The sequence below is a fragment of the Glycine max genome, chromosome 1 (assembly GCF_000004515.6).
Source record: "Glycine max cultivar Williams 82 chromosome 1, Glycine_max_v4.0, whole genome shotgun sequence".
NCBI classification, from domain to species: Eukaryota; Viridiplantae; Streptophyta; class Magnoliopsida; order Fabales; family Fabaceae; genus Glycine; species Glycine max.
The window spans coordinates 35,736,425-35,808,513 of NC_016088.4; the positions used below are offsets into that span (position 1 = coordinate 35,736,425).

General features: G+C 33.0%; 1 protein-coding gene and 1 pseudogene across 2 annotated transcripts; one reads left to right on the top strand and one right to left on the bottom strand.

Moving 5' to 3' along the window:
• The first annotated feature begins 18,271 nt into the window (after positions 1 to 18,271).
• Positions 18,272 to 35,742, top strand: LOC100814767 (uncharacterized; annotated as a pseudogene).
• Positions 35,743 to 48,962: 13,220 nt separating this feature from the next.
• On the bottom strand, positions 48,963 to 53,607 carry LOC100815294 (uncharacterized). 2 transcript variants are annotated; one of them, XM_006573256.4, is made up of 6 exons: positions 53,454 to 53,607; positions 50,764 to 52,753; positions 50,611 to 50,686; positions 49,722 to 50,098; positions 49,411 to 49,509; positions 48,963 to 49,311 (listed from the first exon to the last, which is right to left on the bottom strand). In XM_006573256.4, the coding sequence occupies exons 2-6, from the start codon at positions 52,663 to 52,665 to the stop codon at positions 49,156 to 49,158; spliced, it is 2,610 nt and encodes an 869-aa protein (XP_006573319.1). In that variant the 5' UTR covers positions 52,666 to 52,753; positions 53,454 to 53,607; the 3' UTR covers positions 48,963 to 49,155. The 2 variants fall into 2 exon arrangements, with proteins under 2 accessions (XP_006573319.1, XP_040864320.1); XM_041008386.1 differs by lacking the exon at positions 53,454 to 53,607 and having other exon boundaries at positions 50,764 to 52,498; positions 52,617 to 52,747.
• Positions 53,608 to 72,089: the final 18,482 nt, after the last annotated feature.

Sequence of the window (72,089 nt, forward strand, 5' to 3'; positions counted from 1 at the left end):
TGGGAGACTACCTTGGAACACATAAAATTGGAATTGTTGAGGTTTACCTTTAAACCTGAAATTTCACAAAAATTATCAAGAGTATATGCCACCACTATAGCTTGATCAGGGGAAGCTCTACAAAACAACAAGGCATCATTTGCAAAAAGGAGGTGGGACAAAGGGAGGCCACCCCTTGATAGATGAATGGGTTCCCACTCTCCTTTGGACAAAAGGTCCTAAATACTCATAGTCAATCTTTCCATACACAACATAAAAAGGTAAGGTGAAAGGGGGTCACCTTGTCTTAGTCCTTTATCCGGAGTAAAACTTTCTAGTTTAGCACCATTCCAAAGGACGAACAGAGAAGATTCCTAAACTCCCACATAATTAGATTATCTATATGGAGAGGGAAACCAAAGTCAATGAGCGTTGTCCTCAAAAAACTCCACTTAACCCTATCATAGGCCTTTTCCAAATCCACTTTAAGAGCAACAAAACCTTTTTTAGCCTTGGACATGGAGATAGAGTATAGGGCTTCCTATGCTAGAATAACATTCTATGTTGTGCCTTCCCGGGATGAAACTTCCCTGGAAAGGACCAATCAGATCATTCAAGAAAGGGCAAAGCCGAGAGACTAAAACCTATGTGATAACCTTGTAAGCCACATTACAAAGACTAATGGGTTGAAACTCCTTAAGATGAACCAAATGATCAACTTTGGGAATCAAAACTAAGAGTGTATGAAGAAGATTAGCATCATAGAGTCAACTTATAAAGCCTATCTCACCATCCCTAGAGATCCTCCCCAACTATTGGCAAAAAGTGCTTAAAGAAAAAAGGTTGAAAACCATCCGAGCCAGGACCTTGAAAGATTTCACACTCATCACAACATGATGCACTTCCTTTTTAGGGTTGGCTTAACAAGAGATTCCCTAGCCTCATCAGATAACTAGGAGGATCCAAGTCCTAGGAAAAAGAAAAAAGACTTATATCATCGTTAGAAAATAAATTTCGAGAATACCTATTAACTTCTTGCCTGAGAACCTTTGGCTTAGTGTTCTAGGTGCCATCATCAAGAAATAAGCCATGAATTTTGTTTCTTTTTTTGCGGACAATGGTTTGAAAATGAAAGAAAGTTGAATACCTATCCCCAAACTTCACCCACTTCTCCCAGGATTTTTGGAACCAAAAAAGTTCTTTCTAAAGGAGAATATCATTCAAGTCTTGGTGAAGCTCCTCTTCATGACGCAAGAGACTTTCAATTTCCCCCCTCTTTAACAAAACTTGCACCCCTTTCTGTTTGGCCTAAACGTGCCTCTTCCTATGGAAAAAATTCACAAAGATTTTATGATTAAAAACTAGGGAACTATCTTGGATTTCCTTAAGCCCTCTAAGAATCCTTGGTGAACCTTCTGCCTAGGTAGTATGAGCAACACTATCATATTGATTATATGTGACCCATGTAGCTTGAACGTGGAAACAATGTTCTCCATGAGACTTACTCATACACCTGAGAAGCATTAGACAATGATATGAATAGACTTGACATAAGTTCTCTAAAAAAGCCTCAAGGAAGACAATATGTCAAGGCTAATTAACAAGAACTTCCCTAATTATTTAATACGGCAACACCCTTTAGAGTTATATGCACCCTAGATATTCCAGGATACGATATTAATGTCATGAAAAACTTCCATTAAAAACCTTATGTAAGGGAGAGTCACCTCAAGAACTCATAGCCATGTCCTAAGAGGGAGAAATAAATTGAGTCTTGGGAGACTTCATCATCTGAGTAGCGAGATCACTTTGACTATCACCTGGATCAACATGCACGGAAGACTCCAGAAACATATGTTGGGGCTCCATCAAGACTAATCCCATAGAGGAGCTTGGTAAAATTTGACACGTATCCAAATTTTGGCCTTTATTGGACGTTGGAGCATTTTGCTCAGGGATAATCTTTACTACCTATTACCACGTAACCTTGGAGGAACTTTGTGGTCTTGGTTATTCCTAATAATGAAAGCATTGGTATTTCAGCCATTAGTAACAACCTTTCCACAAGCAGGTGGGTCTAGACGCATTTGTTTCTTCTCGTTCTTCTTAAATACACAAGGTTGACTTGTTAGAAATAATGACGCATGAAACCACAAACCAAGAGGGGGTGAATTGGCATTAAAATAATTTTAGACTCAAATCAAAGTTTTTTGCAAAACATTTTCCTTTAATCCAATTAATCCAAGATAGTAAGATATGTTGTAAACACCCTTATGTTTTCTTTAACACAGATTACGGTTTAAACAAAGATACCAAGCAAATATCAAAAATCAAGTATTAAGAACCTTAACCAATCTGAAATAAAGAGTTGAAGGGATAAAGAAACAAAATACTCACATAATTTATGTTGGTTCAATTTCTAACAAATATACATCCTGTTGATCCATAGTAACCCACTAGGTTATATCTACTATAATTTTTGAGTTACAACCAAACTCACAATTAAATGCATACCAAAAATGCCTAAACTCTTGAAAATCTATCAAAAACTAAACCTACATATAGAAAACCCACTACATGCACACCATTGAGATAGCTACTCAATGAAACAAAAATCAGAAACGCAAATTAAGGAAAAATTTCACCTGATATATGGAAAATGTGAAAGTTTGAAAACATTTCCTTTGTAGTATCAACTTTCCTTCATGATCCTTTGCAAAGATCCATTGCACCCAATGTAAAATGATGTTTCCAAATACGAATCAAAGTGGTAATAACACTCAGAGGTTATAAAGCTCAATGAAAATCACAGTGTAAAAATGAGAGAAAAAAATGTCACACATGAGTTATTTGAAAAACTCATTTTTATAGGCTCATAACAAATATAGTCGATTGTCCCTTAGAGTTAGTCATTTAAATTGTTCTTTGCATCACCTGGGTTTCCTGATAAACAAATAGTCGATTATATTACCATATAATTGACTGTTTGCAAAAGTAGAAAACTTATGAATCTCTATATAGTCTATTGGATACTAAAGATAGTCGACTAAATATGAATCAATCCTAATTCTAAAAGAACAGAGAATTGTTCTAGTCTACTATGTCAACATATAGTTGATTATATTGATGCAGAGTTGAAACTTAGTGATTTTAAAAATTAGGTTATGAGAGTTTCAACTCTTCAAGGCTAACAACCATGAATCAATGCCATGTCAATCATTTAGAACATGCTAAATAACATTTCCTTGCATGTATGCAGGATATCAACATTAAAATAATAACAATCATCCTAATCAACTAGTGTTCATAAATCTTACAACTCATCATCAACAAAAACTTGGAGTTACAAAATCTTCATAAACTCTTCATGTTTACATGACTTGCTACTGAAACATTAGAGTTGGTGTCGTTACCAATCCCGGATTGGGTTTGCTGATTTTGAGGAGATAATATTCCCTTTGAAAATAACGAGTATTCTCAGTTAATGATTGAAATCTTTTCAGCCTCATTTCCTTTATGATTCTGATTGGCAGAATCTTCTATAACAACCTTAAAATTGGCTCCTTTTTTTTTCTAGGTTTTCATTTTACCACCATCCACTCCCCATGTGCCATGACATCACTAGGTCCCTCAGAAGATGCTGATGTGTTATCGTTGGTATGGTTTGGCACTTCTATAGGTGGTTCGTTGTTGCCTTTGAAGCAATCTTGTTGCAATTCCTTGCTACGTGCCCATAGCAACCACGTTTTGCACACAAAATATGGAGACCCTTGTATTCCACATTGTACCAACTGTCATTCAAGTTAAACTTCCCACTACACAAATGTTCAAGTCAATTTGAATACACACTCTCACAAACCTACCACAATGGATGTTTAAGTTATTCTTATCCACTTTGATAGGCTTTTCAATGGCTAAAGAAATCGTAAGTAGAACATTTTCATCATAGTAGACCATTCCAAGACTTGAGAAATGAACCTAAACCAAAGTTTAATCCATTATTGCTTTTGAGGCTACGAACTCCGGTGTCCATGGGTATACAGTTAGTTAATGATCAAAGATCATCCAATGCCCCCCACTCATAACTTTCTCTCTATCCACATTGAGATCAAAATTAATCATGAAAAACCCATGTGAGACATCAATTAGGTCAAATCTGTTGGTAAATATTTGTTTTGTAATTTAAAATTTATAAAATATATTACTTATATTAATTTTGTAAAATATTTTTTTATTCTCTTTTGATTTTTAATGTAACAAGATTTTTTTTGTTAAGCTTAGTGGTTAATTCGAACAATATTTGATTTGTTGAGATTCTTTTTCTGCATGTTCAACTTGCACTTGGGAGTATCTTTGTTTGTTATCATTGAAGGTGTTGTAGTTTTTTTTTCTTAATGTTACGTAACAAGATTGTTGGGTTGTGTTGGGTTGTGTCTATATATACATATATATATATATATATATATATATATATATATATATATATATACTCCTTTAGCCAAGAGCACACAAGCAAAAAAAGAATTTTCCTTTTTCTCTAAGTTTCTTCTCTTCGTTTTCTTATGAAAAAAAAATATGTTTGAGAGAAAGAGCATTGGTGTTCAGAATGTTTGGGGATCCTTTCGCTGAACACGATCGGAACCAACGGGTTGTCGTATCATGGGAGAGGAGCGCGATCAAAATTTCCTACCAGTGCAGTGAGGTGTTTTCTCTCTAAGGATAGCGCTTGTGCGCTTCAACCCAGGCTATTTGAAATTTCTCTCTTAAAATTATTTTCCTTTGTGCTTATTGTATGTTATATTGCATTAGTAATCCATGTTTTGTTATATTCTAAAGTTACTTTGCTAATGTTGTTTTTGTTATTTAGTTTAAGGCTTTGCATTTTCTTCTCATTTATTTTATTTTATTTTCTAACAGTCTTAGAGAGAAAAAATATCTAGTTTTTCTTGCCTAGTCTTTTCTATCGTAGCATTTTGTTTTATCAGAATGTCCATCATGGATATGATTAAGTCTCTTTCTAGTAAGCCTGAAAAATTTACAAGTGAATTTTTTTTCTGTTGGCAACAACAAATGAAATGCTGGCTTACTGAATTGGATTTATACTTTATGATTTCCAAAAAAGAAATAAAAAATTCAACTTCCTCTACTGATACAGTTCAAACTGATGCTACCAAATCTTCTACCACTAAGCATGATGATTCTGATAAAGATATTTTATGTCATGGACGCATTTTAAGTGCTTTGGCTGATAACATATATAAGATTTTTTGCCATACTTAAAATTTTATTGAGTTATGGGAAGCACTTGAATTAAAATATGGATCTGCTGAAAAAGGTTTAAGTCAATACTTTTGTGAAAAAATGATTGATGGAAAATCTATTTCAGATCAGATCCATGAATTTGAAAACATTGTTTATGACATGAAATTGAAAGGAATTGTTTTGCCTGACATTATGCTTGTGTCTTTCATCATTTCAAAATTTCCTCATTCATGGACTGATTTTGCTTGAAGCCTAAAACATAAACATGAAGGTTTCACCTTTGATGATTTTCTTGTTTGTCTCCGCATTGAGGACAAACATCGTTCATCTCAAAAATATTTGCAAAAATCTGATTCTCATTCTAAGGCCTATCTTGTTGATAGCTTTAGTAAACCTTTCTCTAAGTCCTTCAAAAAGCATGGGTTTAACAAAAATAAATTTGGTAGAAAGCCTTCTTTTTCTAAAAATAAGAACAATACTTTTAATAACAAGAATAAGCCTAAGGATAAAAATCTGGGGAATGAAATTTTTTGCTTTGTTTGTAGGTGAGTTAATCATTTGGCCAAAAATTGTTTTTAGTGCCATCGCCAACCTACGTCTTTCCCTAAACCTCAGGTTAATGTTGTTACCATCAGTGCTGGGTCTGATTCCCCATCTGACAGGTACCATGTCACTAGCCTTGAGTTAAATTGTGTTTTTAACTCAAATGATTGGTTTATATACTCTCGGGATAATGTTCATGTGTGTGCTGATAAAAAAATATTTTCTTTATATAAGGAATCAAGCACATGTACTGTGAGCATGGCGAATTGGAGTATGACACATGTGTTAAAAGAAGGTCAAGTGAAGCTAGAGCTATCTTCAGGGAATTTTCTTGTTTTAGATGGAATCTATCATATTTTTTATATTAGGAAAAATTTAATAAGTACTTCTTTGTTAGTCCAACAATGGTACATGGTTGTTTTTGAGTCTAATAGAGTTGTTATTTATAGACATGGTGTTTTTTATTGGTAAAGGCTACATTTGTGATGGTTTGTTTAAGTTAAGTCTTATGCCTCTTTCTATTAATAAAATATCTAGCATTTCTTCTTTTGTTGCAAATGTTGAATGTTCTGATATGTGGCATGCTAGGCTTGGACATGTGAATTTGAATTCTATCAAAAGAATGATGTCTCTTAATCTTATTCCTAAAGCTTCCATTGATTTAAAACAAAAATGTGAAACATGTATTTAGGCAAAGCAACCTAGAAAGGGTTTTACTACATGTATTGAAAGAGAAACTAACTTGTTTGAATTGGTTCATAGTGATGTATGTGATAGTAATGATGTGTTAACTCGTGGTGGTAAGAGATACGTTATTACTTTCATTGATGATTTCTCCAAATATTCCTATATGTATTTAGTTAATCATAAAAATGAGTTATTTGATAAGTTTAAAGTATATAAAACAGAAGTAGAAAATCAATTAGAAAGAAAAATTAAAACTCTATGTTCTGATAGAGGTGGAGAATACACATCTTTAGGAATGAGCAATTTTTGTGAAATGCATGGTATTATTCATAAAGTGACACCTCCATATGCTCCTCAATCTAATGGTATTACGGAAAGAAAGAATCGTACCTTGCTTGATATGGTGAATGCAATGCTTGTAAGTTCTAGTTTGCCAAAAGATATGTGGGGTGAAACTTTATATTCTCCATGTCATATTCTTAATGGGGTACCTTATAAATTTTTTGAAAAAAACCCTTATGAGCTATGGAGAAAAAGAGAACCAAATCTAAAATATCTTAAAGTGTGAGGATGTCTAGCAAAGGTTAACATCCTTATTAATAAGAAAAGGAAAATTGGATCAAAAACTGTTGATTGTGTTTTTGTTAGATATTCTTTGCATAGTACTACTTATAGATTATTGGTTGTTAATTCAGAAGTATCCAAAATTTCTAATGATACTATTATGGAATCTAGAGATGTCACTTTCTTTTAAAATGTTTTTCCTTTGAAAAATAAATTGTCTAAATCTGTTTGTGATACTTCTTGTTCTAATTTATCATCTTGTAGTAATGCTAATAAGGACATTGGTTTTGAACCTAGGAGCAATAAAAGATCTAAAAAAGTTAAGGATTTTGGTTCTAAATTTTGCTCTTTTCTACTTGAAGATGATCCTAAAACTTATGGTGAGGCCATGAGGTCTATTGATGCATCTTTTTGGAAAGAAGCTATTAATGATGAAATGAGTTTTCTTAAAACTAATAAAACTTGGTTTCTTACTGATCTTCCCCTTGGTTGTAAAAGTATAGGTTGTAAATGGGTTTTTTTAAAAGAAATTAAGAATTGATGGATCTATAGAAAAATTTAATGCAAGACCTGTTGTGATTGGTTGTAAACAAATAGAAGGTGTAGATTTCTTTGATACATATTCTCCTGTTTCTAAAGTTACTACTATTAGAACAATGAGTTCTTATACTCCAACCATGTTGGAGAGACTAGAAGTGGGCTTAATTCTGACAAAAACAATGTTGTTAGTAAGGTTTGTTTAGACTTAAATGAAGAGGCACCTTGTGAGGATGAGATAGAAAAACAAATAGAGGTTCATTATATTGAAGCCCATCCATTGGAGGATCATTTCATTCATAATTCAAAAACAAACATGGTCTTCAACAAATAGATCAAACATTGAATCTTGATGGTATTCATTTTTTTCATATTCAATTGCATAATTTTTAATATAGTGAAGTGTCTATGATTTACTCTCACAATTGATAGATTTTATACAAAACTCAGAAATAGTGCACAATCTTGAAAAACCAATACATTAGCACGAACATTGATTTTGAATGGTATTTCCATTTTCCCTATTTATTTGCTTGATTTTGAATATAAATTTGTAATAATTCTCCTCTCTTGGTGATTCATCTTATACAAAACCTAGGAACATATGATGGTTTGAACAACAAAATTAGGACATGGAAGTTGATACATTAACATTAACATTGATTCCTGACAATATTTTCAATTCTTTCCTCTTTATTTGCTTAAGTTTCAATACATTGAAGTCACTATAATTTTTTTTGTCATAGAACTGCAGCTCTTCTTATTTATTGATACATGTGCAGGTGCATCCAGATACAAGAGAATAAATGGTCAACATAAGTTTTTAAGCAATGAAGACCGTATGGCCATAGCTAATTTCCTATATTAGCACAATTCTAATAGGAAATTGAAAGAAAATACCAAAGAATTAGTTGCTTCAACATATTCAGTTTCCATTAGTGTGATTGAATGCATTTGGAGGCAAAGAATCAAGATAGGTGATGTGTCTCATAGGAAAAAAAATTGTGGAGTGAAGAGTGTTCAATTAAATGATGATGAATTTTGTCAGCTTCCTTTATCACAAAGGATCACCTATCGAGATTTAGCTGCTGGTTTAAAAATAAGCACGACCTCACTAGTAAAGCTTAAGAAGAAATGGGTAACAAGAAGACACTCGAATGCAATGAAGCCTATGTTAAAGGAGGAGAAAAAAATTGCTAGACTGATGTTTTGCTTGTCAATGTTGGATAGTGATACAATCCCACATGATCCCACTTTTAGAAGTATGCATAACATCGTATGTATATGTGTATATATATATATATATGAAAAGTGGTTTAACTTGACAAAACATCTTCAAACTATTACATGCTACAGGGAGAGGTGGAGTCATTATCGGTAAAGCAATGTTCTTGACTACCCCTGCTCCTCCAAGATTTTATGTTGAAGGAGAGGAAATATTTTCTGGAAAACTTGAAGTGTTTCCATTCGTCACCAACGTGCCCGCAAAGAGGAATAGTGTAAATAAAGTTGTTGGTACCCTTGAAACAAAGCCCATACTTTCAGTGAATGAACAAGTTTTAGATCTTTCTTGATTGAAAAAGTTATTCCTCCCATAAAATAAAAATGGCCAAGACATGATATTTGCAATCCTATTCTCATCTAGAAAGACAATGCAAGATGTTACATTAATATGAATGACAATGAATTTTGTCATGTTGCCAAAAAAGGATGGGTTTGATATCCGATTAATGTGTCAACCTCCAATTCTCCTAACTAAAATATTTTAGACCTTGGTTTCTTTAATTCCATTCAAGTCTTACAATAGAAGGAAACAACTACTACAATTGATGAGCTTATTGAGGCAATGGTGAAATCCTTTGAAAGATTTTCGTCAGTTGAGTCTACTAAGATTTTCTTATCACTCCAAGCATGTATGATAGAAATCATGAAGACAAAAGGTTCAAACAATTACAAGATCCCACATATTCAAAAAGGAGTCATGCAAAGGCAAGGAACTCTACCTACTCAATTGAAATGCGAGATATCATTAGTTGAAGAAGTTATGCATCATATATGAGATGTTATAGATTGATGGTCAAATTGCAAGAGTTGTTTTTAATTGTTTTTTTTTGTCAGCATTTGAGTTGTTATGTTATGCTAGTTTTGATAGTATGCTAGATTTCAGTTTTGTTTCATTAAAAGTTGTTGTCAGTGATGGATGTTGAAATCTTTGTTCTAGTATAAAATTTGGATTTTGTTTAGAGTCAAATATTGGCTTGACTCTATTATGAAATCTGCATGAAATAAATTAAATTTATAGGAATACAATTATCCTAAAGATGGTTCATGACAAAACAAAACATCTATTTTAAAAATTTGTTGATAAAACTTGTCAAGAAGAATCCTATACATGCTCATAACCTTTGTTTTTTCTTCTTTTTCTTTGAAACTGAGGTTTTCGTAATCGTCTTTTGGAACTTGTTTAAGTTGATGGATGGAAATCCTTTTTGAACAACCACACCTTCACTAGCTTCATAATGTGAGTCGTCTTCCGAAATCTTGTTTAAGACGATGGTTGGAAACCCCCTTTAAACAACCCCACCTTCAATAACATATGATAATGTGAGTGGTCTTCTGGAATCTTGTTCAAGTTAATGGTTGGAAATCCTTTTGGAACAACCACAATTTCACTACCATGATCAATTGATTCATCAAATCTTTTAGATTTAACCTTATTTTCATCAGCGTCTTTGATGACATCAACACCTTCAAAGGAATCCTCCACTATCTCCATGGCAAGACCTTTGAATGAATTTTCTACTACTTCCACTGCAAGACTTTCAACAGAGTCCTTCACTATCTCCACCGCAAGACCTTCAAATGAATCCTCTACTACCTCAAATGCAACACTTTCAAAGGAGTCCTCGAGCATCTTCATTGAACATAATATGAAGAATCTTCCATCAAGGTTATAATATAAGCTCTTCTTCCATGGGAAAGAGAAAAGTTGTGCATGGGAAGGGGCAATGTCTCGTTCCCAAAGCCTCAGTATACAAAAGAGGAAAAATTAGAGTGATTGCTCTTTACAAAGTCTACCATTAATGTATTCCAAACAGATTTTAATTAGGGGTAATTTAGTCTAAAAAAATAATACACGAGACAATATGAAGTGGATCTTATATAAAGAAACAAACAACTTCAAAAAGTCAGATTTTATAAATAGGAATAGAGGTAGTAATAATTAAATAGATTGAAAATAAAAGGTAAAAGTATACTTTTTCTTAATTTAAAAAATAAAAAAATAATTTATGCATTAACAATATAAAAAAAAAATTGGAAAGATAGACACACACGCCTTATCACACCTATTTGTGTTAAAGTTGGTGTCCTTTTTTTAAAATTTATCTTACTATGTATTGACATGTGTATTAAGTTTAGCTTTGTAGAACACATCGTTAATAGTTTCTTGAGTTTTGAAAAATTACAAAATAAGTCACACAAAATCATATATATATATATATATATATATATATATATATATAGAGGGTGGGATTTGTAATTTAAAAGTAATTAATTAAATAACTAATTACAACTTTAAGAATCGATATATGATGTTTTGCATGAAACTCGTTACTATGAAGGTATCACTTGGTATTGTATTTTCTCCTAATAATGAGAAAACACTTAGTTGAATTTGATTGAAAATGAAATTTTTTTACAGCAACATGTGTGATATCTTAAATTAGCATCGACAAATATTTTTAAGTAGTCTAGTTATATATCTTTTGAGACAATAATTATCTTCTGTTTTTTTTTTTTTTTTTTATCATTTTTCAAAGTTGAATTCTATTCATTATTATCGTAGAATCCCACCCAAGAGAATGAATTTTTAGATTATAAACCTACATTAAAGAAAATTAAAAATTGAGTTAATCAAGTGAAAATGGCATAATATGAAGATTGTTAGTATAAAATTTAATCTACATTATTGTCAATCAGGTAGATTATACTGCATGAATACAAGTCCTTCTAAATATTTCATAGCTTTTCAAATTTACTCTCCTAAAAAGATTTAATTTTATTAAAAATTTGTAAAAAAAAAATTAAGAAATAAGTATTCACTCAAAACAATTTGTTTAATTAACAATAAGGTTAGATCAAATTAACAATCTTTTACTGTGACAACAGCTAAAACTCAACTTTGAAAAAAGATAAAAAAAGAATTATCATCTCAAAAGATAGAAATGTAATATAATGAGACTACTTAAAAATATTTATCAATGCTAATTTAATACATGCATACATGATTTAGCTGTAAAATTTTCTCATTTCAAACAAATTCTAACTTAGTTTCTCATTATTAGGAGATTTAAAAATACAATACCAAGTGATAGTTGTCATACTAATAACTTTCATGCAAAATAAAATGTTTTGATTCTTGATATTACAATTAGTTCTTTGATTAATTACTTTTAAATTACATGAAAACTTCACCTAATATATACATAACATTGTGTTACTTATTTTATAATTTTTCAAAACCCAAAAAACTATTAAGAATGTGTTTTAATTGAAAAGAATCCTCGAAAGGTAAATAATTATTTAATTTTATTATTTATTATTTCATTTGTATGTTTTCTTATAGGTTAACAAAAAAATAATAACAAAATCAACATTTATTTTCATAAATTGCAGGAAACCTAAACATCATTGTGAAATGTAATCATTATTTGGTTTGTCAATTAAAAAAGATTTATAATTATCATTTATCGTATTATACTTAAATAATATTTTTGGTTGATTTTTATGTCAGTAATATTTCTAACAAATTTTTTTGTCTTGTGTATATAATTAAAGTTCTTTATACTAGTTTTATATAATTAAATATCATGCAATGTAAAAAATAATATGTTTGTGGGATAGGTATTTCAACCGGGACGTTGCATTCTCTTGTGATAAATCGGTGTTATCTTTATAATCTACAAAGAAAGAATACAAGGCATAAGAATACCTATCCCACAAATAAGGTACAAGTATATGACTTTTTTTTTTTTTTTTTTAGTTTAAAAAGTTGTTGTTACTCAAAGGAAAAGTTTATTAATATATATTGAATTAGCCGTTTTTTGAAGGAAAAAAAAAAAAAAAACCTCCGGCTCATAGAGTAACATCAACTTTTTAAACCAAATAATTAATCTTTACACGTTCAACTTTAACAAAAAAAAAAAGACAGATATCTGTATGCTAAAAAAAACACTTTGAGGCTTGATCTCAATTCACGGATCCTTTAAACCATATATATTAATCAAGGAAAAAAAATGCACACTCCACGAAAAACGAAGAACGTGATATAAAATCTCTCATCTGGTTAATTTAACAAACCCCAAAAAAATGAAAATTAAAAACTTAAAATCCCGAAACATAAAAGAAATAAAAAATTAAAAACTCGTATAATATAACATGGAAGGCACGCACGTTCAATCAGCAGTGGAAGATACAGATATGCATCACATAAAAGAAAATGTGCATTCGGAATATTTGAGAAACAAGAAAGAAAGGAAGATAAAAAATAAAAAAAGGAAGAGTGAAACGGAACGTACCCATTGTTGCATCGTCAAACTTTTGATATCATACAATTAACAACTTTTACAGTCACAATTAGGATTAAATCCTGCTCTCATACCAATTTGATAAAATTATATAGGGAAATTCTTAATTCATAATTAATTCCTAAAACAATAATCTCTTATTGCAACATGTATAATACAAAAGGATTAAGAATTACCTGGATATGCAGAATTCATTAGATCTATTGAGTGAGGAAAAAAAACTATTCTTTTTCCATTACGCCTGATTTTCTGTGATGTCTCTCAGTAGGACAACAACACACAGACCGCACTCCATCTTTCTTCCCAACGAGTCCTTATTTGTTTTGGATTTGGAAAACTGCAGAGGAGAAAGAAATAGGGGTCTCCATGTGTTAAAAGATAATATGGGCTCACTTTGTCACTTACCCATCAGAGTAATAAGTCTAAACACACACATATACTAATCAGTGTTTTACAATATAATACCATTAAACCCAATAAATATTATATAATAAACGATCACACAATTATGTGTAACAATATGCTTTAATACTCGACATCTAATATGAGTATTAGGCAAAATAATCTATATATCTATATATCTCTGTCTATATACTATGTATATAAAAAGGAAGTTTGGAATATTTTAAACCGTTAAATCAAGATTTAAATTTCATTACAGCTCTTGATATGCTTTAATCATATTTAGCCGTTGACCGAAAGTTACTATTAACAATAACCATTGATTTAGTTTAATCATATTCAACACTAATGGAGGATTAAATTAATTACATTAATATAATTTTTAAAATAATTTTTAATATTTCACTTTAAATATTAAGGATAGAATTTTGTTTTTTTTAACAACAATTAAGGATATAAATTAAAAAAACTTGGGTCTATTTTTTTTAATTTAATTAATCAATAAATATTTCATGAATAATAATGAGTGAAATTTTGAATTTTCTAATTAAAATAATATATTTTATAATTTCAACTCATGATAAGAAAATTGACTATTGTATTAAAAAAAGATAACTATCTATCTATATAAAATATATGTAATTAAATTATATTTCAAATGATTATATAAAAATGTAATTAAATTTAAAATTATTTATAATTAAATCTACATATTTTAAAATAGAAATAAACTAACAAGTAGCAACACTTTTTTCAGATACTCTCTTTTCAACGCTTTCTTTGTAATTGGCTAATTTTTTATAATAAAAATGGTGATTTTCAACACATTTCAGCCTTTAGATTAAACTTTTAATTTGAAAAAAATCATTGATTTAAATTTATTGTCCCATATTTGAATAAAATTAATTTTAAGAATAGCTTATACTCATATATATATATATATATATAACCTATTATTTAATTTCTATCCTAAATTATTAATTTAAAATAAAATTATTAAAAGTTTAATACTCAAGACTCTTCATTATTCTCTATTCTTTATTCATCGGAAACTCCAAGTACACATTGCAACACCATGAAGAAAAAACCGCTTCAATAGTTTCTACCAATTAAATATATTTTTAAAATTATGAATATTTAATTTTTTTAGTGCACTATATCTAAATATTTTTTTCATATCAAAATCAACATTCTTTACCTGAAACATATCTTTTTACTAAAGTTTTTTTAAGAAAAAAAAATATTTATTATTTGGTTATTTGTACAATGCATACGTATATCATTTCTCAAAATATATCCATCCTTAATTTACTTTCCCAACAAAGTCGGTCAATAAACCTTCTGATTTTAAAATTCAAGTATATAATTATTTAATTAATAAATTAATTTACTATTCAAAATAGTTAAGCAACGTTTAAAGTATTTGTTAAAAATCACTTAAACCTGTAACAGTTAAGTATTAATTAATTTTTTCTTATAAAAAAGGTATTACATATATTTTAAAAGTTTTTTATACCATAGTTAAATTTGTAACATTTTTTTTTACAGAATTTAATTTTGTTACATATAAGTATTAGCATTAAAGTAATTATTATTATACAATTTTATCCAAACAACAACAACAACAACAACAATAATAATAATAATAATAATAATAATAATAATAATAATAATAATAATAATAATAATACATGTAGAGTTTAACAATGAAAAAACCTACTTATATTAAAAATGAAATTATAATTATCATTGATAAATAAATTTAAAAATTAACAAGTAATGATAATATCATTATTGTGTCAATAATAATAATAATATCATTTAGATTTATGCCCGGATGAGATTAACCAATTCAAAACTTGAACAATTTTATAAAATTGAAATTAAAATCTTCAAATTGATTAACAACATTTTAAATAATTAACATATATATATTTTTGATAAAAAAAATATTTAAAAATTAATATAAATTTTGATTTTTATGATATTAAATTTAAAATTGATTATCAAAATATTTAAATATTCCATATTAGAACCAACATTCTTTACCTAAATCTTATTTTTTATTAATTTTTTTAAAATTTAATTATATTTAATATATTATTAAATATTTTAATAATTGATAATTTTATTTATGGAAATAAATTTCAAAAAAACTAAATACAAACAAAAAATATAATTTAAACAAAGTTGCACGGATATAAAATCTAATATTGACTATGCTAGCCGATATTAACTTAATCCAACTGAATTTTTGTATGATAATTTTTCTTAAACTTTTATCATAATTATTATAAAAATTATATTAATATGATTTCTAATTAATTCACTGTATAAATTTATTTTATATTAACAATTTATAGAAATTAAACCTTAAATGTAACGGTTTAAACTATTAAATTAAACCACTTTTTTAGTGTTAGTTACTTTTGTCTTTTTAATTATACACTAATTCCCCTAGTTATCTTTGGAGACATACATGTATTTTGTATGCGAGTCTTTTGGGGTTTCATGTAATTATATATAATTTTATTTTTTTTTTATTTTCTTACACTAATCTATCTACTATATTATAAAAGAGAACCCCAGGAAAATTACTGGTGTGACCCTTCTTAGAAAATTGGCACTTGGCCCTTTTGCTGGGTTTATTGTCATTTTGATGTGTTTTTGGTTTGTCCTCAGCTTCTACACGTGGGTGGTTTACGTGTTGATTTTTTTATCTGCAAGTGGTTTACGTGTTAAGCAAGTGGTTTACGTGTTAATTGTTTTGATCAGCAAGGAATTTTTGTGCCATGTGTCTGATGGTTAAGGTAGCTTTCACTCTTTGATTGGGCACGTGATTTTGGGGTTTTGTGCAATCCCGTTGGTTGTTGTTGTGTCATTTTGGTTTGTTTCTTTTTCAAGTTTGAAAGCAAAACTAGATTTGAAGGTGTGAGGCTCAGCCTTGGTCGTTTCTTTACTAACTTTTATGTGCATGGCTGTGATTTTCGTTTTAGTTTTCCAGTTTGGTTTTGTTCTGTTGTTGGGGTTGTTCTATTTTTTTGTTGTGACATTTTCATTTGTTTCTTTTTCAAGTTTGAAAGCAAAACTGGATTTGAAGGTGTGAGGTTCTACCTTGGTCGTTTCTTTTCGAACTTTTATCTGCATGTTTGTGATTTTCGTTTTTGTTTTCCAGTTTGGTTTTGTTCTGTTGTTGGGGTTGTTCTGTTTTTTTGTTTAATGTCTTTGCGTTCGGTTTGGTTTCAGTTTGTATGAATGTTAGTCTTTTTCGCTATTTTTCTTCTTTGGCTTTGTTTACTAACTTTTATATTGTGCATGGCTGTGATTTTACAGTTTTTCTTTGGTTGACAAGTTTCTTTTGGGGTTTGCTTTTCCTCCGTTGCTAGGTTTGACTGTGAGAAGAAAAGGTAATGTTTATGTTGTGCATGTGTGTTTTAGCTTTCGTTTGGCTTTTACTGGGTTTGTTCTGATTTTGTTGTCCTTTTGTTTTCTTCTTCAGGTGCAACACGCCTGTGGTTTACGTGTTTGTTTTTTTTCCTAAAAAAGGAACTGTTGTGCCATGTGTCTGATGGATAAGCTAGCTTGCATTGTTTGATTGGACAGGTGGTTTGGGTGTTTTGTAGAATGGTGTTGGCTGTTGTGTTATTTTCGTTTGTTTCAGTTTTCAGTTTGAGAGCAAAACTGTTTGTTTGATTGGTCGTTTGTTTTCTAAATTTTATGTTGTGCATGGCTCTTATATTATAAAAGAGAAGCATAGGAAAATTACTGGTGTGACCCTTCTTAGAAAATTGGCACCTGTCCCTTTTGCTGGGTTTATTGTCATTTTGATGAGTTTTTGGTTTGTCCTGAGCTTCTACACGTGGGTGCTTTACGTGTTGATTTTTTTATCAACAAGTGGCTTACGTGTTAAGCAAGTGGTTTACGTGTTAATTTTTTTATCAACAAGGAATTTTTGTGCCATGTGTTTAATGGCTAAGCTAGCTTCCACTCTTTGATGGGGCACGTGGTTTGGGGGTTTTGTGCAATGCCGTTGGTTGTTGTTGTGTCATTTTCGTTTCTTTCCCAGTTTGGTTTAGCTCTGTTGTTCGGTTGGTTGTGAGAAGAAAAGGTAATGTTTTTTTTGTTGAATGTCTTTGTCTAATTTTTCTATTGTGCATGGCTGTGATTTTACATTTTTCCTTTGGTTGAGAAGTTTGTTTTGCAGTTTAGTTTTGCTGAGGTTGATTGGGAGAAGCTAAGGTAATGTTCATGTTGTGCATTCTTTGCTTGAGAGGTTTGTTTTACAGTTTGTTTCATTTTCAAGTTTCAAAGGAAAATTGTTTGTTTGTTTGGTCGTTTGTTTTCTAACTTTTATGTTGTGCATGGCTGTGATTTTCCTTTTTGTTTCCCAGTTTGGTTTAGCTATGGTGTTCGGTTGGTTGTGAGAACAAAAGGTAATGTTTTTTTTGTTGAATGTCTTTATCTAATTTTTCTATTGTGCAGCTGTGATTTTGCAGTTTTTTTTTTTGACAATTTTGTTTTGCAGTTTAGTTTTGCTGAGTTTGATCGGGAGAAGCTAAGGTGATATTCATGTTGTGGATTCTTTGGTTGAGTAGTTTGTTTTACAGTTTGGCTTTGTTTGGCTGTTAGTTTTGAGTGTGGCAAATGGAAATTATACTTTCATACCCAAGTTTGGGTTTGGCTGAGAGAAGTTGAGGTTTAAGTTGAGGATGGCTGTTTTTTGTATGGTTTGTTAATTTTGGTGTTAATGGATTCTTATATGTTAATTCTGTTTAGTCACATGTGCAGATGTTTTGTCCACATGTTTATTTTTACTGATTTATATGGAGTTTATTGTGGTCTTATGTGTGTTTTGTGAATTTTCTTCTTTGTTTTGTTGGTGACAGGCTGTTAGCTTTGGTTTGCAGTGGTTGAGGTGGTAGTTTAGTTTTTTGGCCGTTTGACTATATGCTTGGTTTTTAACTGATGTTCTATTTTTCTTGGAGTTATTGTTCAGGGTTTGCGATTATAAAGTTATGGCACGTGTTGCTGATAAAATAAAATTGATAGATGGACCAAGGGAAACTCTTAAGCTTTCTGTATGGATCACTGATCTTTGGTTCATTGGGATTCCCGGAAAGACTGAACAAGCCGAAATGGTGGTTGTTGATTCTGATGTATGTTTTTGGCGGTTTTTTGGAATTATAAATTATGTTATTATATTATTGGTCATTCAATGAAGTATTTATATGCTTTCTATATTGTAGGGAGACGAAATCCATGTTGTTTGCAAGCAGGATTAGCTAAAGTCTCGCAAGGCTGATTTGAAATAAAATTTGACTTATGTGATGCATAATTTTAAAGTTATCAAGAATGATGGGAAATTCAGAGTTTGTAATCATGAATATAAATTATGTTTTACTGGAGTTATCGTTCTTAGGCAATGTGATATGAAACAGTTACCTTTTAGGAAATTCAGTTTTGTTGATTTTTCCAGTGTCATTGCTAGTCATTTTAAAATTGGACTCTTGGTTGATAAGATCGTTGTTTGCAATTTGTGGATTGATTTTGATTGACTTGCTTATGGCTTTTAAAGTAAGATACGTTTACCTTGTGGTTGTTTTAGATGTTATTGGCGTGGTTGATGAAGTGGTATTCCGATATGTGTCATCCAAAAATACGAGGGTTGTTTTGAATTTAAAGGATTTGAGGTTATCTTTTACAATTTAATTTGAGTGTGTGTGATTGTTGTTTGTATCTGATGATGATTGGGTTGTTCTGTTTTTTTGTTTAATGTCTTTGCGTTCGGTTTGGTTTCAGTTTGTATGAATGTTAGTCTTTTTCGCTATTTTTCTTCTTTGGCTTTGTTTACTAACTTTTATATTGTGCATGGCTGTGATTTTACAGTTTTTCTTTGGTTGACAAGTTTCTTTTGGGGTTTGCTTTTCCTCCGTTGCTAGGTTTGACTGTGAGAAGAAAAGGTAATGTTATGTTTGTGCATGTGTGTTTTAGCTTTCGTTTGGCTTTTACTGGGTTTGTTCTGATTTGTTGTCCTTTTGTTTTCTTCTTCAGGTGCAACACGCCTGTGGTTTACGTGTTTGTTTTTTTCCTAAAAAAGGAACTGTTGTGCCATGTGTCTGATGGATAAGCTAGCTTGCATTGTTTGATTGGACAGGTGGTTTGGGTGTTTTGTAGAATGGTGTTGGCTGTTGTGTTATTTTCGTTTGTTTCAGTTTCAGTTTGAGAGCAAAATGTTTGTTTGATTGGTCGTTTGTTTTCTAAATTTTATGTTGTGCATGGCTCTTATATTATAAAAGAGAAGCATAGGAAAATTACTGGTGTGACCCTTCTTAGAAAATTGCACCTGTCCCTTTTGCTGGGTTTATTGTCATTTTGATGAGTTTTTGGTTTGTCCTGAGCTTCTACACGTGGGTGCTTTACGTGTTGATTTTTTATCAACAAGTGGCTTACGTGTTAAGCAAGTGGTTTACGTGTTAATTTTTTATCAACAAGGAATTTTTGTGCCATGTGTTTAATGGCTAAGCTAGCTTCCACTCTTTGATGGGCACGTGGTTTGGGGTTTTGTGCAATGCCGTTGGTTGTTGTTGTGTCATTTTCGTTTCTTTCCCAGTTTGGTTTAGCTCTGTTGTTCGGTTGGTTGTGAGAAGAAAAGGTAATGTTTTTTTTGTTGAATGTCTTTGTCTAATTTTTCTATTGTGCATGGCTGTGATTTTACATTTTTCCTTTGGTTGAGAAGTTTGTTTTGCAGTTTAGTTTTGCTGAGGTTGATTGGGAGAAGCTAAGGTAATGTTCATGTTGTGCATTCTTTGCTTGAGAGGTTTGTTTTACAGTTTGTTTCATTTTCAAGTTTCAAAGGAAAATTGTTTGTTTGTTTGGTCGTTTGTTTTCTAACTTTTATGTTGTGCATGGCTGTGATTTTCCTTTTTGTTTCCCAGTTTGGTTTAGCTATGGTGTTCGGTTGGTTGTGAGAACAAAAGGTAATGTTTTTTTGTTGAATGTCTTTATCTAATTTTTCTATTGTGCAGCTGTGATTTTGCAGTTTTTTTTTTTGACAATTTTGTTTTGCAGTTTAGTTTTGCTGAGTTTGATCGGGAGAAGCTAAGGTGATATTCATGTTGTGGATTCTTTGGTTGAGTAGTTTGTTTTACAGTTTGGCTTTGTTTGGCTGTTAGTTTTGAGTGTGGCAAATGAAATTATACTTTTACCCAAGTTTGGGTTTGGCTGAGAGAAGTTGAGGTTTAAGTTGAGGATGGCTGTTTTTTGTATGGTTTGTTAATTTGGTGTTAATGGATTCTTATATGTTAATTCTTTTAGTCACATGTGCAGATGTTTTGTCCACATGTTTATTTTTACTGATTTATATGGAGTTTATTGTGGTCTTATGTGTGTTTTGTGAATTTTCTTCTTTGTTTTGTTGGTGACAGGCTGTTAGCTTTGGTTTGCAGTGGTTGAGGTGGTAGTTTATTTTTTCCGTTTGACTATATGCTTGGTTTTTAACTGATGTTCTATTTTTCTTGGAGTTTTGTTCAGGGTTTGCGATTATAAAGTTATGGCACGTGTTGCTGATAAAATAAAATTGATAGATGGATCAAGGGAACTCTTAAGCTTTCTGTAGGATCACTGATCTTTGGTTCATTGGGATTCCCGAAAGACTGAACAAGCCGAAATGGTGGTTGTTGATTCTGATGTATGTTTTTGGCGTTTTTTGAATTATAAATTATGTTATTATATTATTGGTCATTCAATGAAGTATTTATATGCTTTCTATATTGTAGGGAGACGAAATCCATGTTGTTTGCAAGCAGGATAGCTAAAGTCTCGCAAGGCTGATTTGAAAGAAAATTTGACTTATGTGATGCATAATTTTAAAGTTATCAAGAATGATGGGAAATTCAGAGTTTGTGATCATGAATATAAATTATGTTTTACTGGAGTTATGTTGTTAGGCAATGTGATATGAACAGTTACCTTTTAGGAAATTCAGATTTGTTGATTTTTCCAGTGTCATTGCTGGTCATTTTAAAATTGGACTCTTGGTTGGTAAGATCGTTGTTTGCAATTTGTGGATTGATTTTGATTGACTTGCTTATGGCTTTTCAAGTAAGATACGTTTACCTTGTGGTTGTTTTAGATGTTATTGGCGTGGTTGATGAAGTGGTATTCCGATATGTGTCATCCAAAAATACGAGGGTTGTTTTGAATTTAAAGGATTTGAGGTTATCTTTTACAATTTAATTTGAGTGTGTGTGATTGTTGTTTGTATCTGATGATGATTAGTGCTGATATATTGATACATTAATTGTTGTTTCCTTCTGATAGTGGACAGGTGCTATCCTGTACACTATGGGAAAATTACTGATGGAAGCTTGCTTGTGGGGCTTCTATGGAGGCTGGATCTTTGAGCTTCAATGAGGTCCTTTAATGGTGATTTTCCACCATGGAGATGCAGCGGAAGACAAAGGAGAAGAGGTGAGAGGAGGCGCCATCCACTAGGAATAAGCCATGGAAGAAGGAGCTTCACCACCAAGATGAGCCTTGGATAAGAAGCTTGGAGAGGATGCTTCAATGGAGGAAAAGAAAGAGGGAGAGAAAGAGAGAGGGGGGAGCACGAAATTGAAGGAAGAAAAAGGGAGAGAAGTTGAACTTTGAGTTGTGTCTCACAAGACTCTCATTCATCAAAGTTACAACAAGTGTTACACATGCTTCTATTTATAGACTAGGTAGCTTCCTTGAGAAGCTTTCTTGAGAAAACTTCCTTGAGAAGCTTCTTTGAGAAAACTTCCTTGAGAAGCTAGAGCTTAGCTACACACACCCCTCTCATAACTAAGCTCACCTCCTTGAGAAGCTTCCTTAAGAAGATTCCTAAAGAAGCTAGAGCTTAGCTACACACACCTCTCTAATAGCTAAGCTCACCTCCTTGAGATGAGAAGCTAGAGCTTAGCTACACACCCCCTATAATAGCTAAGCTCACCCCATGACAAAATACATGAAAATACAAAAAAAGTCCTACTACAAAGACTACTCAAAATGCCCGAAATACAAGGCTAAAACCCTATACTACTAGAATGGCCAAAATACAAGGCCAAACGAAGGAAAAACCTATTCTAATATTTACAAAGATAAGGGGCTCATACTTAGCCCATGGGCTCGAAATCTACCCTAAGGCTCATGAGAACCCTAGGGCCTTCCCTTGGATCTCTAGCCCAATCTACTTGGAGTCTTCTATCCAATGCCCTTGCGGGGTAGGATTGCATCATTCCCTCCACCTTGGAAAGGATTTGACCTCAAATCCGAGGTTCTTCATACTCTGGGCTCCTTCCCTCAACACCTGTAAAAAGAACAAAAACATATGTATTAGTGGTGTTTGGTATGTTGAAGTAAGGTAAGGTCTGAAAACCCATTTCCTGGGCATCTTCCCATGAAGGAACATGGTTCTCACCAACTCAATGAGTGGTGCTACAAGTATAGAAAAATATGGGACAAACCTTTTGTAAAAGTTTGTTAAGTCATGGAAGCCCCAAATTTTCTTATACTTGGTGGAGTGGGCCACTCAGGAATGACCTTTATTCTCTTAGGGTTCATGGGAACCCCTTGATCACTATTTGAAAAATTAAGAAAAGTAAGCAATAAAACATACCTTTTTCTGTATTTTCATATTGATTATTCCTACCAAAAAGTATGACAAACCTAAGGTGTCCCATATGAGTACCTAAGTTTGTATTGAAACTAAAAATAAGAACAAACCTACCTAATGGGTCCCTATGTACACAACATGAAGATGTTAGGTGCAGAGTGATTTTACAAAAGAGGGTTGCACCACTCAAAACATTCATCATACCACCTATTTTAGGGACTTGGTGCCTAATAATACCTATTTTGGGCACCAACAAAGCACAAGGATTTAAGCTCTTGCGAACCAAACCCTCATCCAACAACTCTTTACTTGAGGAATAAACTCAAGCCCAAGAGGTGTGGCAATGCTAGCAAGTGTCTTTTTACAAAGAGAAATGTGGAGGTTGTCTAAGAGGGAAAGTTTCTTTAATGTTTGTCTTTATTGTAAAATGAGTTTCCTTCTTAGCTAACCTCTTGGAGGAGACACTTACCTCCTTACACTTCTCTTTAACCACTAATGGTTGTCCTTCTTCTTGGGGGTAGATTTCTTCACTAGATTCTTCCCCTTTTGCTTCTTCACTTTCACTAGAGGAAGGTGAAGTAGTAGCCTCATCTTGGCTACTATAAATGTCTTGGCCCTCATAATCATGGTTTTTTGGTGGGGCATTGAGAAGTAATGTGTCCTCTTCCAAGACATTTAAAGCACTTTATAGAGCTAGTTTCTCTTGCATACTAGCCTTAGGGGCTTGCTTTTCTATTGTCTTCCCCTTATCATCTTTGGGCTTAGAAGGTGTCACCCTAAGATGCCTTGACCTTGGTCTTTCTTTGGATAAGAGTGAGAGCCATAAGATTTTGAAGTAGACTTCTTTTAAGTTGTTGCTCTACCCTTATTTCCCAATCTAAGTTAGCCTCTACATTGTCCTTCCCATGGAAGTATGGAGGTTAATGTTAGCCTCTTGAGGCTTTCTTTCCTTTTCTCTCCTATGGGAGTGAGGTCTAAGATGTGACCTATGCCTTCCTTCATAATAGTCACGAAGTTCTTCACTTAGGCTCTTGCAAGAGTTATGACTACTATAGGAGGCATGTTTTTCTTTTCATTTCTTTCATTATTTTCTTCTTTCTTCCTCTCTTATTTTCTTCTTTCATCTTGACTTATTTCTTCCACTCTTTTTTTCCTTTTTCTTTTCTCTCTTGTTTTTCTTTCCATAACTTGAGGGAACTCAACTCATCTAAGATTCTAGATAAAGGTCCTTATGACTAGTACCCTCACCATTAACACCTAGATGAATGATGACTCATGTTGGTTCCTAAGTTGCAGTTCTTTCTTGTTGGAGGTTTGAAAACAAAAGGTAAAAGAAATTATGGTTGAAACTATCCAAAATAAACACTAAAAGAGGTGTGAAAGATAAGGTAAAAAAACTAATTGGTAAAAGGAAACCTATCTAGGCGGTTTGACAATGGATGGTAAAGGAAATAAGCTATGAAAGTAAGCAAGAAATGTAAACTAGGCGAATCCTAAGAGTGTTTGGTTGACCACATTCAAGGTTCCCAACAAAACACTCACTATCCTAGGGAAAAAATTGCCTAAAATTATTACACACAAATGGAAGTTTGGTAACCTATTGGAGGCTCCCAACACACTTCCAATGAAAGGCCTTTTTGTTACAAAACTTGAAAGCAATGAAGGTAAGTAAATTGCAAATTACAAAATTAAAAAAACGGTCCTCAATTTTGGTGGTTGTTCTCTCTTTGGTGATTCACTCAATTTGGAGTGCTTCTTAGTCCAATAGCTCTTAAGGTGGTTGGCCCCTTGCTTCTTGACTCAGATTCTTCAAGGGATGACACCAATCCTCCTTTCCAATTCCCTATATGGCAACTCACAAACAAAGAAACAAAGAGACAAGCAATAACCAAAGACCAAAAAAATGAAATGAAAGATAAACCAATGGAGTTTTTAACAAGACAATTTTTCAAGGATTAGTCAACAATTAAAGCAATGAAAAGGACATAGAAGCAAGCTAGGACTAAAAGAGAAACTTAGAATGGCTCTAGAGTAGAGTAAAAAAACCTAAAAAAAAAGACTCAACAAACCTCTGGCTTTGGCACTTGTCTTCACACTAATTTTCAATTGAAATTTCCAATTATAGAATAAATTTTGAGCCAAAACAACAAGCACACTTCCCTTTCACCTTTTTTTTTTCTGGATACTGATTTTCCTGCCAACTTGTGTGATTTTTCGTATTTTTTCCTTTTATCCAAATCACTTGTTTCTTTTTTTTTTTTTTTAACTTTTTTCCAGATGTCTAGAAAACTCAGTAAAAATTTCAGCTTAAAATTCGAAGTAACCAATTCTCAGTAATTTTTACAAGTTTGTATGTCCAAGCTGCCAGCACCAGCGATTTTTTTTTTAAGCATGGTATATTGATTGCCTTGGGCTTACTTTCAACCTTCCTATGTATGTTGAACTCACTAGTATTGTTTACCACAGTTTTAGGAGTTCAATATTCACTTAGGATCAACATTTCAGCCAGCAATTCAATCACCAAAACTCAAATTCACAATAGACACAATCATAAGGAAACCTAAAAGTTCAAGAAAAGGTTCACAATCAAAGACTCTCTAAGAATTTTGCATGAACATGTTAAGGACTAATTAACATGAAAGATTTGAATCAAATAAAATAATAGGCTAAAATAATTTCATACACTCATGAACAAATGAGTTAGACAAAGAAACAAGAAAATAAAATTCAGCACAACATAAGAAATCTTATGTGACAAGTTTCATGACTAGACATGACTTCTATGACAAAACTACAATAGGTGAACAAGTCACTCTAGATTTTTGAGGTTTTCTTCTAATTTGATAATTTTGTAAGAATTTTATGATTTAGGTTTCAGCCACAAAAAATAACAAGACAAAACTCAAAGGAATCTAAACTCAACACAATTCATGGTTCAAGAACAAGAACAAGAAATTTGAACCATAGAAAATCAAATGTAGCTTTTATAGCAAGTTTAATCGATGGAAACTCTAAAGAATCAAGTTAACAACATTTAGCACAAGACATATGAGGAGATACATGGAGAAAAAATGAAGAAACAACAATGGAAGAGAAGGTAAAGCAAAAAAAATTAATGGAGATTTAAGGAGCACCTACTTGAAGCTCTTGTGCTCTGATTACCACTTGATGGAAGCTTGCTTGTGGGGCTTCTATGGAGGCTGGATCTTTGAGCTTCAATGGGGTCCTTTAATGGTGATTTTCCACCATGGAGATGCAGTGGAAGACAAAGGAAAAGAGGTGAGAGGAGGCACCATCCATTAAGGAATAAGCCATGGAAGAAGGAGCTTCACCACCAAGATGAGCCTTGGATAAGAAGCTTGGAGAGGATGCTTCAATGGAGGAAAAGAAAGAGGGAGAGAAAGAGAGAGGGGGGAGCACGAAATTGAAGGAAGAAAAAGGGAGAGAAGTTGAACTTTGAGTTGTGTCTCACAAGACTCTCATTCATCAAAGTTACAACAAGTGTTACACATGCTTCTATTTATAGACTAGGTAGCTTCCTTGAGAAGCTTTCTTGAGAAAACTTCCTTGAGAAGCTTCTTTGAGAAAACTTCCTTGAGAAGCTAGAGCTTAGCTACACACAACCCTCTCATAACTAAGCTCACCTCCTTGAGAAACTTCCTTAAGAAGATTCCTAAAGAAGCTAGAGCTTAGCTACACACACCTCTCTAATAGCTAAGCTCACCTCCTTGAGATGAGAAGCTAGAGCTTAGCTATACACACCCTATAATAGCTAAGCTCACCCCCATGACAAAAAACATGAAAATGCAAAAAAAAAAGTCCTTACTACAAAGACTACTCAAAATGCCCAAAAATACAAGGCTAAAACCCTATACTACTAGAATGGCTAAAATACAAGGCCTAGACGAAGGAAAAACCTATTCTAATATTTACAAAGATAAGCGGGCTCATACTTAGTCCATGGGCTCGAAATCTACCCTAAGGCTCATGAGAACCCTAGGGCCTTCCCTTGGATCTCTAGCCCAATCTACTTGGAGTCTTCTACCCAATGCCCTTACGGAGTAGAATTGCATCAATTACTGCTTACAGTTTTTGTCTTATTTGAATGATATTGAAGATGAAAGGCCGATCATTATTCTCTTGACTCATGCTAGGATTAAGGAAGCACAGGGTCAGTGTAATGTTAGATTTCTCAATTTCCAAGCTTACTAGATTATATTTTTTTTGGGTCTAATCTGTAGGATCATATCCGGCATCAGTCAGTAATTCTTTCAAGGCGTCTAAACTCATGATCAATGACCTTGTGCTGGAAATTCAAGAATTTAGAGAGATATATTTTGGCAATGTGTTACTTATGTGATTGTAATTTCAAATTGTTAAATATATAAGTAATGTTTGCTGGGCTTTTGCATTTGTTGTATTGTTATAGTCTTTTAGATTTAGGGATCGAGGTTAGATCAATTTTGGCGCCTATTGGACAAGGGAGTTCACAGGTTTTAGGGTCATCTCAATTATCATCAAAAGATGCGTTTCTGTCAAAGACTAAAGTAAAAAATATCTCTCAGAATAATGTCATTTTAGAGGTGATGTTCTTATTCATTTGTATCTTTTCTTTGTAGAAAATCTAATGTCAGTTTCTTCAAATAGGAGTTTGTTTGTGTTACTGTCGCCAAGATTACAACTATAGTGATGGACAACTATTCATGGTGCTATCCGGCTTGTGGTCAATGTTATAAAAAAGCTGACATGCAAACTGTGCCGTTCACATGTCCGTGTGGCAAAGAGAATGATCAACCTGTACTGAGGTGATTGATTCACTGTTTAATTAGTATGACGTTCATCAGGTTGAGGTGATGGTTAATCACAAGGGTGAACAAACCAAATTTTTGATCTGGGATCGTGAATGTGCACAGTTAATTGGTCAGTTAGCGGATGATGTCAACAGGCTCAAAATAGAAGTATGTTATTGTATTGTCATGCAATGTTTTTTAATTTACACTGAACATTTGTTACCTTGCTATCGATTTTCATTCTTCTTTTTGTGCGTAAGGATGGGGATGTTGATTTAAATGCCTCTCCTCAAGCACTAGATAGGCTATTGGGTTGTTTCCTTGCATTCAAAGTGAAGGTGCAACCAAGGTTCAGGAATTCTGTTGTTCTTAAATATTCAGATGAATCAGACTTGATCAATGCTATGCTAGATATGATTCCCGATAGTGAGGTTGTGTTTTGTCAAATCTATTTTAGTTATTATGAGTGTATGCATATATTCCATTTGTTTTTTAATTGTCGATTCATATATCATCTAGCCATGTTGCAAGATCGAGAATTCAATACTTGAGTCGACCGATCCTACAATGCTTGAATCTGTGAGCTAACATTGTCTTTCTCTGTTTTTCTTGGTGTATGTTGCAATGATGGCAACAAAATTTAGTTGACTCATCAATCAATATTTTATGCAGCAATCTTTGTCTATTACCGCTGAACATGATCGGTCAATGCTTGGCTCAAGTGAGCCTACAAAGTTTGAATCTGTAAGTTGGGGTTGTCGTTGTGTGTTTTTGCTGGTGTATTTTTGGATGATGTCAACAAAATTTAGCTTACTGATCAATTAATATTTTATGCAGCAATCTGTGTCTGTTACTGGGGGATCATGACCCTCTTCTCAGGATTCCATTGACACCAACTAAGCGCGTATCTTCTGATGAGTTGGATAATGAGCGAAAAAGCTTTTAGATTTCACCTGTTGAAGCTTCCTCGAACAAATTAGCCAAGCATTCTCAGCCTGAATGAATTATGTTGTTGAGATGTTGCCTTGAATGTTTTTTATGATCGTATGGTCAAATTGTAATATTTACCCCATCGTAGTTTTTGTGGTTTTTAAACTCTTTGCATGGAGGACGTTGTTGGAACATTAATTTTCGTTAAATAGATTTTGTAGTTGCAAAAAAAACTAGTTTTTCCCTCTTTGATTAAATGAAACAGTAGTTTTTTGGGACTTTGCATTACTCTATTTGTTAACCCTGTGATGAAATTCCAATTTGTGCATTGTTGTTGTCAAAACCTTAATGAATGTAATCAATTCAAGTTAGCTGATGAATGTTAACGAGTCAAGATAACTGATAAAGATATATTGAATACAAGGATTATATCGATTCAATACAAGAATGTTGATAAATGTTAACAAGTCCAGATAACTCATGAATTAAGGTTTTTTTTTAGGGAATTACACATGAACTAAAATATAAGCTGACATTTACTAATTAAAAACTCAGTTTTTTTACTACTCAAATATTAATGGTAAGTCATTAGAATCAGTAAAATAGGAAATTTCTATTGCACAACTAATTTGAAAATTTAGTATAATCAGTACTAAGTAAGGACAGATTCAAGGCAAGGATTATTTCGATTCTATCAGAGATGAGAATTGCAAATATGACACATTGATCAATCAAAGAGAGATTGGACAGCGTTCGATATCAAAGTTTTCTCTACCCTGCATCTTTAGTTGTAGTTTTGTGTTGTAATTTCAATTTAATGCTAAATTTTCTTTTTTATCTTTCTCTACCCTGCATCTTTAGTTGTAGTTTTGTGTTGTAATTTCAATTTGATGCTCAATTTTTTTTATTACAATGATAACTGTCAAAATGTCAAATCACATTTAATCTAGCAAACGCAGATTTGATATTTTCCATCTCTTGCTTTATGTCAATTAAGATTTGTTTATTAAAATTTACGCATGAATCTTTAGCTGTAATTTTGGATGCCAAAATAAATCTGTTCATTAATTATGAAATCCATTATATAAAAACGTCAAATCACATTTAATCCCCCAAACTGGCATTTTATATTTGGCATCTATTGGTTGATGTCAATTAACATTTGTTTATTAATTTACAAAATATTCCATCCTTTTTTATAAATTGCGTTCTAAATTCTTGACCTCTAAAAATGCAGATCAATCACATAGTCGATTCTATATCCAGAACTTACTCCTCTATATACAGTATCTTTACAGTTGAGTCTGATCATTCCTACATGACTGATTTTCGAAACTACTTTAATTCAACTTGCATGTTTAATTTTGTTTTTATTACACAATTGAACATTTGGAATTACTTTGATGTATAATTTCGTCTCTGTGTATTTCAAATCTTTGTTGTGGTGAATTGATATACCAAACAACTTCATTGATATCAACTGCAAACATGCAAAAGAATGCACATGCAAATGCATGTACCTCAGGTAAAGCCATAATGTATAGAAAAGGTATCCTGCAAAAAAAAAAAAGGCTCAGCCTAACAGATCACATGAGGCAAGTATAATTTCCACTCTGAAAGATATACAATGTCATGGTGAGAAATTATAAATAAGATGTTTTCTTTTATAAATACATTAATCTGTTCGACTTGACTTAATTTGTCTCTATTCTTAAGTCATGACAGCTGATTCATTAGAAGATATAAATTATGAATCTCCACAAGGTATGATGATAGAAAATCCTTACTCACTTTTTTGCCCAAATTTTAATTATATCTATGATATCTAACGTAAATTGTTACGACATCTGATTCTAATTCTTTCTCTGACGATGAAAATTATGAATCCAATACTAGTGAAGCTGCAATCGATACTGAAGGTAATAATTATAGCTCTGATATAACGTTAACGATATCAACTGATATCCTTTGAATTAAATTCCACTATCTCATTAGACAATTTCAGGCTATTCTGACTTGGGTGATCAGGCCATGGAATGTAGACATTGCAATGCAAAAATGTGGTATGATGAAAGAATTTCAAAAGATAGAAATACAACAAGTCCAAAATTCACCTTATGTTGTGGAGATGGGAAAGTTGAGCTTCCATTATTACAAAGTCCACCGAAATATCTTGAACGACTTTTGTTTGATGGTAAAGCAAGTGATAGTAAAAATTATCAGTGTAACATACGGACATACAACATGATGTTTGCCTTTACGTCTGCTGGTATTAAGCTAGACAAATCAATTAATGAAAGTAGAGGACCTCCTACAATTAGAATTTAGGGTCAACCATGCCATCGAATAGGCAGCTTATTACCAATGCTTGGAAAGCAACCAAAATTTTCACAATTGTATATCTTTGATACGCAGAATGAAGTTGAAAATAGAATTAATACAATGAGGTAGTACTTCTTTTGTTTCTTTTATTATCAAATATGAAGAATTCTAATTCGGAAAGCGTGTTTTGTGACACCAATGGATGTATTTTTATATTGTTTTTTGCAGTCAACATGTTGAAATTCAACTAGAGATTGTTTCAACTTTAAGTCAAATGCTGGATGAGTACAATGTCCATGCAAAAAGTTTTAGAATGGCCAGGGACAGATTGACAGATAGTCAAGTCGATAATGTAAAATTGAGAATGATAGCTGCACGTGAGAAAGATGGTCGTACATACAATCTCCCAAATGTTTCTGAAGTTGCTGCTCTGATTGTTGGTGATTTTGATCCAGACTCAAGAAGGAATATTATTGTTGAAACTCAAAATGGAGAATTACAAAGAATCCATGAATTACACTCTAGCTATCTAGGACTCCAATACCCTTTACTCTTCCCTTATGGTGAAGATGGATATAGACCTGATATACTTCACCGTTGTACACCTAGCAGCAGAAAAAGGAAGAGAAATCGTCTAACGATGAGAGAGTGGTTTGCTTATAGACTACAGTCCAGATCAAATGAAGCACAAACTTTGTTGCATTCTAGAAAACTATTCCAACAATTCATTGTTGAAGCATACACGATGGTTGAGTCTGAAAGACTTAGCTACATTAGGAACAATAAAAAAAAACTTAGAGTTGACAAGTATTGTAGTTTACAAACATCATTGGATGCTGGAAGCAGTAAAGACTCTTCTAAAGGAAAAAGAGTGATTTTGCCGTCAACCTTTGTTGGCAGTCCACGCTATATGGACCTACTTTATTTTGATGGTATGGCAATATGCAGCCATGTGGGTTTTCCAAATCTTTTTATTACTTTAACCTGTAATCCAAATTGGCCTGAAATCCGTAGAGTACTTGCACCTTTGAATCTAAAAGCAGCAGATAGACCGGATCTTATCTCACGTGTTTTCAGATTGAAGTATGAGCAGATGCTTTTTGACTTAACAAAAAAACACCTGCTTGGAAAAGTAGTCGCATGTGAGTTTGCCATTTATATGCTTTTTAAAGTTACACATTTGTTTATTGCTTTTCATTTTTCCTTGATATAATACAACTATACAGAATTTCTATATTATTGTTCCACTATTAATACAATCAGCTAACAATTGCAGATATGCACACAATTGAATTTCAAAAAAGAGGACTTCCTCATGTGCATTTATTGCTATTCTTACATCCAGATAATAAATATCCATCTTCAGATGACATTGACCACATAATATCAGCAGAAATTCCTTCGCATGAAAATGACCCTGAACTCTATACATTAGTCCAAAATCATATGGTACATGGGCCATGTGGAATTCTCCAACCTAAGTCTCCATGTATGAAAGAAGGCAAGTGTAGCCGTTTTTACCCTAAAATGTTTCACCCTCAAATTTTTTTAGATTCAAATGGCTATCCAATCTATCCTAGAAGAAAAGATGGTCGTACCATTTCAAAGAATAGAGTTATTATTGATAATAGATATATAGTACCTTACAATGCAAAATTGCTAAGGAAATACCAAGCACATATAAATATTGAATGGTGTAATCAAAATACTTCCATTAAATATCTATTTAAATATATAAACAAAGGTTATGACAGAGTCACTGCTGTTGTTATTCATGATGCTAATGGTACACTTGAGAATGCTATCAGTCAAAATGATGAGATTAAAGAATATGTGGATTGCAGGTAATATTAATTCAACATGTATACTTAAGTTACTCATTGTTTCTTTAATTAATTCTTTTAATTATGAATTTTTTATGTCAGATATATTTCTCCATGTGAAGCTACTTGGAGAATTTTTGGTTTTCCAATACATTCTAGAAAGCCTGCTGTGGAGAGATTACATTTTCATCTGCCAGGACAACACAGTGTTCTTTAAGAAGATGATGATGATATAGATGATATCCTGTCAAAGCCAAGTATTTCAGATTCAAAATTCTTAGCTTGGATGAATAGCAACAAATGTTTTTCAGAGGGTAGAAATCTGACTTATTCATAATTTGTTTCCAAATTTGTCTACAACCAAAAGGCTAGATCATGGAACCTTAGAAAGAAAGGCAATACAATTGGCAGGCTGATATGGGTTCCACCAACGACTAGTGAATTGGTTTATCTAAGAATGATGCTTACTGCATGCAAAGGAGCTACTTCATTTGAGGATATTAGAACAGTTGAAAATATTCTATATCCTACATATAGAGAAGCATGCTTTGCAATGGGTTTTTTGCAAGATGACAGAGAATTTGTGGAAGCAATCAAAGAAGCTAAGGACTGGGGTACAACTAATTATTTGAGGAAATTATTTGTGTTAATGCTATTATCAGGTGTCATTACTAAACCTGAAGAACTTTGGAGTCAGACATGGAATTGGTTAGCTGAAGACATTGCATATCATTATAAAAAAACAACTCTGAACACAGGTTAGTTTTAATCAATTTGTAACTTTCTATATTGAATAACATCACAGATATGCATTGTTTAACTATCTCCTTTATCATTTTTTAGAATTACACATTGATGATGAGCAACTTAAAAATTTAACATTACTGGAAATTGAAAAACTTCTGCATGCAAACCAAAAATCACTCAGAGACTATCCTACAATGCCATATCCTGAGGGCGAAATCCTGCATCGTGTCTAGAGAATAGCTTGATATTTTCTGAACTTAATTACAACAATGATGAGGCTAGATCAGAATTCGAAAATCTTTTTCTATCCATGACAGGTAATCTACCAATTCATATATTATAAATTGCATTTAACAAAGTTAAATTCCATCTGTATTTTCTAATTTTCCATCCGCTAATTCTTCATTTCTATCAAATCTCAACTTATTTTTTATTCTAGACGAACAAAAACAAATTTATCACAAAATTATGGAAGCTGTCAACAAAAATGAAGGTGGCATGTTTTTCTATATGGATATGGAGGTACAGGAAAAACATACATATAGAGAACATTAGCAAGTTCACTGAGGGCAAAAAATCAAATTGTGATTATGGTTGCTTCTAGCGGCATAGCTTCTTTGTTATTGCCAGGAGGCAGGACTGCTCATTCCAAATTTAAGATACCTATGCCAATTTTTGAAGACTCAACATGCAATATACTTCAAGGAAGTCAACTAACAGAATTGTTAAATCAGACAAATCTGATAATTTGGGATGAAGCACCCATGGCACACAAATTTTTCTTTGAAGCACTTGATCAAACTTTAAGAGACATTATTAAAGAAAAAAAAATCCCAATAAAATTTTTGGAGGCAAAGTTATTGTATTTGGTGGAGATTTCCAACAAATTCTGCCAGTTATTCCAAGAGGAAGTCATTCAGACATTATAAATGCAACAATCAATTCATCATATTTGTGGCCTTCCTGTGAAGTCTTAACACTCACCAAAAACATGCGTTTACTAGGCAATGCCCAATTAATTGATGATCAAGAAACTACTAAATTTGCAAAGTGGATTCTAGATATTGGAGATGGAGTTATTGGGAATCAAAATGATGGATATGCTACCATTGAAATTCCTGAGTACCTACTGATTACGGAATATAATGACCCCATTGATGCTATAGTCAAATCAACATTTCCAGATTTATATCAACATCACAGTAATCCTGAATTCTTCAAATCTAGAGCAATATTAGCTTCCACCAATGAAATAGTTGAAGAGGTCAATGATTATATACTTTCCTTGATTCCAGGTCAGTATTTATTCTTTATTTAACTTTGCATGCTACCTCAAATAAATATAATAGGTGAACAAATGGAATACTTAAGCTCTGATTATATAGAGAAGTCAGAAACCATTGACAGTTGGCATTTCCAATCAATCACAACTGAATTTCTCAATTCACTAAACACATCTGGTCTACCAAATCATCGTATCAAGCTAAAAATTGGTAGTCCTATAATGTTGCTAAGAAACTTAGACCAAACGCAAGGACTCTGTAATGGTACTAGATTAATAGTTACTAGACTAGCCAAACATGTCATTGTAGCTGAAATCATTTCTGGCAAAAATCTTGGCGATAATGTTTACATCCCAAGAATGTCAATGTCACCTTCATAATCACCATGGCCTTTCAAGCTTTTAAGAAGACAATTTCCAATCATGCTATCATATGCAATGACGATTAACAAGTCTCAGGGCCAATCACTTTCTATGGATGGACTTTATTTGCCAAAACCAGTCTTTAGCCATGGGCAATTATGCATTGCATTATCAAGGGTCAATTCAAGGCAAGGATTAAAAGTTCTTATTCATGATAAAGACCAAAAAAAATATGACTTCTACTACTAATGTAGTCTTCAAAGAGGTTTTCAAAAATCTTACAAGGTAACTCTAAATTTTCAAACAACAAATTGTACTATCTATTGGCAACAATTTCTAACTGTTATCTTACTTATATACATTCTAACATACAGCCAAAGATGATATCATATATTACAATGTTAAATTTTACATTGTCAGGTATGTAATCTTAATCACCACATTAATATCTTCCATTTATAATTTCATTTACTTAAGGTTATATTATTTAGCAGTTTATCACAGCTTAACATTTGCTTTGACATTTACATGTACACATTTTCTTTATTTCTCTGCGAAATATACATGTACACATTTTCTTTATTTCTCTGCGAAATATAGAAATTTAAATTGCTGAAGTTCAATGATGAAATATCTAGCGTTCATATGCTACTGCTTATATGATAATTATGCTTTAAACAATATTTTTAAAAAATCGTTCATGCCAATCGTCCAAATGTAGCACATCATGTTGCATATACTGCATTCGTTCAAACAACATCATTCTTATTTTACACAAAAAAACTACATTTAAAAAATCCAGTTATCCAACATGACATAATCAGCTTTAAATAATTCCCATATATATCCTTAAAACATGATATCATGAAAAAATACCATATCATACCCCCTCTGCAATACATTAAAAATGAAAGGCTAACAAGCAATTCTAGAAGTTGGCCCAATGCTCATATCTTGGCCCGATAAATTTACACAGTTACTGCCCTACAATACCAACGGTCTTAAGCTTCTAATTCGAACAAAAACTCTCCATCTACTTCGCACCTCTTTAATTCACAATTATTGATATCACATCTATTCACAACCGTGTGGCATTGGAAAGAAGCAAATATTAAATACCACACTCTAGAAAGGCCCATCATCTACTTTCTTCTGCAAATCCTTTTTCATTTCTCTATCCAAACTCTATTTTCACGCCATGCACAAAATGAGCACCACATCTTCAACCGCATCAACTGAGGTAAGTCATTTCTACTCTTTTCTTTACGGCACCTACCTTTTTGTTGGGTTTATTGTCATTTTCATGGGTTTTTGGTTTGTGGTTTTTCTGCTATGTGTCTGATGCACGTGGTTTGGGGGTTTTGTGCAATGTCGTTGGTTTTTGTTGTGTCATTTTCCTTTCTTTCTTTTTCAAGTTTGAAAACAAAACTGGATTTGAAGGTGTCAGGCCCTCTTTGGTCGTTTCTTTTCTAACTTTTATGTGCATGGTTATCATTTTCATTTTTGTTTTCCACTTTTGTTTTGTTCTGTTCTTGCCGTTGTTCTGTTTTTTCGTTTAATGTCTTTGCCTTTGATTTGGTTTCGGTTTGTATGTGCATTAGTCCTTTCCGTTGTTTTTCTTTTTTGGTGTTTTGTTTACAAACCTTTATATTGTGCATCCCTGTGATTTTACAATTTTCCTTTGGTTGACAAGTTTCTTTTGACGTTTGCTTTTATATCCCTGTGATTGCAGATGAAAAATGGCATCATCCGACCACCATTGATCATCCAATTTATCGCTGCCTTCAACAATGACAAGGTCATCTTTTTTCCCAATTCTTCCATTACTATTATTGTTACATATACATGCATTTATATTTCCCACTTTTTTTTTCACAATACCATACAACTTCCAGCGTTCTATCATACACAATGGGCACCAAACTATACTGAGTTTGTTCATCTCAGATACAATGGAGCCATTTATGAAATACGAGTCTGACAACACAAAGACAAAGTGTATTTAGCAGATGGACTCCAAAACTTCCAGAAAGATTTGAAAATCTATGAGTCAACCAACATCAACTTTTTTGCATGTGACCATCACTCTGTTTTTGACATACATTTCATACCACCACTGGAGCGGCAAACTTGCGGCAGGTAGAGACATTCATCCAGAAAGCACATCTGGACTCTTCAACTTACTCAGGAAATGCTGGATGATCCTGAACCCCTGGTAACCTGACTTTCTTATCTTAATCTCTTTAAACACATTTTACCATTTTAACAATTTTACTTTTTCCAAATTACAGAAACTCCCACATTGTACAGAAGTTCCTCTTAAAGCTTGCGGTAACCACATGACAGTCTTAAGGCGACATGACCCCCCACTGCAATTGAAAGTTGAAACCCTAAATCCTGCTATTGGTGGAAAAGGTGTTGTCCAACCATGGTATGATTTTCTTGAAGAAATGGATTTTGATGATGGAGATGAAATCTCTATTTATTATAGGTATTATGAAAAAAATTTGGGATATCATAATTAGGAGGCAGGAGGATTGGGAAGATAGTGACAGCAACTAGGCTATTTTATCATTTTGCTGTTAATATTTTGTTGTTCCAACAAACAATGTTAATGTTTTGTTGTTAATTGTCCATGAACAAGTAGATTAATGTTTTGCTGTTAATTTTCATTTCCCTATTAATCAGCTTTATCATTTTGGTGTCCATGAACAAGTAGAAAACGCTAACGAAACAACCCGTGCATGTGCACGGGTTGCAGACTAGTTTAAGTTAGAAATATTACACTAATACTCATGCAGAAAAGACGAAAATAGTGATTAAAAAATAAGTGATATTTATGTAATTTGCTCTTGCTTTTGACACACTTGCCAACATGGTTGACATTACCTTGACCGAAGCAAAACCTTGGCGATGTAAGCTCCATTGGAGCTTGTAGGCCTAGGATCTTCTTCATCAATGGATTTCTTTGCTTCTTGGAAGATAAATGGCAGCGGAATGGAGAAGGAAGAGAGAGAGGAGACACCACTTCAAGGAGAAGATGAGTCTAGAAGAAGCTCACCACCATAGGAGGCCATGGATAAGAGCTTGGAGGAAGAAAGAGATAAATGAAGGGAGAGGGAGAGAAGAGCACAAAATTTTATGCTCTAAAAGAGCTCTGAAATCTGAAGTTAATATTCAAATGATCAAAGTTTAAAAAAATGCACACACATGACCTCTATTTATAGCCTAAGTGTCACACAAAATTGGAGGGAAATTTGAATTTCAATTCAAATTTCACTTGAATTTGAAATTGAATTTGTGGAGCCAAACTTTGGAGCCAAAATTTCACTAATTATGATTAGTGAATTTTAGTTATGGTTCAGCCCACTAATCCAAGATCAATTCCAAGATTCTCCACTAAGTGTGCTTAGGTGTCATGAGGCATGTAAAGCATGAAGGACATGCACAAAGTGTGACTATATGATGTGGCAATGAGGTGTAGTAAGCAAATGCCCCCCCCCCCCCCCCTCTAAAATTTAATTGGATTGGGCTTCTACCAATTCAATTAAATTTATTTCCAACCACACACATCAAATATTCACTTAGTGCATGTGAAATTACAAAACTACCCCTAATACAAAAAACTAGTCTAGGTGACCTAAAATACAAAGGCTGAAAAATCTTATATTTCTAGGGTACCCTACCTACATTATGGAGCCCTAAATACAAGACCCAAAATTAATGAAACCTTAATATAATATGTACAAAGATAAGTGGGCTCATACTTAACCCATGGGCCCGAAATCTACCCTAAGGCTCATGAGAACCCTAGGGCCTTCTCTTGCATCTCTAGCCCAATCTTCTTGAAGTCTTCTATCCAATGCCTTTGCGGGGTAGGATTGCATCACTTGGATTGGTTGAACTGTGAGGAAAATTTCCCAAACTGGGTTCTTTTAGAAACTTATTCCTCAAATGGGGTTGTTTCTAAACATATTCCTGAGGGGTGCTCTTTTTTCACGTAGACTCCATGCATGGCGCCACCACCATTAGCGCTTTCGTCAGGGACGTGCCACGTGGCGCTGGTGTCGCCATTCCTACCAGCGCCTTCCCTTTTGGCGACATGGCGTTGAAGACGCCAGCATCAATGGCGAGTTGTTCATGGCGCCAGTCAAACTGGCAACTTACGTGTAGGTGCAGCTTTTTAGCTATTGCAGGGAGAGCAACAGCAGTGAGTGAGAAGCGCAATTACGGTTGGCGACAATAAAGAAAACGCCCACAGCCTTAGCTTTTTAGGGTGTTTAAATACACCATCTGATCCATCATTTTTTTAGCTGTTATCCCTTGGTTTTGCTTTCGTTTTCGTGGCTTTGGAAATTTCTGTGGTATCAAATATTTTTTGTAAGTTATTTTGTTAAGTTTTGCTTTCAGCTTGGTTTTCCCTTTCAACTTGGTTTTCCCTTTCAATTTGAATGTTTTTTTTAAAAAAAATTAAATTAGTTTTTATACTTGATAGGCTTATTAGTGTGTGTTTAAATGTCAAAAATAAAAGAAAAATTATGTAACAATATTTATTTGAAGAAAATATTTTCAAATAAAATATTTTGAATATGAAATTTGTATTATTTTTTTAATTAGATTAGGTTGGTGTTGATGATTTATTAGTGTGTTAAAAATTAATGAACGTTTGAACTTTGAATAAAAAAAAATTGCAGATCATATTTATTTGAAGTAAGTATTTTGAGTACGAATTTTTCTTTAATATGAAGTTGTAGTATTATTTTAATTAGATTAGGTTGGTTTGTTGGTGTGTTAAAAATTTATAAGCGTTCAATTTGAAAGTGTTATTTGATGCTTTGTTTTTTCTCGTATCATATTTATTTTACTATATTTGTAGTAATTTTGTAATTACCTTTTTCCATTTTAAAGTTATTATTGTTAAGATTAATTATTTATACTATTAACTTCGTTCATGAATTATTTTGTCTTTAAAATTACTATGTTGAAATTGTTCATTTTTTTAAGTGTCTCCCATGAAATTTATTTGAAGTTAATTAATTTTTTTTTAAAAAAAATTGAATGTGAAGTTCCAATAAAGGGACCTTTTGTGATTACCTTTTGTTAGTTTGAATTTAAAGTTTTATAAAATCGTTTGTGTTATTTAAAATTGTTGATGTGAAATTTATTTAAAATTAATAATTTTGATTACATGTTGATTAGTTTCAAATTGCTACATTGAAATCGTTAATGTTTTTAAAGTGTGTTAATGTGAAATTGATTTGAAGTTAATTTTTTTTTAAAATAAAGTTTTATTTTGAAGTTCCAGCAATGACTTTTTGTGATACCCATTTTATAATTTATTTGATGTGTTAAAATATTGTTTTGTAGGTACACGATGAATTCGGTTATAACAGTGTTGTATTTCAATGGAAGGGTATATGAAGATAATGATGGTGCAATATTTGAAAGCAGTAAAAAAGAGATTCAGATTAAACGTGGAATTAGTTTCAATGCTTTGAAGAAAAAAATTGGAGATAAGGTAAAGTTACAAAATAATGAAATTATTTCTGCTATCAGTTGTAGATTTTTAGTGTCAGGAAAATATATTGCCTTGCAAATTTGTGATGACGAAGACGTTGAAACAATGCTGGAAAGTTTAAAACAACAAGAACAAATGTCAGTTCTAGAATTGTACATAGAAAATGATGTGGCTAGTGGTTCAATGTTTCATTCTGCAAATTCGCTTACATCATGTGGAAATTATTTATCTAATGATGAGACACAGCCGCCAACAAATATGAGCAATTTAAATGTTGACGAAGATGATTATCTTGTGTCTAACTCATACGTTGAAGAGTCTTTAGACGAAGATGACAGTGTTGACGGTATATCTGATACAGACGATGAAGTCAACGACATGATTCAACCAGTAAGAATTGTTCACCCAATAGAAGGTATAATTTGCTGTATAAAAAAATTAGACAATACATTTATTATTTGATGACAATTGTATTTAATGCTAAATAAGTATGATTTGAATTTTTATTTTGAACTGTTAGGTGCACAAGGAATTGAAAATCCATTTTGGAATGATGCTTTGCATTATAACAATATCAACTGGAGTTATCCTGATGAGGAGGACATTTGCGGTTTGGAGATGTCGTTGACCTTTAATGTTGTCCAAGAATCATATGTTGACATGGAATTTGATAGTAAAGATGCGGTCAAAAATGTAGTCAAACAATATGTTATGAATGTGCATCAAAGTTTCAAAGTTGTTGAAAGCAAATCGAACAAGTATGTGGTTTGTTGCTTGAATAAAAGTGCAGAGTGTCCTTGCCCTTTATATATGAGGGCAATTTTATCTAAAAAAACAGATACGTGGAAAGTCACACAATGGGGTGGACCACACACATGTCTGAATATGACCATGACACAAGATCACGAGAAACTTGATTCAAATTTAATTGCCACTTGTGTAGTAGGTACGTATTTTATGTTCATATGTTAATTTTTTGTTAATTGTCATTTAAATTTTGTTATGTTATTGACATGCATGATTAGAGAAGATCCATCAATAAAAGTTTCTTTGATTCAAAAGAGGATTAACAGTGAATTTGCGTACAAGGTGTCGTACAAAAAAGCTTGGTTGGCGAAACAGAAAGCCATTGCAATTGAATATGGCGATTGGGATAAGTCATATGCGAAACTTTCATCGTGGCTAACACACATGCAAAATCATTCTCCTGGATCATATTTTCAAATACTACATGAAGATTTTATCGTTGGGAATACGGTTAGTCGCGAACACCGTCAGTTTCATAGAGTTTTTTGGACTTTTGGGCAATGTAAAGAGGCTTTCAAGTACTGTAAGCCAATCATACAAATTGACGGCACACATTTGTACGTCAAATACCGTGGGATCCTCTTAATGGCCACATCACAAGATGGAAATGGTGGTGTCCTTCCTCTAGCATTCGCAGTGGTCGAAGGTGAGACGTTGATAGCGTGGTCATGGTTTTTGGCACACTTGCGTGAACACGTCACAGATAAAAATGGTATTTGTCTGATATCTGATTGACACGCGAGTATAAAGTCCGTTGTCACTAACGAAGCACTTGGTTGACAACCTCCCCACGGTTATCATGTCTACTGCATGCGACACATAGCAAGCAACTTCAATCGAAAATTCAATAATGCCAAACAAAAAGAAATGTTGAAGAAATTGGGTAAGATTTCATATTTGATGGTCACGTTTATTTAACTTTCATATATACTTAAAATTGTTATTCATAACTAATTTTATGCAGCCTACACTCCTTGCAAGCACATTTTTTTATCAAAATTTAGAAAAATTTCGTCAACTAAGTCCAGCCATAGCAACATGGATTGATCGGATTTCAAAGGAAAAATGGACGATGGCTTATGATAGAGAAGGATGTCGATATGGCCACATGACAACCAACCTCTCAGAATGTATCAATAAGGTTTTGAAGGATTGTCGCAACATTCCCATAACAGCATTGGTCAAATCAACGTACAGTAGGTGTCGAAAGTACTTTGTTGAGCGTGGCCGCCAAGCCCAAAGACAGTTAAATGAAGGACAAGTATATTGTTCAAAGCTTGTTAAAGAACTTAGAAAAAATCAAGAACAAGCTTGTTCGCACATCGTTCGCTTGTATGATATCCGCTCCACAAGCTTTGAAGTAGAGGAGACCTTCAATCCTATTACGCAACGTGGCGGATAAAGTGGGCAATTAAACTTGAATGGGCATTATTGTCAATGGCGGAAGGGTATTCTGGCGCTTCACTATCCATGTTCACACGTTTATTGGCGGCTTATGGGTTACGGTGAGCATGAACTTACTACCAATATATAGATGGTGGTTTACACCAATGAGCACATTTTAAAAGCTTACTCCACACATGGGGGCCTCCTTGGGGAATAAAACGAACAATTTCTCCTTCCAATGACGCATGGACACTTATCCCTGACCCAACTACAATTTGTGCGAAAGGTCAGCGAAAATCAACAAGGATACGGAATGAGATGGATTGGGTCGAACCATCTGAGCACCGACAAAAATGTAGTAGATGTGGAGCCGAAGGGCATAACAGACGTCGCTGTCCAATGCAATCTGAGCATGGGAGTTGTTCAAATCATTGATTTATGTATGTTAGTCGAGTGACTTGTATTTGCTTAAGTTCTCTTCAATGTATTGAATTTGTGGGGTCGAATGAATTCGTTAGTTAAAAACATTACTTATTTTGGTTTGTGTACATCAATTATTTGTGGGGTTCAATGAATTCATTAGTTTAAAACATAACCATAAACCCTAACCCTAAACCTAAATCCCAAACCCTAAACCCAAAATCCCAAACCACAAACCCAAAACCCTAACACATAAACCCTAACCCCAAACCCATAAACCCTAACCCTAAACCCAATCCCTAAACCCTAAATCTAAATCCCAAACCCTAAACCAAAAGTCTCAAACCCCAAACCCAAAACCCTAAGCATAAACCCAAAACCCTAAACACAAACCCTAAACCCTAACACTAAACCCTAAACCTTAAGCCCTAAACCAAACCCCTAACCCAAAACCCTAAGCCTTAAACCATAAAACATAAACCATAAACCCCAAACCCCAATTCCTAAAACCTAAACCCTACCCCCATAAACCCTAAACCCTAGCCCTAGCCCCTAAGCCTTAAACCCTAAACTCTAAACCTAAACCCTAAACCCTAAACCTAAACCCCAAATCCTAAACCCAAAACCCCAAACCTTAAACCATAACCCCTCAACCCTAAACCTAGGTTGAGTGACAGTGGAGAGTCCAATGCTGTAGTTAAGGGTATTCAAATTGATACTAAAGGAGAACTACCTACAATGATGAACTATGGACTTAGTCAATGTGGAGTATCTGCACATATGGTGTTGGTGTTCAGCTTTAGTTATTAAAACTACTTATTTTCTGTTAGTCAACTTTAGTTTTATTTTTAAACCTAATAAGTCGCCCATATCAGGTATTGCTCCAGGTACATTCCATTGCGGAGCAAATGAGGCGTTAGGTGTTGCCATTGGGGCATCGTGTTACTGCGAAGGAGTGATAGTGGGCCATGAAAAATGAGGTTGTGTTTCCGCAACACCACCAAAAGAATGTTCGCTCGCAGAAGTATCAGTGTGATGACCTTCAAAAGGATACTGATACATCTGTGAAGGATATTGGGAAAATGTTGCTGGCGTGTAATACATTCCATGACCACGCTCCATCATTTGTTGGGAATATTCTTCCGCTTCAACAGGCTCCCTTCGTCTGCCTATGCTCTGAGTTTCAACACTTGACCGAAGAATGTGAAACTCTTGTGCTGGGAATTCACGATCTGATGCTGGACCATGTGACACTGGCTCAGTGATTCTCTCTTGCTCTTCGGATATAATCGCTAACTTTTCCACGTAAGGCACGAGATCATCAACTGTCCATGTGTTCCTCCCTTGTGGTGACACCATATAGTGTAAAGTCTCCACAACTTCACCCTGCAATTATTATGCTCATGCTTAACAAAATAATTTGAAGTTAAACATTAAAAAACAGATAAATACCAATGTAGCTGCGTTTGTATTGTTTGGGTCGACAAACATCTTTGTTTTACGCCTATACCACACCATGTAGTCCGAGTTAAAACTCAATAGGCCCTCCAGTCGAGGATAAACGACGACCCTAAACTCAGCTCGATTGTTCCATTGATTGATGATCGGGGCCAACACCTGGAACCAATTTTCATCTTGTTTGCCTTTGAGCGTTATGCCATGGAGATTCTGCGATTGCGAAGGACACCCGGGAATAGGTTGTTGCAATCCAAATTATCGCAAAACTCTATCGGGTTGGTGCTACTCAACAACATGGAAACAAATCAGTGGCACCACCGCGAACCAGGCTACACTTCCAATCACACAAATTGGAGGCAACGCTGCCATCACAGTTGCTGTGTATGGCCCCCAGACAAACTGCATATAACAACACTGTTGTCAATTTTCAGTCAAACATAACATATTAACATTTCATTTAACCAAAACATTATGATCTTCTTACCTCATGTGGTTTCATGATATCCAATTTGCGACGAAAAACTCTAAGATCATCATTGCCAATATGCTGATTTCCACGTCGCAACCACCTACAATAAAAATGAAATCATCATTGTCAACACGTTCCATTATTAATTATTTTCAATTGAAATCTAATTTTTTAAACGACAAACCTGTGTCTGAGTGGTTTATTTTCTATTACGGGAGGCGTCCTCTTTGGAGGCAAAGTCGTGCATCGTTCCCATGCCCACATTTGGATTAAGATGCACATACCTCCGATTGATTTAACTTTGTAATCGATGGCGCTGCACATCTCTCTATATAAATACACAAGCACGGCAGGTCCCCACGCATACGTGCTGCACTGTTAAAAGTTACGTAAAAATTGTAGGTAGCTGAAGGAAACTCTGCTACTGCTTTTGTTAACAAAGAGGACACCTCTTATGAATCGAAGGATCCATGCACGGGTAAACCTTTGTAATTGTTCAACGTTACCGTCATGAATATTTATGTGAGAAAAATGGTGAGACAACCAACTTAATTTTACCACACTGCCTTCAAGTTCGCCTTCCTGTGGTCTGACTCCTAATAATTCTTCACATAAATCGGCCCAATCAAGATTTGTTGAACCAATTAATGGTGCCCCGTCAGTACGAAGACCTAATAAAACTGACACATCTTGAAGAGTAATGGTAACCTCTCCGCATCTCAAGTGAAACGTGTGTGTTTCGGGCTTCCATCTTTCAATCAACGCACTAATTAAGGCCGCATTTATTTTTAGGTATCCCATCTTCATTATCCAATAAAACCCAGATTGTCGAAGCAGAGGAACAATTTCCTCTGGTATTTGTTCTTCACCTTGATACGTCAGGACTGCTCGTCTGATGTGTAATTTTCTGTCTAGTTCCCCATTCCAAACATGTTCTGAAACATGCTTAGGTTGCATCCACAAAACGTCACCATCAATTGGATCAGACCTAGTTTGTATATTTGATGAGCATGACGACGAAGATGCCATTGATCCTGCAAAATAAAATATAATACAATAAAATGAATAATAAAATTTAAACATACTCTCCAAATTTCAAATAAATAACAAATTATATTTTTCAAATTTCAAATATTTCAATAACAAAATATATTACACAATCAACGAAATTTAAATATATTCTACAAATAAATTAAATCACATCCAAACACAACTGTACATAAATAACAAATTATTTTTTTTAATTTTAATAACAAAATATATTATAGAAATAACCTAATTCATATATATTCTACAAATAAATTAAATTACATACAAATATAAATTTAAATGTATAACATAATTTTTATATTTGCGACTAAAAATTAAAACAATATATATATATATATATATATATATATATATATATAAAATTAATAACTTAAAATACTTACGAGTAAAATAATGTAGCATCAAATGTTTAAACTAGATGTAATGTACCATATAAAAAAATTAAACTAAACCTAATATAAAATTAATAAGTTACGGAACCTAAAACTATTTTTAATCTACTATATAAATTTTTTTAACTAAACCTAATCTTCCATATAAAAATTTAAACTATTTCTAATTTATCATATCAAATATTTAAACTAAATGTAATGTACCATATAAAAAATTTAAACTAAACCTAATCTAAAATTAATAAGTTACAGAACCTAAAACTATTTTTAATCTACTATATAAATTTTTTTAACTAAGCCTAATCTACCATATAAAAATTTAAACTATTCTTAATTTATCATATCAAATATTTAAACTAAATGTAATGTACCATATACAAAATTTAAACTAAACCTAATCTAAAATTAATAAGATACGGAACCTAAAACTGTTTTTAATCTACTATATAAATTTTTTTACTAAACCTAATCTACCATATAAAAATTTAAACTATTTCTAATTTATCATATTAAATATTTAAACTAAATGTAATGTATCATACAAAAAATTTAAACTAAATGTAATGTACCATACAAAAAATTTAAACTAAACCTAATCTAAAATTATATTTTTCAAAATCTCAAACTATTCTTAATCTATTATATAAATTTTTTTAACTAAACCTAATGTACCATATAAAAATTTAAACTATTCCTAATCTACCATATAAAATTAATAACTTAGATTACCTAAAACTATTCCTAATCTACCATATAATTTTTTTTAACTAAATCTAATCTACTATATAAAATACAGAACTCAAACTAATAATATTAACAAATCAACTAAATCTAATGTATCCTATAATACAAATAATAATATACTAACTAAAATTATAACATATACATATAACACAAATAATATTAATATTTCAAATTACTACTTAAAATTTATAACTACCACCTAAACATACATAACATATAACATATAAAACAAACCTAACCTAAACATACATAACATATAACACTTAAAATTTATAACCTAAACACACCTAAAATTTATTATCAATTAAAAAAAACTTACCAAGAAGTTACAAGCAACAGAAATGAAAGAAGCAAAGGAAGCAAGGAAGCAAGGAAGCAAGCTTTCTGAATAACCAAGATGAAAGTTGAAGGCTCAGGAGAGTGAGTAGCAATGCAGTGGAGGAGAACTGCATATAAAGGCAACTTTTTTTTCAAAGCAAATCACTCCTCGTGATGGCACCTCCCCCCTGCAACGCACAACCTCTAGTGGCACGTCCCTGTTGCAGCCTGCACTTCACTCTGGGCTACGTTGCTACACCCTAGGGCCTTCAACACGCCAGTTTGACTGGCGCCTTCCTCAACGCGCCATTGCTTCTTGCGACTCCAATGCCACGTAAGCACAAAGGCAAGGCGTTGGTGGGAATGGCGACACCAGCGCCACGTGTCAGCTCCTCCCCGAAAGCGCCAATAGTGGTGGTGCCATGCATGGGGTTTACGAGAAAAAAGAGCACCCCTCAAGAATATGTTTGGAAACAACCCCATTTGGGGAATAAGTTTCTAAAAGAGCATCATTTGAAGATTTTTGCCGAACCGTGACTTACAATGTGAAAAACAAACACAATTTATGTTAAAAAAAATACTTTAAGATCAATTCATTGATAATTGAATAATTTAAAAAACAACCCTTAAATTTATATTAATTTAATCATTTAAATATATTTAACAAATAATTTAATTTAAATATATTGATAATGTAAAAAAATACAATATTATCCAATCATATATTATCATTTATATATGATAAGAATGTTGAATTTTATAATAATTATTTATACCCAAAATGATTTCTAATTGAATATTAATGTAAAAATAATTATTACAATGTCTTATCTTTATTGTATAAAGAGAATGACACTATTTTGTAAAATTGAGAACTAAAATATTTTTTACACCTACATGTTCTGGATCTAAAGTATGTTTACTATAATTCCGCACACACAAGCATAAATCCCCAAGTTGAAAATTTGACTCAACGCCGCTTGTTATACAGTATCAATTGAATCAACTTCTGACATAGGAAGGAACCACCCCCATCAGTTAAAATATAAGGCATTTCTAGAAAAAGAACTAATACAATGAATGGTAGGGCACTGAAAATTTGTACAGAAAATGGCATATTAGAACAACATTCTTTCTCTTTCAATTAGATTTGGACAAAGATACTGCGTCATCCTCATAGAACTTAACCTGGAACAACTTTCCACCTGCTTCATCAGCGAAGGCTATTTTTTTCCTCTCTTTACGCACTACATCTGGAGGAGGTTTTTGAGGAGATGGACTATCATCAGCAAATTTCTGAAGTTGATCAAGATCAGTAATTAATCATACAGTAATTAACCATAAAAGTTGTTAAAAATTAATACTAGCTTTAAGAGTGATAGGGGATTAACAAACCATTATTTTACAGAAACGGCTGCAATCCCTTGACATGAAGGCCAGGCATCGTTTTGTAGCTTCTTCAGCTCTTGTGGCATTCTTGACAGCCATTCTTGCCTGGAAATCAATAATGATCAATAAATGTTCAACTAATCAATAAATATATTAATTTTCCACTAGAGAAATTGAAATTACAAGAACTTTGTAACTCTTAGCGGTTTAAAATAGGAAAAGAAAAGCTATAGCCATCGGAATCTGCTTTACTGATGGACATAATGAGCAAATAATGAAACCATAAACATGAAGGGATGACATTGTGGTTATCATACCTCATTTACTTTATGTCTCAAAGACGTATTTAGACAGAATTCAGATCGTAACATATCATCCACAATGTCCTTCATTGACTTCAATTCCTTCGTGAGTCTCATAGCAAGGCATTCTGCATCATGCATCTGCTGCTGTGTAAATGCAATTGCACTCTTTGAGCAACTCTGTACAGAGTTGCACCCTATGCGGGTTGCTTGGCGAGAAGAATGAGCATTCTTGGAAATGCCTCTAGGTTGGGAAACTCTTTTACTCCTAGGAATAACACTAATTTTGTTAAAGATATCAGTTAGTCGAGCTCCTGTGATATCATCAAGCCCTTCAGCAGTACTATTCATCTTATCAGTCTTCTCAGAAAAGTATAGTTTTTCCTTGCATTCTGCGATCATTATAACCCAATATAAGTAAAATAAAAATGTGGTAAAAGGTCTAAGTGTTTAGAAGCTGTCAAATGTGTGATAAAAAGAAATTACACATCAAATAAAGAAATCCATAGGTGTTTTCATAGAAACAAGTTAGATTTGACAATTGGCAGAGAGAGAAATGGACTCGTTAGAGTTCAAGAAAAAGTATTTTTACTCAGTAAATAAAAGCCTGTTTTACTTCATTAAGATTTGAACTCTCGAGATAGTGGATCAAAGTTGGAAATATTACTTATTTCAAACATTAGTATGACCGTGACACCAACCCCATCAGGGTTTAACTTTCCCATTTCGTGATACTTCTTACGTAGCCTATAGCTATACAACCACATTTTACCTCTTTCAACAAAATCCATATTTCTTTCCAGGATTGTTGAGTTTATAGTTTGAAAAAATAAAGCTGAGCAGATTTAAACATGTAATTGTACTTATAGATCAAGATCACAGCATAAATACTTAAGGCACTTACTCAAATTGTTTTTATGATTCAAATTAACCGACTCCACAGCTTTACAGAGCCTTTCCTCTGAAGATGGTGAAATCGCCTGAAGTGAAACCATCTAGTGAGAAGAAGCAATAATATAAACCAAGTGAAATATAAATTTTATGATGATATTTTTACCTTTCTTGTTGATAATAGCCTTTCAGAATGATGCAGCTTTGAACTACCATCACATTCATCCCAAGAAGTAAGTTCATCAGTAGCCACATTGACATGTCTCTTCTCAGCAATGTTTACAGAAGCAAATGATTGCTTCTCCTCATATTCAGGTGGATCATCTGAGTGACAAACCAGACATTCATCAGGATTGGGGCCATGTTCAATAGTAGAGCTGAGTTCAACCTTATCCTCAGAACCAGTTGTAAATTCATCAATACAGTCATGTTCAATAGTAGAGCTGGGTTCTACCTGATCCTCAGAACCAGCTGAAAATTCATCATTACTGCTGTCGTGTTCAATAGTAGAGCTGGCTTCTACCTGATCCTCGTTACCAGCTGTAAATTCATCGTTAGTGCAGTCATGTTCAATAGTAGAGCTGGGTTCTACCTGATCCTCAGAACCAGCTGAAAATTCATCATTACTGCTGTTGTGTTCAATAGTAGAGCTGGGTTCTACCTGATCCTCGTTACCAGCTGTAAATTCATCATTACTGCAGTCATGTTCAATAGTAGAGCTGGGTTCTACCAGATCCTCATTGCCAGCTGTAAATTCATCATTACTGCAGTCATGTTCCATAGTAGAGCTACATTCTACCTGATCCTCAGCACCAGTTGTAAATTCATTACTACTGCAGTCATCGAGGATAATATTATCATCTTTAAACTCTACACCAAGGCAATCAAGGTCTTTATGAGTAACCACATTAGGTAATGAGACAGCAGTGTCAGTGTCACCATCGGGTTGATTGTCATGAATATCAGAGTTATGATCTTCAACCAGAGAGATTCCTTGTGGGGAGATGTAATGGAGATCTGGATTGATGATGCATTCTTCACTTTCAAATTCTATTGCAGGCATGTATGGAGACTGGTCATTGCTTAGTTGATAATTACTTATCACAATATCCATACAAGATGGCCTCACCATTCGTAATGGAATAAAATCAACACGCTCCTGCCACTCATCTAATTCATTCTCCAAATTCCATTCATAGATTATCTCTGCTTCTTGGCTTTCTATAATACAATAGTCATCTGGCTCGCCATAGCAATCAGCTTCAGGAACCTCAGATTTCACTTCAACAAGGGCAACTGAATCTCCACTAAAGAATGGGATCTCTTGATCAATTTTTATCTCTTCACTAGTGGGTGGGAACTCTTGACCGTCTTGGATCTCTTCACAGGAGGGTGAGAACTCTTGACAGTCTTGGATCTCTTGGCTAGAAGGTGAGAACTCATGATAGTCTAGGATCTCTTCGCTAGAGGGTGGGAACTCTTGATTGTTTAGGATCTCTTCAGGTTCAGATTTGATGACTAGCATAATCTCTTGGGTATCAGTAGGGCTTGGTTCTTCAAAGCACTTTTTCTTCTTCGTCTTCATATTCTTTGATAGTTTAGATTTCAAGCTACTGAGAGTCTGCAGGAAATCAGAATCATCTGCTGCCCTTTGCTCCTCTCTGTAGTCCTCCAGGAATGACGAATCTTCAACTTTCATGTTTATTTTAGAGGAGTCAAGACCTTGTGAGTGTTTTCGCTTCCTTGTTTTGCAACTTGCTTTAATTTGGCTTAAGGTAAAATTGTCAAAGTTGTCATCATCCAAGTTAATGATTCTCTGATCATCATCATCATTGACATTACATATGGAAGCATCAGGCTTGGTTTTCACAGGGCTTTCCTCAATTTCACCCAAGCATGATCTTTCAGCCATTCCATCATCATTATGAGACAATAAGCCATCATAAATGTCAGTGAGCTTTTTAAATTTAAGTTTTGGTTGTCCACGAACAACATTTGGGGCTTTTGTAACTAAATCACCTTTAATAGCCTGGATGAAATGAAGATGACCACAACAGCGTAGCTCCATATGGATGCTCTATTGCTCTACACACAAGCACAATCTTCGCACAGTGTTCTTCAAATATTCCCCTAAATCTGTCAAGAATTACAAACCACTGGAAACAATAAAAAGAAGCATTTAGAACAACGATTTAAGGCAACTCATTAATAGTACTTGCAAATCATGACTGATTTTGGATTTTCAAAATCAATTCTGCAATTCTGAGAGAAGAGAATCAACCTAAATCTGTAGCAATCAGGACCACTAACGAAGCAAAAAAGGGAATCAACCTCAAATCGAAGCGAAAACACGCAGAACAACCAAAACACAAACAAATCACAAAATGTACAAAACATATAGGCATAGATCCAAAATCATACCACCATCGAATTAACACAAATCTTAAAAATTGAACATTAGAGGCCATAGATTTCCAACGGCTAAATTAACCCTAAAAATCGAATGGATTCATGACTAGCTTCAACATCCTATCTCCATATCAAGAGTTCGCAACAGAAAATTTAAACAACAAAAGAACTCAATAGTTGAATTCACTCTTCAAGCATAAACACCGAAAGAAAAAAAATCTGTAGAAACTCCTAAAAACCCATAAAATTAACCTTAAAAAGCAGTTAAGGAGGGAAAATATACAACGAAACAATTTTCCAGGCATAAAAGGTCAAAACTTAGCGTGAAATCGAAACAAATTGGAAGAAATTGGGGAAAATGAAAAGGAAAAAGCAGATTCGGCGTTTTTATATCTGAAAGAGAAGAAAATGGTTTTGCAAACGAAGATGAGATACACGAACGCTCACCTGAGGTTGGACGAAACGCTGCGTTTCGGAGCGCCGAAGAGAGAGCACAGATCTGAATTAGGGTGAGCTCGCCAATTGATTGTGTGTGTGTAACACTAAAAACTTCTGATTTTTTTATATATAGCATTAGTGAAGAGCGAGCGCGCCAATTGATTTTGGCGGGAGCGTACCATATTTTTTTTTTGACGTTCATGGTCGTGACCATGTTTCAGGTGATGGGCCTAGGTATGATCGAAACTAGAATGGAATATACCTCACTTTTTCCCTCCTCAACTTTGTTTGAAATAAAAATTAAAACTAAATTAATACTTTTCTTAGGTATACTTTTTTATTAAAAATGAAAACTATAATTATAAAATTTAAGTGTAGTATATAGTATTATTTTTAATTTAAATTAAAGTTTTATTTTAATAACGGTTATATTAGTATTTAGGTTCATCAACTTTAACTAAATTTTTCAATTCGGGTGGTTGAGTGTGTTTTTTCCTTTCAATCAGGCACATGAAATTGTATTTATTTTATAATTATGTCCCATAAGACCTAATTAAAAAAATAAATACAAGTTTAGGAACTCAATTCAAAGAAAGAAAAAAATTTAGAAACCTATTTAAAAATGATAAATAATTTAGATATTTAATTAAAAACCTCTAAATCTCCGCAGGTGTTTTCACCCTTATAGGTTCTAAAATGATTAAAGAACATAAGAATAATGAGCTTAGGACTTGTAGAAGTGAGAATGCTAGCCTGTAGTAGTTGATATTTTTTTAATTAGGTCCTAAACTAATTGTTATTTTTAAATAGGTTTGTAAACAGTTTTTTTTTAATTGAATACTTGAAGTTGTATTTATTTTTTAATTATGTGTAACAGATACAGGTTTAGGGACTCAATTAAAAAAAAATAAGGTTAGGAGTTTATATAAATTATTATAAAAATTCAAAGACATGCAGAATAATTAAACCTTTAATAATTTGCATTATAAAGTCATCGCTAATTATTAGGGTGAATATTTTAGTTGTATGATTTTGGTTTATTTATTAATTTAACACACACACACACATAAGTTGGTGACCAAATTTTGTAATTTTTGTAATTTTTGTAATTTTCCTCATGTGTTGATCGAAGAATTAGTGTAGATTAATGGAAAATCTATTGATTTTAGTGATAACCGAACCAGGATAAAGGTCAACACGGTTGGATGCATGGCTGATTATTTTTTCCATATCAGTCAAACAAGAAGGTTAACCGAGTGGGCATAAGGCCTAATCGGTTGCTTATAGTGTTTGTCGAAATGACAAAAATGGACAATCAATGGCTTATCATGCCTGCCAAAATGACAAAAATCAATTGCTTACATGGTCTGTCGATCTAACAAAAATAACTGACAGGGAAAATAAAAAAATCAAATTAATTAATTCATATTTAATTTAATAAATATAAAATAATATTCTCTATGATTTTCTGATATTTAAATGGTTTGTGGTAGATAAAATTAATTGATGATAGTGCTCCCTTAAAAATAGAAAGGGGTTTCTAGTTAGTTTAAAATTTAAAATGTAGATCAATTGATTTTCAGGAGTGGAAAATGTGTCTAGTGACATTTTTGTAAATAAATGCAATAGCTTTACGACAGTTTTGCAATTTTAAGATGGTTTATACAAAACCATCTTAAAATATTTTTCACTATTTTTAATATTTCATTTTTCCCTCAACTCTCTTGTGCTCTCACTCTTCGACTCCCTGTCTAGGGTTCCCAAGTCACCACCTCAATGCCGCTCAAGGACCGCAAAGTTTAGATCCCAAGCTTCCATGGCATGAGGTCTGGCTCCGTCTCTGCTCTCGCCCGCGATGCCTTCTCCCTTCCTTTATCCACATGCTCTCTCTCCCTCAAATGAATTAAGGCAACCCCTCTCCCTTCCTTCATCCAAGATGCTTGTCGAGCTCTCCAAGTCCCAGGACTCCGCTGCCGGCGACAGCACCACCACCGTCATCGTCATCATCGGCGCCCTCCTCAAGCAGTGCCTCCACCTCCTCTCCCACGACATCCACCCCACCATCGTCACTGACGCCCTCCACAAGGCTGCCATCAAGGCTGTCGATGTTCTCATTGCCATGGCTGTCCTCGTCAAGCTCTCCAACCGTGACTCCCTCGTGAAGTCCACTCAAATTTAATGGATAGGGGTAATATGAATTAGGTAACCCAATTGTAAATAAGAAAACTCACCCAATTTAAATCCAAATGACACTACTACAAATTATGCATTCAACATCGCCAATTTAACATCGGTTTCAAGAAAAACCGATGTTAAATTATACGTGGTGGCATTTCCATAAATAATTGGAGCTTCTTAACATCGGTTTTTAAAAAATCAATGTTGTTAGTAATTACTTAACATCGGTTTTTTAAAAACTGATGTTGTTAGTATAATGTTAACATCAGTTTTCAGAAAACCGATGTTAAGTAATTACTAACAATATCGAATTTTTAAAAAATCAATGTTTTCAAATAAGTAGATAACATCGGTTTTTTTAACCAATGTTAGTTCATTTTTTAAACACTTCAATAGCAATAGTCATAGCATAGCCATAGTTCTTTTTTAAGCTGTATTGGGTTTCTCCTCCATGTTAAGAAATGAACACCAAGTCACCGATATTCTTTCAATATCGCCCAAGATGAACACCAAGTCTCCGTCCATGACCGTCGAGAAGAAGATTTAGAAGAAGAAGAAGAAGAAGTTGGATCGCCCGTGACCGTCAATTTCGTGAAGAACAGGTCACTCTCTCCGATCTCATTCGAGTTAGTTATCTTGTTTGTTTTCCTTTTGATTTTGATGTTTTGATTTTTGGATTGGGGGTTAGGGGTTTTCGCAATTATTGATTTTTTCATTGGGGGTTAGGGTTTTTGCAATTGGGGATTTCCTCAATCTAAATTCCATTCAATGTTTACCATATAATTCTCATGCCACTTGGCAGAAAGGCCAACAAAAGGATCCCCTTACTCTGGCCAGGTTCGGTTCGGTTAGGTTAGGTTATCCATTTTTTGTTTTCGCGCAACTCTTTAAACACAATGCATTTGTTTTGACGTTTTGCTTTTCAGGATGTGAATTGTGGCAACACGCTCTTGATCTCTCTTGAGGGCCTTGTCGAGGATGGGTTGTTGGAAAAACACCAGCTTCCTCAACCAATGTGAGTTAGCCACGTGGTTTTCAGCTCTATTTTTTCTTGTGTTCCCTGTTTCCCCTGTCTTATTGTTAAATCAATGCAGTGATGCAGAGTGGGTTAATTTTTCACTCATTGCTGATCTTAAGGATCCTTTGATAACTAAGGTATGTTGTTTACTGTTACAACATTGTTACTGCTTGTAGTTGTATTGTATGCATCTAAACTAGCTTTTTTTCTTCAATTTTTTTTGAAACTCTTCCTTTGTGGCATTATTCTATTTTCTTTCCATCATTCAAATATTAAGATCATTTTTTGTTAATTTTCCTCTAGTTGAAATTCTGTGTAAGCTGTAGAGAGGCTCATTTCAAGTGAAGGGGAACTCAAAACACAGCTTGAGAATTTTTGAAGGGATCTTGACATATCATGTGAGACACTCGTTTAGTTGCAATTCTAATTAAATATGTATGGATGCCCACTAGCTTCAGTGCTATTTGTCTTTGAAATGATAATTTGTTTATACAATTGTTTTATATTATTTACATGTAAGTGTACAGTAAGCTTGTATGCATATTTTCTTTTTGCATTTTTTCTTCCCACAGATTTCAGGGATTTGATCCTTCTGTTTTGTGCCATTTCCTCTTTTAATACACTTTTCATTTATTGAAAATATATTCAACTGGAAAAAATAAATAAAATCTAGAAACTTGTTGTGATGGGAAATTTCAACACTTTCGATTTCCTTCTTTGATCTCATTCGGGTTGGTTTTCTTCTTCATCCTTTTTACATAGTCAATTAATATTAAGCGTTGATGTTTGTGTCTTAGTGAGTTTGTTGAATGAATATTTTAGTTTTATATGCACAGTTGGTGTACTGGTATTGTTGTTGGGGCTTGAAAAAAGTTCTATGGCATTATCTTGTGTTAAAAAAGATTCAAGCAATTTTTGGAGGTCACATCCAATTTTCCATTCTCCAATTAATAAACTCTATGTACGGTATTAGTTTAGCTTTCATATATAGTATAAAAGAATTTTCCATTCTGAAGTTAATAAACTCTAATGCACATATATTTTTTATTCTGATTACTCCCTAAACTCAACATGTAATTGTCTCCTCATTTTTAATTTAAATTAAAAATGTTAATTTATTAATGTATATTATAATCTAATTGTTTTCATATTTTATTTTTTATTTTTTATATATTATAATCTGAATTTTCATAAAGTAATTTTTTTTTGCAATTGATTCTTAAGTTATCAAACATAATATCATGTAAATTTCAAATATTTTTCATTAAATTATGAGTCAAGTTCATTTAATTAGCTTGGTTCTTGTATTTTAGTTCTTGTTTTTCTAAATAATTTGCTTAACTTTTACTTGCTTTCCAGATAGCTTCTGGTTTGCCTTTAGATTTTGTGCAAATCCTCATTATTTTGAGGTTGATAATGTCAAGTAAGTAGTTATGAGATTCATTTTAGGCATTTCATGCTATTTTTCTCCCTTCTATTATATAATGAAGCAATTTTTAAAAGTTTAATTAAAAGAAAGCACATCCAAAAACTATGTTTTTATTCTTTTGTTTAAGTCTTCTGTACATAAAGGATTCTCTTTGGATATAAATATAGAAAAGAAAGGTTAGGTTAAATATGTTTTTACTCCCTATAAATATAGAAAATTTTGGTTTTATCCTTTAATTTTCTTTTTGGAGAATGATAAAAAATATATTAATGAAGTGATAATACTATTTGTATTTTTAATGAAGATAAGTTAGTCACATTTGTATTGTTATTGATACTATTTTATAATTTTCTTGATCCTTATGAGTATTGTTATTGCCAAAAACCAATGTTCTAAATGCACTTTTTACATCGATTTTTTCAAAATTGATGTAGAAAACGTTTCAGAATACACAATTCAACATCGGTTCTAAAAACTGATGTTGTTTTTGTAGTTTTTTTTTTATATTTCTTACTATACGTCATTGGTTTTGGTAATAATCGATGTCATGTAGTATATGTTAACATCGATTTTTAAAAAATTGATGTTAACATTGATAATGTTAACGTCAGTAGTTTCAACATCGATTAAAAACTGATGTTGAAAGTAAAAAACAACTGATATTGAAAGCCTATTTTCTAGTAGTGTGAGTAAATGGGGACGTGTACTGGTACTAAATTTGGGTACCATGTAAATCTAGTAATAGGAGAAAACCACGGGTTGAGGACTCAGATGAGGATAAAGATATTGGCCATCCTTATTGGCAGAACAACATATGAAACCTCCTATATTGATTTTGAAAAATTATTTTATGTTGTAAATATGATGTTTATGTTGGGATGGGATGCTGGGAAGACAAGTAAATCCAAGATGGAAGGTGCTTGAGTTTAAGCAATACAACCATTATTTAATTTTAATTAGCATTAATAAACATTGATGTTATATTTCACATGTATATACAGAGTTTTTCCCCCGTTGTCACATTGAAGCTTAGTTGCCTTGAGTTGGGTAAACACTTTTATATTTATTTTAGGTGGCAAGATTGCAATGGAAGGGAAAGTAGAACATAAGTTTGATATGAAACCCCACGGTGAAAACATTGAAGAGTATGGTAAATTGTGCCGTGAGAGGACAAAAAATTTATGATTAAAAATTGACAAATACATGTATATTTATTATTTAATTATCCCTTAATGTTTGTTGCTTTCTGTCTATGATTAAATAATTGATTTTTTGGTTCCCTTGATTCAATTGGAAGGTTATTGATAATGATCAGGTAGTTCTAATGAGGCCAATGCCTAGAATGTTTAGTCTAGTTTCATCCAATTCCAAGGTACATAATGTATACAATCTCCTATCTTTTGGACATGTTGTTAACATGCTTGTAATTAAGAAAAAACTTATATTTTCGAAAAGATTATTTACTTCTCGGACAAAAGCACTCATACTTTGGTGAATGACCTGAAAAATCAAGTGTGTTCAAAAAGTAGCTTTGTTGATTCCACAACATTCTCGATATTCTAATTCCTGAATGTAGTCCCATGCATACATGCTGGGAACCTTTAAAGCAGATGTGAAAATACTAGACAATGAAACCATCAGTTTTGATGGTAAGCCCATTAAGCACTACTGCAAAAAAAGCCTTTAACAATGGTTAATAGAGGTTTTCAACGACGGTTATAACCCGTCTTTGTATCCAACGTCGTTGAAAGTTAGAACATTTAGCAACGGTTGTTTGGAAACAACCGTCTTAGAAAGTGTCCTTCCTAAGACTTTCTAAGACGATCCTAGATAATAATCGTCTTAAAATTGATACTTTCTTAGAAGGTCCCAGATAACAACCGTCTTAGAAAATGTCATTTCTAAGATGTTTCTTAACTAAGACTCGTCTTAGAAAGTAGACATTCTAAGACGGTTCCCTTCTTACAACCGTCTTAGAAATGACACTTTCTAAGACGTTTCTTACCTAAGTCGTCTTAGTTATACCAAATTTTTTACACCTGAAAATTTACCAAATTACAAACATGAATGCATAACCTACAACATGAATAAACCTAATTCAGCAATCTATATATAATTATACAGTTAAAACTTAAATTCGGCAATCTATACATGAATAAACCTTAAGAAAATAATTCCGCAATCTATACATGAATAAACCTTAAGAAAATAAATTCAAGCACAATTCATGCCTTTACTCTTCTACTCTTCATTCTATTTTAAATTGAGTATACAGTAACTAACCAATATTACCTATGTTGATCATTCAACATCTCAAAACAAAGATTTAGATCTCAAGTATCAAGGACAATATTTCCACCCATGTACTACAAATACTAGTGTCGAATTTCATTTTGATACAACCAAGAGGAATCTTTGCATCACTCTCTCTAATACTCTTTTTTTTTATTATTAGTTGAAATTTATTGTAAATCACAATAGTGGTTCTTACTTCTCATTTGATGAGTTTCTCTCCAAATTTAGAAGTAGAACCTACCAAAGTTTTTGATTTCCAATAAATTTCTGCCAATAATAGAGTGTTAGAAGGAGAGTGTTGCTAGCACTCCTCTACAACCAAATATGTCAAGAAGAGTTTCAACAGTCCTGTGACAACCACTAACAAAACTTATATTAAGACCAACAGTTCAAAAGATGAAAAAAAAGAGTTCTTAAATGGTATGCTTCCCTAAGTTCACATAGTACCATTTGTCTTGTGCCAAGACCACTCTCCTCAGTGGTAATCACATTAATCAGATAAATGGTATGCACCTCCTATGTAGCACTGTATTGGAACATGCATACATGTTCATCATGCATACCCAAAAAAAGTAGCTCAGAAAAATGAAGGAAATAAAAAATTAAGTTCAATTCATCCAAACAAAATATTTTGTCAAACCAAATTGGTTTAAAATAAGATCAGTAAACTTACAGTTTTTGACAATTCACTACCCATTTCCATACTTCGCAAGCACAACGAAATAATCTCTGTCTGTTGAAAGAAGGAAACTTATAACCTTTGTATCATCAACCTGGTGAAATATCAACAAAAAATAAATTAAACACGACAAAACTCAAGTATAATTGTACATGCGACAAGCAACAACAAAAAAAAAACAATAGCTTCATCCCACTAGGAAAAAAATATCAACAATATCACAAAGGGCATAAAATAGTTCAGAAAATTTTGTTCCCTAATAATAGCGATGAACTCATCCTAACAAGTTGAGTTGTATGTACTTGTTACGTCATAGAAAATTGTTATAGGATTGTATTTGAAACTTAACAGATAGTTGAAGATCTACATGAACATTATAAGATTATAACATGACTAATTATTTGTGGCAACTAAACTATTTACATGTCTAGCTATGTGCCATAGATTTATAATAATCAATAATCAGTTATTACTCTTTTCTAAATTGAATTATTAGTTGAGGTTATTGCAGTATATAGTCTTTTATGGAAACTTCTTTTGTAACAATACTTTTACTAATTGAAATTATACTCTTTTCAACATAAATGTTGTATAAAAATTTGTTCTTCTCATAGTCAAGTGTATTCAACAATAGAATCTGCAAGGAGGTTGTACCTTCACTAAGGCCCCAATGACTCCAAGAGTGGTAAGCCTCAAATACTCAAATGGTCTGGACTTACTGGTTGTATTAAGGAAGGGATACAGATATAGAGGTATATGAGCTACAGATGAGAAAAAGGTAAGTGTAAAGAGTGAACAGAGTAATATCTTTTCCCTTCAAGTGTTAATTTCAATGAGCAAAAACCCTGCTGAAACAGATATGGTAATGTCAAAGCAATCTCCTTAATTTTATATTAACAAAAAAAAAAACAACTAATATGTCTTTCAAGTGCTCCAAAGTTTCTGTCCACGGATGCTTATGAGAGTATATTGGCAGTAAAAAAATACAAATATGATTGAATGCCAAGAAAGAAGAACAAGTGGTATGACCTATAAATTGAAAGAGAGAGAAACCTCATTTTCAAGTAAGATAAAGTCCCATGACAAGATAGGCAATAATAAGAGAGAGCAAGATGCATTTAAAATTTAACTGCATGATTCTGCTTTACACTCAGAAAACATTTTAGATTATATATGGTCTTTTAACCATCATTCATGAAATTTTATTGTTTAACAAATTATATCTTACTTTTTAATTGTTAGCAATTGGTTGCTTTTACAGTATCTTATAAAAATTTTATATTAGTGAGAAAAAAAAAGGAAAATATAGTTAGGCGATGAGAAGATATTACAGTATGATGTTAATGCAGCCGTTCCGATTTTTGAAAATAGTACTACCACAAATTAAGACAACAACTAAATCTAAGTAACAATTGATGCTAGTTTTAAAAATAATACTAACTCTGATTTTTTTTACAAGACCCAATTAAGAATTAAGAAATTAATAATAATTTAATTGATAACAATAAATTTATTTTAAATTTATATTTTTTTCTAAAATTATTCTTAATAGTAAGAAAACATATTTTTATTAATTTTAGTTCTTTTATCCTCTTTTATGATTTTATCATTAATATATTTATTGCTTTAATTTTTATTTACTATGTGTATGAATCGTCAAAATAAGGTTCTAAGATTTTTTTATACAAGATATATGAAATTAAATTCTCAAAGAATCTAAAATATTAATGTATTTTACTTATTATTTATTATTGAACTAAAAAATGACCAGGCACCCGTATGAAAAAGTATACTCTCAAAGGAAGGTACACTAATGAAATTTTCTGTCATGGGGATTTTGAGGACTAGAATAGCATCTTAGAGGAGCCTTCGACTCTAGTAGGAGAATTGCATTCTATAGTTGCCATTAATAAAATCATTTCAAATACGTGCACTTTGATATTTTTGTAAACATTGTGTTATGTTTGGTATGAGAAAAATAGAGAAAAATAATGTGAGTCTTGCTTACTTCTTACATTCTGCTTTGATTCAAATATTTTTCATTTATTTTAATCCTCTCTATTTTCATCATGTTTACCAAACACACCCTACATAATCATAAGAGAATGTATTAAGTTCTGAAGGGTGTTCCTAGAAAAGCCTCGTATGTTCTCAAGGTGATGGCGGTTGAATTCTGTCTAACCATAAGGAAGCAATTGGCTCACTAATGCATCAATCACTTGAAAAAAATAGAGCAAATAATAATTACTGAACTCAAACATAAAAACTAAATGTGGACTTCCAATTTGTTTTAAAAAAGGAAAAAAAAAACTATCCATCTCAAAAATAGGTAACTGCTAACCAGCATTAAGATATAGAATAGAAATTTTGGACAATATATACATGGAGCATCAAAACTTGGATTTTAAATACTAACAAGAAGAAGATGGAAATGATGCTAGTAAATATTTCATCCTTCAAGGACTCAAACATGAAAGAGTTTGAAAACCTACAAAAGCATTACATTTGGGATGAAAGTCTTTACAAAATTAGACTAATATAAAAAGTCTGGGTAAATGGTAAAAAGTTGGTAGCTCTTTAATTTTATATTGACGTTCTAAAAGTTATTTGCTTTAAACTTTCAGAGGTTAATTTTGAAAAAGGACAAATTGTTTCATAAACAATTTTGGCTTCTATATGTTGACACATGTGCAACAAGATTATAGGTTTAAGCTATAAGCTAAAGGAAAAATGTACATGACAAAGGCTTGACCCAAAATTGTGTGTTCGTAACTAACCATCATTTGGCTCCAAGGTCAGTGCCTTCTCAAAGCTTTCAACTACAGCATGAATGTCATGGAGTATCATGTATGCCTGTAAAAGGTGATACATGTAAATTGCTACATATAATGCACAACATCTCTATGACTACTCATCCTTCTCTAAATTAAAAAACTACTATTTTGAACAATGATGTTATCTCCCAACCATTGATAAAATTTTTTGCTTCATTAGGTGTTTAACAAGCATGCATTTTTGCTATAAAAACTTTGAACTGTTTTGCACAGTGTAGTTATCTCCTAACCTTGGCTTCATAGGTGTTTGGCAAACATACTTTTTGCTTCATGGTCAATGAATTAAAATTTCCAAAATGGGGTTTAAGGCTTTAAGCTTAACAACGGATCCCAAGATCTAGAAACAAATAACAGTTTCATGGTTATAGTGAATAATAACATAGAAAGCTTCTTCGGCCCAAAGAGCTACATAATAGCTTTAGCTTCACAATATGAAAGAATAAACTATTAATTTTGTCCCTCAAGTATTATCCTGTCTATTATGAGAGTAGTCTCTGGAATAATAAAAAACTATATAAATAATCCCTCAAGTATTGAATATTCATCAATTTAATTAGTCTCAAAGGTGATGCATTTTAGTAAAACTCAGAGACCAATTTGAAGGGCCTTTTAATATTTGGGGGACTAATTAGCATGATTTCAAATACATGAGAAATTACTTATATAGGTTTTTTACATTAGGGTTTATTTAGGAGAAAGGGTAATATTTCAAAGATGAAATTGAGGGTTTGTTCCAATATTAAACCCTAAACCAATAGCCAACAGGCAGGCATAAGAGAAAGCAATTATTGTTGGTTCTCTTTCTATTCATGTACCTATGGTTCTATTCCCTTCCCCAAACTTCCTATCAATAATATATATGATAATATGAATAGCCCTAATAAGTGCACGAGAAAGAAACATTGAGTAATTGTGATACCTCTTGAAAGTGATGAAGCTAAAAATAAAAGCGTTAACATAGAATGAGATGGAGTGAAAAAGAACATGCCACGAGATCGACACCTTCGTCGTCGTAATGCCAGGGAGAATCAGCCTTAATAACAATGAAAGAGACATGAACAGTGTCACCCTCGTACTTTACGTCATGGGACAAACACTCATCTTTGTCTATCATGAATCGGATACCCTCAGCCTTCTGCAAGTTCCACAACGCCCTTGTTGGATCAAGTGGCCTCGGAATAATTAAGAAGGGGGGGGTTAAATTAATTATTAATGTGTCTTGACTAATTAAAAATTTATCCTTCTTAATGTTACTAGATTCAACTAGGCTTTTACTACTAAGTTAAGAAAGTAAAGAACAGAAACAATAACTTAACCAAAAGTAAAAGCGACAATTAAAAGTACACAGCGGAAATTAAAGAGTGTAGGGAAGAAGAAGACAAACACAAGATTTATACTGGTTCGGCAACAACCCGTGCCTACATCCAGTCCCCAAGCAACCAACGGTTCTTGAGATTTCTTTCAACCTTGTAAAATCCTTTACAAGCCAAAGATCCACAAGGGATGTACCCTCCCTTGTTCTCTTTGAACAACCAAGTGGATGTACCTTCCACTTAAACTAATCCACAAGAGATGTACCCTCTCTTGTTCTCTGTATAACAACCCAAGTAGATGTACCCTCTACTTATGCCACAAAGGATGTACCCTCCAATGTGTTAGGACAAAGAATTCTTAGGCGGTTAGTCCTTTGAATTCTCTGTGAGGGGGATACAAAATATATCTCAGGCGGTTAGTCCTTTGAAATCTTTTGTCATGAGGGAGAAGTGAATGAAGAAAAAGAATAGCACAAGTTTTTGGTTAATGAACTTTTCTTGAAAGAAAAAGTATTGAACAAAAACTCTTAGAAAGATGAAGAGAAATGAATGAAAGAAATCAGTCTTTTTGAATGAAAGAAATAAGTCTTAGTTGTATATGAAATTCGTGCCATGGTCACATATTTATAATCATTTGATGACTCAAGTTAAAGTTTGTTACTCTTGGCAATTTCTTTAAAACTAGTCACCATTTAGAAATTGTGACTCTTTTGAAAACTAGTCAGTTAAAAAGTTGTGACTTTTGAAAAAATCTTCAGAAACAAGTCACTTTAAGAATTGTGACTTTTGAAAATTTATTTTTCGAAATCAGTCATTGGTAATCGATTACCATTATAGTGTAATCGATTACACATCAAAAGATGTGACTCTTCATGTTTAAATTTGAAAATCAAAACGTTTAGAAATACTGGTAATCGATTACAAGTATTGTGTAATCGATTACACAAGTTTAAAATGATTTGAAAATGTTTTATCACTAGTTTTGACTCTTGAAATTTGAAATCTAAAGTTTTAAAACATTGGCAATCGATTACATGCTCATGGTAATCAATTACAACTTTGTAAATCAGTTTTGAAAACAATGCTGGCTACTGGTAATCGATTACTACCTTCTGGTAATCGACTACCAGAGAATAAAACTCTTTGGTAAAAGATTTTGTGAAAAATTCTTGTGCTACTCAATGTTTTGAAAAACTTTTTTAGTACTTATCTTGATTGAGTCTTCTCTTGATTCTTGAATCTTGATCTTGATTATTCTTGAATCTTGATTCTTGAAACTTGATTGAATCTTGAAACTTGATTATTCATGAATCTTGATTCTTTGAAACTTGATTCTTGAAGCTTTTTGACTCCTGATTCTTTGGCATCATCAGAATAATCTTGGAGTCATTGCTTCCACAGCCCCAATTAACGCAAACACCAAAGCATTCCTCAATGATAACCTCATCTTCAAAACAATCGATTAAATTCACAAACTCGTCTCAAAAACACGGATCCACAAAATGAAAAGATAGATAGATAGATACCTTTGTGAGTTTCTTTTCTTGGAAATTTGAAGAAAAAGATGGAGATGACATCAATACAAAAAAAATGTATATTTTCTAACTTCCATTCTTCATGTGCAGGGGAAGAGGGATGCAAGGTTGGTAGAAAACATAAGTAAAAGGCATAAACAAACATTTAGTAGTTTCTTAATTGATACATCCGAGATTCAGGCTATATATATAGTTCACTGCTTAAGACATAACCAAAAGTAATATTTTTTTAGTAGAAAACAATGCCCTTTAAGAATCTAAAATCTGAAAAATCCATACTCAATATTATCAAATTAACCCCAGTCAAGTTTAGTTTTCAAAAAAATTGTTTGAGAGAAACTAGAAAAGGAATACCAAAAATAATGAACCATGTGTACGTAAAAGACAGACAACAATGATATCACAGAACTTTCTAATTAGTTAAATAATACATGATATTTTAGATAAGAGCTTACTCAACATCACTAGACAAGATGCAAAGTCAAAGACAAAGTTACATGAATTTATTGAGACAACATATAACCTGATTAGCAAAGGTATTAGTGTAGCTACCGCCAATAGATTCTATAAAACATTTTCGGCAAAACTACAATGCAAGATTAGATCAGTTCAAGGCTTCAATCTGTACATAAACACACCTCTCTGGGCATTACTGGAACATGTAAATCCATTCCCGAATTTCTAAACAAGTCATGTATCAAAGAACCAGTCCAACAACCAGCTGCAACTATAACTGCTTTCTTGCTGTGTATTGTGTTCTTGGAAGTCTGAACAACTTTGACCTCTCCATTGCTATTTGACCTGAGCAAAAAATGAAACAAAGCATTTAGTCAACAAAAATTGATTCCCTACCAACACTTTTAGTGCCACAGTTAGTGCAACAAAAAGGAAAAAAAAATAAAATAAACCTGATGAAACATTTCACTGGGTCATCATAAAATTCTGTATATCTTCCTTTTGATGCAAAACTCCTGTTAGTCTACACCAACAATAAATTAGCAACTATAAGTCTGAGATCATTTGGCAACAATGTGGCAAGACTTTAGTTGAAAGAAAAATGTAAACATTGATAATTATTTACAAGCTGCAAGTAAAACATATGCAAAGAAAAATGAACCAAGAATACAGAACCTTTTCAATATATGCAACAGTGCGATAAGCATCTAATTGGCAGTCATTTGGTAGAAATACAACTGATTATCTTTGTCCACTAGCAAATCAGGTTCCTCTTTAATCAAATCACTGCTACACAGGTACTCCACTTTCAACCCAGCCTCACATAGTAGTTAACCCTCCCTTTTAGCATGTCTGACTCAGCATTAGTCCTACCAATTAATAGGCTTCCTATAGATCAAAAGGCATGTCACATAAAAGTTTTGATCATTGGGGAAAAGAGGCCTAAAACTTTCATGACTACAAATATGAATGCCTCCTGCATATTTCTGCACACAACACTTATAGAAGACGGAAAAGTTCAGAAACACTGTAACTGCTTGAGGATATAATCCATAGCAACCAATTAGCATCTCAAATTCACAATGATATGAGGCCATATATAATACAATTTATATTATTAGTAGTATGAATTCTATTTCATTTTTACCTTTCAATCCCAAAAATACACAGGCAGATCTACTTTCCAAATAAAGAAAGAAGTGCAATGTAACTAATCATCCTGATCTATAGAAAGTAGTCTCTCTTACCAATAATTTAGTATTTCTCTCTCTATCTATTGTTCTCTAATCTCTGATGTCAAACAAGTGCTTGCATAAAAATGTTAAGATATGTAGCATCATGGCACCAGAGGCTGGAAGCAAAGTCCTCCATATAACCCTATAGCTAGATGATCTTCTGGATTGAAGAGAGAATGACCTTAAACATGTTCCTAGCATGCATTTCATCTGAAGGATGGTGCCAGTACCATATATATACATGCTATCACCAAAAAGCTTGCCATCTAAACAATTCGTACAAAACTAAATATATCTGTGTTTTTCATTTGTAGGGCAGGTTCTATATACTATGATTAAACAATTATAACACAACCAAAAACTTCATTTTTCTGACACAACTCCTACAATGCTTCACAATCAAAAGATGAAAATTATATACATACAGCTTCAAATTTAGTGATTCACATTGGCAATACTCCCAAATTGCAACACAAAGAAAGAGAAAATTGTAGAAAGATACAGGTATTATAGTTATACCAGACTGTTTCCAATTCAACTCCACCATAGGATCCAAACCTTGCTCTTCTATGCTCTGTACCAGCGTCTTCCAAAGTTGATGGCTCCTTGACGCAAGATCCCACGTAGCACTCCCAGGGGTTTTGTTTACCATCCAAAGATGTCCCTGCCCTAGAAACAACCAGCTCAAATTCTAAAACAAAGGGGAAGAGACCCAACAGTTAAGTGCATTTTGCTTCGAATGAAATATTTTATATTGTATTTTACTACTAACTTGTATTCAGAATATAAGGATACAAGCATAAATCACTTTACTTAATGTAGATTGGACAATAATGAAATGAGGAAAAGATATAGAGCTGACATAAGAAAAGAAGTAAATATCACTAGAGCAAAATGCTCTACTTCTACAGCTTAGAAAAATGCCAATAGGTAGCAAAATGCAATATGAATCGAATATAGAAGAGGACATAGTGTAGTATCTGTTATTGGACAATGAACGAAAAAGGAAAATAATCCTTCACAAGGGTCAACCTTTCTCAACTGGGTTCCAAGACCCACTTCTACAAAACAATCTCACCAAATGACTTCTCTGCACAATCTTCCTTTACTTATTAACCTACCTAACTACTTAACAGACCTGGCCTCTGACTAACAACCTGATGCAATCCTACCCCGCAAGGGCATTGGATAGAAAACTCCAAGTAGATTGGGCCAAAGATGCAAGAGAAGGCCCTAGGGTTCTTATGAGCCTTAGGGTAGATTTCGGGCCCATGGGCTAAGTACGAGCCCACTTATCTTTGTAAATATTAGATTAGGGTTTCATTATTTTTGGGCCTTGTATTTAGGGCTCCATAATGTAGGTAGGGTACCCTAGAAATATAGGATTTTTCAGCCCTTGTATTTTAGGGCACCTAGACTAGTTTTTGTATTAGGGGTAGTTTTGTAATTTCACATGCACTAAGTGGATATTTGATGTGTGTGGTTGGAAATAAATTTAATTGAATTGGTAGAAGCCCAATCCAATTAAATTTTAGAGGGGGAGGTGAGCATTTGCTTACTACACCCCATTGCCACATCATATAGTCACACTTTGTGCATGTCCTTCATGTTTTTCATGCCTCATGACACCTAAGCACACTTAGTGGAGAATCTTGGAATTGATCTTGGATTAGTTGGCTGAACCATAACTAAAATTCACTAATCATAATTAGTGAAATTTTGGCTCCAAAGTTTGGCTCCACAAATTCAATTTCAAATTCAAGTGAAATTTGAATTTCCCTCCAATTTTGTGTGACACTTAGGCTATAAATAGAGGTCATGTGTGTGCATTTTTTTTGAACTTTGATCATTTGAATATTAACTTCAGATTTCAGAGCTCTTTTTGAGCAAAAAATTTCGTGCTCTTCTCTCCCTCTCCCTTCATTCATCTCCTTCTTCCTCCAAGCTCTTATCCATGGCCTCCTATGGTGGTGAGCTTCTTCTAGACTCATCTTCTCCTTGAAGTGGCTTCTCCTCTCTCTCTTCCTTCTCCATTCCGCTGCCATTTATCTTCCAAGAAGCAAAGGAATCCATTGATGAAGAAGATCCTAGGCCTACAAGCTCCAATGGAGCTTCCATCACAACCCTGTCCATGTCACTAACTACTTATTTTGCCAAACACACATTTTCCAATTCATATTTTATCAATCTGGGATAAACAAAAAAATAACCATAAATCATATAAGTATATTGAAACTTGTAATAAACAATAAAGCAACTGAAAATTAGAGACACAAGTAGATTAGAAGCATGGAAAATTATTTAGATTAGAAGCTTCAATGGATGTATCTCCCAAATTATGGGAATGTCAAATTTTGTGAGAGATAAGAGGATGAATTTTCAAAACAACCACCACGATAAAATATGGACATAGCTTAATGACCTAAAATGACTCTCCCATTGTTTGCAACAACACCAACATTGTAACAACATAAATGTAAGAATTTCCGCCTAAGTGTAAGAGAATGTAAATAAGGATCCTTTTCATTCTTTAGGCATCATGATTACTGGGTAAAAAAGGGATTTCTACGAAAAAGTAAGCTTTACTAAGTAGATTTAGGGTTTAAAAAACACAAATTCATAATATGAAAAACACTGAATTAAGGGAGCACAAATAGACAAGAAATTAAATTTAGGAGCATGAATCAAATATTGCTACTTACTAAATGAAGGCCAGAGCCACCTAGAAACAATACTAGCCTCAACGGAGTGAAGGGGAATCCGCTAGCTATCGAGACCTTCAAAGTGTCAAACGACGACAGAGCTTGCGGCACACAATCGAGGTCACGACAGAGGGAACGAGGTGACAACGGAGCTTATGGCACAACGGAGGGAATGAGGTGAAAATGCAGACGTACGTTCAGCAACAAGCTTAAGGCGTAGTTCTCACGTTCAACAAGGTATGCACCTTCGAAAGTGAAAATAAATCAAATAAAAATGGCATGACTTCAAAGACGGGTGATATCCCCAACCATAGCAGTCTATATATGAACAATGATGGTTTTTATAAAACCTCCTTCGTAACATACACATCAAAGGCGGTTTTATAAAAACTGTCGTTAACGACATAATATAGTTGGTATTAATTGCAAAAATACCACCGTATCATGTACTACATCGGTTTTTTAATAACCGATGTAGATAGAGCGATGTGGAAGGTTACTTTTGTAGTAGTGAAGGTTGTTTCAAGCATGGTTAATGAGTGAATTAGTTATCTATTATTACATATTTTGAAACAACATCAATAGTAATTATCATAGCCAGAGATATCAATTTATCTTATAGTTTGGTATGTAGTTATTTTATTGAGGATGTATAGAAGGTTGATGTTGCCATAACATGTTAATTATAAGACTATTAGGTGCTTTCCAATTTTTAAATTAACTAATCTACTCGTCTACAAGCACTATTGGGCTTTCTTGAGTTGGCAAGATTCTTTGTTGAGTTCTACAAGTCCAAACATGAAAGCTGAGACAATTTACTAGTTAAAGTATTATATTTTATTTATTCATAAGATCTCATAGAGTGCGTTCCATATTTGTAAATTGTGAAGAGGGAGAATTCCAATAAATTTAAGAACCTAAAGGTCTGAATCCCTGAAGCAGGGATCACTTTGCAATAAATTGTTATTATA

Coding starts and splice junctions, on each gene's coding strand:
- LOC100815294 (XM_006573256.4), bottom strand. CDS start 52,665: ATGGAGCTACGCTGTTGTGGTCATCTTCATTTCATCCAGGCTATTAAA. Junction 50,099..50,610: donor GAATCATAAAAACAATTTGA/GTAAGTGCCTTA, acceptor TAATGATCGCAG/AATGCAAGGAAAAACTATAC. Junction 49,510..49,721: donor TGAGACATAAAGTAAATGAG/GTATGATAACCA, acceptor ATTGATTTCCAG/GCAAGAATGGCTGTCAAGAA.